The 72,089-nt window shown below is 42.7% G+C and overlaps 1 protein-coding gene and 1 long non-coding RNA gene across 4 annotated transcripts; both read right to left on the reverse strand.

The window, feature by feature from the left end:
- Positions 1-600: 600 nt before the first annotated feature.
- On the reverse strand, positions 601-19,941 carry LOC140652819 (uncharacterized). Of its 2 annotated transcripts, none has more exons than XR_012042948.1 (3): positions 19,828-19,941; positions 17,784-17,925; positions 601-4,071 (listed from the first exon to the last, which is right to left on the reverse strand). It is a non-coding gene; the product is annotated as an uncharacterized lncRNA (long non-coding RNA). The 2 variants fall into 2 exon arrangements; XR_012042947.1 differs by having other exon boundaries at positions 601-2,085; positions 3,572-4,071; positions 17,784-19,931.
- A 1,300-nt stretch (positions 19,942-21,241) lies between these two features.
- Positions 21,242-45,079, reverse strand: CHKA (choline kinase alpha). Of its 2 annotated transcripts, none has more exons than XM_072864716.1 (12): positions 44,594-45,079; positions 40,360-40,471; positions 32,955-33,008; positions 28,844-28,957; positions 28,082-28,215; positions 27,699-27,803; positions 27,260-27,318; positions 25,544-25,631; positions 24,484-24,592; positions 23,890-23,996; positions 23,454-23,535; positions 21,242-22,653 (listed from the first exon to the last, which is right to left on the reverse strand). In XM_072864716.1, the coding sequence occupies exons 1-12, from the start codon at positions 44,926-44,928 to the stop codon at positions 22,594-22,596; spliced, it is 1,359 nt and encodes a 452-aa protein (XP_072720817.1). In that variant the 5' UTR covers positions 44,929-45,079; the 3' UTR covers positions 21,242-22,593. The 2 variants fall into 2 exon arrangements, with proteins under 2 accessions (XP_072720817.1, XP_072720818.1); XM_072864717.1 differs by lacking the exon at positions 44,594-45,079 and adding an exon at positions 43,984-44,106.
- Between the last annotated feature and the right edge of the window lie 27,010 nt (positions 45,080-72,089).

The raw sequence follows: 72,089 nt of genomic DNA on the forward strand, positions 1-72,089 counted from the left end.
GACCACAAGTCTGTCTAGCCTAGTGACTGTCTGTGACAGAGGACATAGTATGGAAAGAAGACAGGCATAAGTGATACTCCCTCCTCTGTACTCACCCTGCCTCTTCCAAATCATGGCTTAGAGATTTCTTGAGCTGGGGTTGGCTTCTGTGTATTTAGAAATCCCCAATGGATTGTTCCTCCCTGCACTCCTTCGGTCTCCCCTTGAACCCACGCTAACATTTAGCATCCACAGCGCCCTGTGGCAGGGACTTCCACAGCAAACTACACTTCCGTGAAGAACCACCTTCCCTTGGTAGCATTGACCTTGCTGCCTCCATCTGCTGCTCACAAGAAAGCTGCCACACTGCCATGAGCTGGTGCACAGCCCCCAGCTCATTTCAGCAAGGGGGCCTTCTGATGTTAGATCCCGTGAGTTTTGACATGGGAGCTGCTTTCGTTGGCTCATCACACTAATGAGATGCCCAACTACTTCTCTCAGGCAATGCCTTCCACTCCTCTTCCCTCTATCACAGGACCTGAATCCCATTTCTCTGCTCTGCAGAGACCTGAAGACCAAACTTCATCACAGTCCTGTTGCCCTCAGTATAGAGCCAATTCGTTTGTCCTCTTGAGGATACCCTGAGCTGGGGGCAGTGCAGAGATGCTACAGTGCTCCTCAGGGATGTAACCAGAGCACCACTATCATCCTTCACTCTCCACTGATGAGATGGCCCTCTGAGGCCATGGACACTTGAGATGCCCTGCATTGCAGATAAGCTGTAGACAGCTCCCTACCCTGAGAAGGCTGAGGTAGAGCCACCTTTTTCTCTTGTAACCCAACATTTGATGCACAACACAACAGCGCTTCAAATTTTGGGCCCTTGTCTTATGTGTTTTTCTCCCCTGCACTATCCAGCTAGTTGGAGGAATGGAGGGAGGGGAAGATCCGGCCATTTTCCTTCTGTAGTGCTGAGCATGGAAACAACGAGAAGGTAGGCAGCCCTTTTGCTTGCCTCACTTTTTGTCCTGCTCTCCCTCTTATTTGTACATCCAAGGTTTCCCCTTGGGACTGGGAGAAGGACAGCAGACTTTGAATTCTTGAGCTGGTCTCTCCTGGGCTGAACTCTTCCCACAGCCTTAAATGCTCAAAATATCTTCTCGTCTGTACCTCTAAAGCCACTGTTTTCCATTTCACTAATTAAATACAGGCAAAGCAATTGCAAAGGCTCCTCTCTGTTGTTTCTTTCTGAGCTTTGCTGCAGGTGTTGGATTTAGCATAAGCTGTAAATAGGGCTTATGGAGTAAATCCTTTCCTCCATCACCCTGTTTCTACTAACTTCAGAGCTTGTTCCACAACTACAGAAACTACTCTGAGGTAGTCCTTGTTAAATCATGCTCTACTATTATAGGATGGTGAGGTCCTACTAGGTCCTACGAGCTATGTACCTACCAAGATGCAATTGCCTTGTCCAAGTGGTCTGATTTCCAGCAGTACTGAAGCCAGCACAAGCTGCGTTACTAGCGCTGAGAAATGTGGGATCCAGCCTGAACAGTTGCAATATTCAGCTCTAATTTAACACAGCCCTTTTCCAGCCTGAGTACCTTATGCAATATTATGCAATATTATGACTATATTTGAAATGCCCAGCTCTGGGACAGAGATAGATACCCCAATGTTTCATTTCTCCTTTCTCTTCCCTATCCCAGATGCATACGTTTATATATAGATGTTTCCTGCAGATGCCACAGAAAAAAAGCACCAGAAGTCCAGGCCACGGGCCCACACACTGCTCATCATTTTCAATGAGACTTTCCTCTTCCACATGCCTGAGCCTCCAGCATGGGACTGCACAGTCCTGGTCTCCATTTATGAAGTGGACTCAGACCCCAGGCATCTCATTGGACAGGCCCCCCTGGGGAAGAGAAGAGTGAGCGATGGAGCTGACCACTGCGACCTGATGATAAAGTCCATTCAGCAGCCCGTAGCTAAATGGCATCCTCTGCTCATTTAGAGGGGAGGTCTTCTGCAGCAGTTGCACATGGTGAATCTGGACAGGTTTTCTTTCACAAAGATAAGCCAAGGCAGCACTCACAGTGGGTATATCTAAAAAAAGATGGGTCAGAGCCTGAAATTCTTGCTCCCTAAGACATGAACAGAGATAACAATCCTTCCTAAGACATGAACAGACATAACAATCCTTTGGCTTTCTCCCACTCCTTGCTGCTGCTTGTGGTAGGGAAAGGATTTTTCATCTTTGCTGACCCCATATCATCTTTACGATAGCAGCAGGGTTTCAGCAGCACCTTGAGCTGGAGGTTTCTACCTTCGGAAGGAAATAGACACTGCCCTGAAGTGCTCACTATGCATAGACAAGAGGAAAAAGGGATGGGAAGGAGGAGTCAATGATCCTATTTATAAGATAGAAAAGCACTAAAAGGTTAATGGATTTGTCTAAGCTCAAATAAGACATATAGCTGGGAGCTTGAATTTGTATTGAGATCCTCTCCAGCACCTCAGAAAGCCATCACCATTTTTTTCCTACTAGCCTCCCAGGCTTGGCTTATTAGGACTTCCATGTTTGTTACAGAAAGAGTGAAAACAGAGGCCCTGGGGCTACTGGAGTAAAACTGTCTTGGTGTGAGCACCACTGTGATTGTACAGGACAGGTTGCTAATGGGAAAGTACCACCCATCTCTACTCCAAGACACCAGCCAGAGGCTTTCATTAGCAGTATAGCCATCCCAAAACTGAACACGGACACCTCTCCCCACATCGCGGGCACGAGGGTGATGTGTCGTCTCTGACCTCTGTGCAGAGGCCACTTAGGAAGAGACATTTCCCTCCAGGGAAGGATGCTGCTCCCTGCACCCAGGAGGGTGGCTGCTGCACTGGAAGGGCAAGCACCCAGCAGCACTGCCGAGGTGACCATGGCTGCAGGGCTCTGCCCTGGCTCCATGTCCAAACACAGGGAACACCAAAGTGAGACACATCAGCCGTCTGCCCACTTCACATCATCCTTCTGCCACAGGAACCTCTGATGGAGGCTGGAGAGGGGCTGGAGCTGGAGCTGCCTCCCTGCCCTCCTTCTCTCCACTCCAGCTGGATCTAACAACTCAAGTGTTTCCTGCACCCTGAAGAAGGGAGTTTAATATACCTGCTGACATTTTTACTGCCATTAATTCTAATGAATCTGGATATTCTTGCTGTCCATATCCATTTCGTCTTTTTCTGAATCTTGATATATTTTGGCCTTCAGGAATTCCTGGGGCATGTTCATTGCATGTCGTAGGGGAAAATAAATTAAAGAAAAAAAGATTTTTCACAGCTTAAAATTTCCTTTCACCTGTCTCCCTGTCCTGGTCTGATAAGAGAGACCCATTTGTCATTTCCTATACTCCCAGCATGTCTTCTGACTGATTTCCCAGGCTTTCAAAGTGGCAAATTCCCTCATGTAAGAGCAATCCTCTGCCTCAAGTGCAGGCAGGTGTGGGTTGGAACTCCAGTTTTCCTTTGTTTCACATTTTTTCTTAGTGGCACTGCTTAAAAATCCTGCCCCCCTGCCCCAGTCACAAGACATGTAAGGTCTCACCTTCTGAGAAATCTGTTAAATGCATGGATGGGTTTTGTGTAGACTACGACGAAAAAAAAATGTAATTTAGGTCACAAAGGTTTACGTTGGTGTGGGAAGCAAGTGAAACGAGGCCAGTAGAAAAGGGGAGGGAGGAGGAGGTGCTGGTGTTGAAATGGGTGCTCCTGCAGCCATCCCCACCTTTGCACAGCTCCTCTTGTGTTTGCTTGCCCTACAAAATGTCTTAGGTTGCAACACAGATCTGAATCCCTGGTCCTGTGAAGGCAAGAAGGATGAAGCTTGGAGAAGGAAGGCTGGAGGAAGGCTGCGATGCACTGCCAGCTGGCGGCGATGTTCAGGTTGGAATGAGGTGTCCCAGAGAGGCCAGTATTCAACTATCCAAGGTGCAAAGCCCAGGCAGGGCCATGGGAGTGGATGACGACTCAGGGGTGCTTGCAGGACGTGGACAGGATGGTGGTTCCCAGGTGGAGGAAGCTCTCGAGGTAAACAGCACCACAGAGCTGCAAGGAGATAACAGAAGGGAGTCACTGTTTTTGTCATCCTCTGTCCTCCCCTCCCTGTAAAGGCCAAGAGTGGTTTGGTTGGCTTTGGGGTCTCCTTCCTTTCATCCATGACCATCTTCACCCCTTCCAGGCTTTGATGTCCAAAGTTGTCCAGACACAGCAGCAGCATCCCTTTCCTGACACAGGACACCTGTCACCCTGATTGCTACCACAGCTGGGGCAGAGGCTTTCTCTGGCCTCTTTGGGGACGCGCTGCTCACTCATGTCTTCTACAGCGGACAATTTTCCTCTCCCAAACACCATACATTGAATTTCACTTGAAGTCAATCAGGCCCTTCGCTGTGCTCCCTTTGCATGAGACCGCATGGGCAACAGGTCTGACTCCAGATGGAGCCAAGCAGTGCTGAGTTGAGGAAGAAAAAGGTGGCTTATAAATAAATACACAGTATTTATGTATAAATAAATATATTATAATATATATTAATAAATAAGTACAAAATATTTAAATAAATAAAAATGTCCAGGAGTACAGACAGGTGGGCAAATAGCTCTGCAAATCCTACCAGAAAAATATCACTAGAGCAAAGTGCTATCAAACCACAGAGCCACACCCTTCATTTCCTTCTCATGTAGATTTCCCCATCTCAAGGCAAATGTGTGGAGAAGAAGCCAGCCTCTGGTTTACAGGTGAACACGCTCCTCAGGAGACAGTTATTCCACCCTCAATATAATGAGTCAGTGTGTTTATACAGTTAAACTATTAAGATAATTTTACTCCTCAAACTCTCAAAGCTTCTCTCATTAGCCTCCGGCAACTTTAGGTTTGGAGCTATTAACATGAATTGGAGATGGATTTCCGTGCTATTTCTTGTCCTGGTTGTTGGCCATGTTCAACTGGTTTGGGTGTGCCTCGGATAGCTCTGAAAGTTAACTGCAGGCTCAAGTCCTTACACAGCTTCTCCTGCCTATCTGTAGTAACTACATGGTGTTCTTGGGATTGTAAAGCAGAATGCCCTACTGAAGTAACAGAAGTTTTGGTCACCTACTGGAGAGTCCCAGGAAACACGCAGTGACTGGGAACAGCCCGAAGGCGGCACCAGTACAGAACAGAAATGCGAAGGCTCTGGCATTTGATCTGGGTGGCTTCAGCAAGAAGTCTTAGTTACCGGGGATTATTCTTTGTTTTTTCCAGAGTTTGTGATTCCTGTTCCAAGCTCCTCTCCTGGCTTTGTAGTGCCAGGCTCTCATGCAGGTACCAGCAGATTTGCATCAAATCAATATGCAGCTGCTTTGCTGGAGCCAGGCAGGTTTAGTACAGCACAGGGTCCGGCCCAAAGGGCCCGGTTCAGCCTGGGACCAGCAGCAGCCACCAGCATCACTGGGGTTTCTCCCCACCAGCATCATGCACTGCAACAAAGACAAGCTTTCCCCTACACATGGCTGGGATGGAGGGGCTGAAGAAGGGGAATTTCTCTCCTTGAGTCCAGAGGAGTTTGCACTTGAGGACAGCCACATCAGGCACATGGTGGCGGGCACAGAGCTGCAGCTTGCTCACGTTGCCCGGTGGAGTGGGAGGGGGCAGATGGGGAATCAGGATGTGGTCCTCCCCGCCGTCCGTAGCTCCTGTAGTGCCTGTGGGACAATAGTGTCATGCGCTTTGCTTTTCTGTTATAAACAGGCCTGGAGGCCCCTTCTTTAATTAATGTTTGGATACCCCTAGCAAAACACCATGTAAATGGACTTGAAGTAACATGTCCAGTTCAAGCACACCTGGACACCAAAGTACTTGGGTCCCATTTGGTCTACACTCAGAGCTGGACATGTTAGACCTCCCCAGACTATGGCAGATCTCAGATTCAGCTCTGGAGACAAATGTCAGGGCCCAACCAGTTCAGCATTTAGTTTCAAGTTCCCTAAGCCACAGTTTCCAGTGCTATGCTGCCATTCAGCTGATGGGAAGGACTCTGAAGGCAGTCAGGCTGTGCCACTGAATGCTTTGAGAGCTCTGGCATCCAAGTCTTGGTCCCAGCCAGGAGAGTCTGCAACCAAGGCTTGGCTGGTGGGAGCAAAAATTCAGATGATCATGAATTTGCCCACATTGAACACCACCTTCCTTCAGCTGCTGGCCAGGCAAAAATCATTTCAGAGGTGCTGGCAGCCAGCCCCAGGCACATGTGTGCAGGGCTGAGCGGCCTCTGATCATCAGCTTGTTAATCTGCCCACACATGCCATGTGTCTCCTCTCCAGGAACCCCCAGCTGCTTTGGTGCCTGGCAAACCTCCCATGTCCACCCTTCCCTCCCTCCTCCTCTCTAAGCACCTGCTTTCTGCAGCAAGAGATGGAGCAGATGCCTGCCTCTCCCCTTCCCTACCAGCCTAATCTTCATGCAGTGCAAGTGCTGCTCCCCAGACATGTCTCCCCAGTTGAAAGCAAGAGACAAAAGGGAGCTGCCCCGAGCATGCACCGTGCATCAAGCCCGGGCATCTCCCTGCCATTCCCATGCTCCCTGCACTGCTGGAATTTTGCCAGCCCTCTCGTGCTGTCCCACCAAGACCCCAGAGTGCTCCTCACACCCCACATGGGCCCTTTGGGTGAGCAAAAGCCACCCAAAAGCTCACCCAAACACAAGCCTTTCCTCCTCTGCCTGCAGTAGCCAGCCTGGCAGCAGCGATCCCTGCCTGTGCTCCCCCAGCTGGCCCTCCGGGGCTCCCCTCGTCCTGGCCTGTGCAGCTGCATCCTTGGGGACAGTGGCAGCTGCTGGTTGGGGGAGTGAGGATCTTGCAAAGTGCCAATTAGTGGCAGGCTGTCACGGGAAGGAGCCAAAAATGCTGAGACTCACCCTGCTTGCCTGCTTCTAGATGCCCAGCTACCCCTCCTGGCAGGGAGAGACATCTTCAGGAGCAGTTCAAACCTCCCGAGGCCCGAGCAGATCTGAATGGTGCCTCTCCCTCGCTGCTGAGTGGAAAAATCAAATCTAGGATGATGCTAATCCTAGTCATTGACCATCATCGTGATGATGCTTTGGTGCAGCTGTGTTTGCTGGTGAGGCAAAACAGCCCATCTGCCTGTCCCCCTCCTTCCTCCCCTCCCTGCATGCTAGTGGCTGCTGCTAGTAAAAGCAGTAGCCACAGATTCTCTGAAAAAACAAGCATGCGATTGTTCCTAATCTGGCACGGCCAAAGCAGTCCTGATAAGGACAATCCCTCATCGGGAGTGTTCATTGTGACCTTGCTGAAGCTGCTGCCCCTGCTGCTGGGAGGCCCAGCAGCACCAATTAAGCCCCACTCCTTCAGAAATCCCAAGGATCTTGCCCAAACCTTGCCTCCAGCATGCAGGACCTGATGCTGGGCAACACCTCCCACCCAAAGTGGAGTCCCAGAGCAAGATTAAACCATCACATCCATTAGGAGGTCAAAAGCAGGGAGTCAGAAAGTGCCCCTGGCTGTGCCTGCCCACACCCAGCTGTGTACCTCCATATATCACTCACGCCCTGCACTGGGATATGATCCCTCTGGGAGCTCCTCTGTGTATTTTAGGATTTTTCTGTGCTCGTAAGGACAGAAGCAGTGTACACTTGGGCCAGCTCCGTGACTGCTTCCTCATCTGATGTAACATGACTGCTGTATGATCCTCATCCAGCTGCATCAGGCGGTGGCTGTCCACGGCCCCTGTCCAGACCAGCAAAGCAGGGGGCTGTCCCAAAAGCTAGCAGTGGGAAATTGTGCTTCCTCCCCCCTGTATTTACCCCACATAAACAAAATGCAAATATGTCTTTAAAAAAATAAACTGCAGGGAGCCGGCAGGGGACCAGGTGGCACCTCTGTGTCACTGTGTCAGCTCTTGCAGGGCGCACAGCAGCATCACCAAGATGACAGCCATCTGAAGGAGGAGCAGTCGGTCCCCCACGAGAGCAGAACAGCAGCATCAGCCTGACCCATGAGCCTCCAAGGTCTGCTTGGCTCTAGAAAAGCATCCGCTTCCCACACACCACTTATCTCCTTTTCCAAGGCTCTCATCACCGAATCTAAGTGGCTTCATGACTGATTTAACTTTTCCAACAAACTAGCTGGGAGGTGAATGTTATCTCATGCAAGAGATAAGGGCATATTGACCGAAATCACACAGAAAGCCTGTTATAAAAGAAGTAAGAGAATTTAAACCTGCAGAGCCCTGGTTTTGCTCGTTAGTTGCAGACAGGCTTTACTCCATGTGGGAGTGCAGCTGAACCCTGTACAAGCCATTTCTCACCTAGGAGCCTGTTAGGAGACGGTCTTGTCTAACCACCCCGTGGCTGTGGCAGAAATGAGAAGATGAAGGTTGCTACCTGGTAGTAGCGTAATGTTTGCAATCCTGGGTTAAAATCGAGTTTTTTTAAAAGAAACAGGAGGTTGGGAGAGTGGAGGGGGGATAAAAGGGAATTGCACCCTTTGGAGAAACAGAAGTCTGAGTTTCTTACGCCTCTGGGATTTGGTGCAGGGGCCAAAGGCAATGTATTTGATCCACCTTGCTTTGTCTGTAGACCCATCTCCCTGCATACCCACCAGCGTGAAAGCTGATGAGAGCTGAGGCTCAGCTTTTCCCTGCTGAGAATCTGCTGGTGCTTCACAAACATACCCCTGCGAGCTGAGCATGGGTTTTGGTCCCAGCAGGCACAAGGATCTCGTGCTCACTCTCAGCAACTTCCTTTTCCGGCTGACGCAGGGGAAGCCCAGTGCCCCATGACCACTGGCATCCCTCCAGCCACCTCTGCTTGGCACTTTCTGGCTGCAGGGAGCACTGTGGAAGTCGGACAACAAATACAACATATCCTCTGGCTGGAGGGGAGGAATTCCTTACCCGAATGCACACACCATCCAACTTCTGGCTCGAGTAATATCTCACTGCAGTCACGATGGGGATAACAATGTGGCAGGAAAAACTATGCTGGAAACAAGGTGTGTGTGTGGGAGATGAGGTGGGGAGGTAAAGAAGCGGTGTAAGCAAAAGGAGGAAATGTTATGGCGAGCCAAATGAGACTCCAGGGAGAGGTCTCCTTCAGGTACCAGTGATCCGGCCAAGCACAGATTCAGTTTGTTCTTTGAAGAGAAATAAAGACACTGTTTCACTCAGCCCATGGCCCAAAGAGCCTTGGGAATGAACCCAGCCCTGGTCCTACAGGGATGGTTTTGCCATCCTAACACAGCTGGGCAAGAACAAGAGAAAAAATTAAACCTGCTGTGTGCTTTTTGATGCCCCAGCAGTTGAAGACCCAATCTGGAATCTTAAAGGCACCTAATTTCCCCCAAAGCCTGACTACACCCAGAAAAACAAGCCTCACTGGAGTGGCAATTTTGGGCATCCGAACCCCACAACTCCCATTTTTAAGCATCCGGCACAGACACAAAAGACATCTGTGGTCCAGGCAGCCTATTTTTGTAATGTCTTTTTAATAGTATGGAGACTTTCTAGTCCATAAAGGGAGGCCTAAAGAGACACCACGGAGCTGGCTGGGGCTCTGGTCCCAACGCACTGGGAAGGTGACCCAGCGTCTAGCTTCAAAGCAGTGTTGGCTTGGGGACAGCCCCTTGTGGGTCTCCAGATAATTACCGCACTATGAGCCAAAAATAGCAGCTCTACCCTCACCATAGCACCCCATGGGCAGAGGGGTATGGAGGGGAAAAGCACCAAATTTAGCCAATTTTGTGAACTGAATGATAACTGAGTTTCTCACCCATGGGACAGGTTTGGGTTACATGGGCAGAGCTCTGTGGGGTAGCTTGCACCTTTTCGGCACACAGTGCATGCTGCTGGGCACCGAGCTCCCACTGCATTTACTCTCCCCTACACCCACTCCAGCAGCTCAGCAACCCTAATACATGTTGAATTTCTCTTATTCTCACTCAAAAGAAGCCTGCAAATGTTTCTCGGAGCCTCATCTCAAAGGGCAGCAATCTAACACTTTTTTTTTAGTTAAGCAAGAATGACAGCTGGAGAAATACATTTAAGTGAGCATTAAAAGGTATTGATAAGAAGACTCCTGGAATGAATTCAGCTGGTGCAGACTGCAGCATGCCCTGCGTGTACACAGGGTTCATGCTATATGAACAGCTGTGGATGGTAAGCAAACCCCTCCAGCCCCAGAGTGTGAAATACTTTGAGAGAGCAGCTAATCCAAAAACGCAATCCCTACGGCTCAAAGACAACTAGCCAATGGGACATATTCCAGAGCATTCACTTAATAGTGCCATGAGCTTTTTAACTAGAATAAATCTTTGCTTGTAAATTAAAAAAACCCACAGCGGTTATGTGTTTGTACCGCTATTTAGCAGTACAGCAACCGTCCAGAGCCTGGGCAGCAGAAAGCCTTCAAGGAGACAGAGCAATGTCATTTCTTTTGGATTTCCCCTTCCAACAAATCCTTCCTAGGAAACTCCTTCTAGGAAAGGGAGATCTCGGTCTCTAACTCCATTCTGACCTTCCCAGCATCCATTTTGACAATGTTGCTCCAAGATTAGTCCTAAATTCACCCTCTGATTCCACATTGGCTGCCAAGGAAACCCATTAGGTGATAGCTTTGGCTCTCTTCTGGTCAGGGCCAGACTTCTTTTCAGAAGTTTCTTCTTTTCAGTTTCTTCTCTTCTTTTCTCTCTGAGATTTAGCTCCCTTTACAATATTTCATAAAATCAGGTCATCTTTCCTATCACCACAACTCCTAGTTTTTAAAAACAAGGAGAAAGGCTTCACCCGTTCCCCCTAACCAGGAATGAAATGGGAAAACGTGCTCCCTAGAAGACACCACCAAAACAGAGAAAAATTGTTTTCCTGAAGCATTTGGATAATGGAGAAATGTTTCAAAAGCCCTTCCACGCCTAAGGAGTTTCTAAAACACAAAACAAAATAAAATCCAGCTGACCAGATGCCAAATTCAGACTATCTAGTAGCCTGCCCAAATCACTACCGATTGTAAAATACCCTTTTGTAAAATACATTTTACTCTGTAGAAACACTTGGTGCTCACCATCACACAGCTGAAAGTCTCTGCTCAAGAACTGGGTGTTTTAGACCTGCGGACCTAGCTCTGAGATTCAGCTCAGCATAGAGCTGGTCTGCCACACGCTTCACACTCCCCCGTTGCTCAAGAGGCTTGGTGATGGGGACACTGGTTAAACTAGTTTGCAGTGGAAATGCAAGCCCCAGCGGCATCCCAGTCAGCCTCACGCTCCCAGCTATATAAAGACCTTTACTTACATTTTAGAAATAACTACACTGCTGATGCCCCAGACTGTTTGTTGCCCAATTCAGATAATAGTTTTGCTTTGTTTACTTCAGATTAGGCTCTTTCATCCCAGTCTCCAAGTTGTTTAAAGGGAAAATGGTACCTTTTTGCCTTTTTTTTAAGGCTTTCTGCATGGGGACTCAGGGGTGCTCAGGGCTGATGTTTTGGAGGTGGTCCCTCTCACCATCCATCTTTTCCAGAGCCCTGTGTTGTACTGACCTGTCCCTAATGTGGCCATTTTCCTAAGTAATGAAAAAGATTGTGGAATTTTCAGCAAATACTCTCAGTATGCAATCTGCAAACTTGCTATTCTCACTCACAGGAAGTGAACCAATTCCTTCCCTAAGAGAAAAAGAGACTTATAGTTTTGGGTCAAAACCACACTAAACGGGTGCCTTCCGGAGAATATCCTTGACATGTGGTTTTAAACGTGTGTTAATGAACAAGCCAATGCCTCCAAGCAAAGTCACAGCTCCCAGAAGAACGTCTTAATCATTAACCTTAAAATACGCAATTTCCCTGCAGTTTAGAAAGCAGGGGTTTAGATGGAGATAACGTTAAAAGCCATCAGGATATGCACACAGTCCCAGCATGCCTGGGAGAGCAGTGAGCAGGGACCACTCACAGCCCATTGGCCAAAGGTGTTTTTCTCCCCCCAGCTCCTGGTCTACAGTAGGACAGGACTGGACTCTGACTGTATCCATCCTATGAGGACTTTGGTTTGGTCTCTTTACTACCCAAAAAAAGGTTTCTCACCTGGATTCCTCTTACCATCCCATTTTAACCAAAAGCATTCAGAGATTGCTGAGCAGGTCTCAAGTTCAGGTGGTTTTCAGATCTGCCCTCACCACGATTTTACACACAGGAGGGAGGGTTCAGGTCAACCCCAAAATGAGCGACTGGGCTCACACAAACTCATGAAGTTTTTAATCAAGGCATCCCCAAGCTAATTTGTTTCTATTTTTTATGTATTCAAATGTTCAGATGGCCTTGTGCAAGTACCGGCTAGCTACATTTTATTAAACAAATGAAATGAAGATGTGGCCTTGGAAGGCAGAGCTTGCTTTGATTTTCTTAAGGCTGAGGACAAGGGAGCCAGTGAGAGTGGGAAGCACAGAAGTCATGCTGGTGGTTCGCCTTGCAAGGACACTGCCCTGGGGGCCGATCATCTCCCATTGTCAGCCCAGCATCTTTATCAGCTGCCCCACAAACTGCCTGTCCTCCGGTCGCTCTCACTGGACACACAGAATATTTGCCTTCAAATACTGAAGCCAAAACCAGTTGCTGAAAAGGACATCCAGGACCCGAGTGGCCTGGAAAGAGGGGTTTTTTAATGTGTATGTGTGTACATACAACAGGACATACAGAGCTGGCTCTGCAAACAAACCAGTGCCATCAACTGAAAGTTCCCAGGGTATCCACCAGCAGGAGGGGAAAACTGGCACTGAACAAAAGCAAAGTCTGCAGCCGTCGCCAGGCACACGAGAGCTGAATGAAGACCAGGTTTGGGTTACTGGGCCAAAAATGTTCTCTGTCTTTTCTCATCTGTTTGCAGAGCTTGTGCAGTCCTTCCCCTACACCTTAATGCAGAATCCAAATAACTTTTTCCTAGAAACAGAAGGCATGGCTGAATGGCATTTCAGTAACTAGTCAGTGCCTGCAGTCTTCACAGAAACCCTGACATAATGAAAATACAGATGTGTTGTCTCACAGAGTTTGTTACCCCGTGTGCGACACCCAATACGCACACAGAGCCGAAATATCAGTTTATTTCAAGTTTTGTGCAGGACCAGGTGCTAGGTGGTAGCTCCACAAAGCTAGCACATCACTCGTTCATACAGGTGCAGTATTTATACGGTCTAGTTATACATATGCATAAGTAATTATGCAAAGCAGTTTTCTATTGGTCTACATTTTCTCATCTTATTCTTAAAGCTACAGTACTATTTTAATATTCTGCACATACTCAAAGGTGAGGGGTCTCTGCTTGGGCTGGGGTCTCCAGCTCAAAGGGTGTGACTTTTAGTCTTATAATGAGGATAGTTTGCGTGAAGGTGCTTCTTATCACACTTTTACTAGTAGCTTCAGATTGTCCCCAAAACATCTTAATTAGCTTACGTATTTTTCCAGGATGTGCTTTACTTGCAAGGACAGTAATTCTTGATTAGACGTTCCACATCCCAGTATGAATCCCCCTTATCAACTTTACGTACGTCTTGGCCTTCCATTATCTTTAGAGCACTCATCATAGCTAAGTGCTTAGGTCAGACTGATCTTCCATACATACGTGTATAACAGTGAATCTGATTGACTACAGATGCATTAATCAAAAGGGCAGTATCAGCATATAGTCTTTTGCTCCATAGTGGTGAGAGGTAATGGTTAAGCCAAGAAATCTGTAATTTAGCTAGGGCTTGAGGAGAAAGCACTATAAAAATAACCTTTCCCCTTCTAAGTGACATCCTCACCTTCTGTAGTGGGGTTAGAAATCCTACACAAAGGGCTCCTGTGGCTCGGCCCTTCATTCTTCAGGAGGACGCAGGGAAAACCACTGAATTCAATCCCAGTGACCCGAAAGCAGCTGGGAACGGTAGGCAGAGCTTAAGCCCAAAGGTTCCCCTGGGGAAGGAGCCGAGTCAGGATAGGCAAAGCTATGTTGCAATTTCTGGGACAAAAAAGTGTAAATAAGCCATTGACTCACTGAACCCCAGCTACAGCAAGGGGATAAACCAAGTAGGAACAATGAGCTCCACTAGATCCTGAGTCCTGCTCCCTCAGGTCAGGTTCTGGTGACCACCAGTTACAGCTATTAAAATAGCTTCTTTAAGCATCATCATCCACTGCTGCTTCAGCTGAAAGCATACCAAGCTCCACAGGATCATCTCTAGGCTCCGTTGACTCACTGGAGATAGGCTTTTAAAGCCCACACTTCCTACATCTCCTGCCCAGTGCCTTTGCAACTTTACACATGTATCTTGAACCCAACATATTAACACATTATACTTCTCAGAGATCAGCAAGCTTGTACTCGCAGAGCATTCAGTTTTGCCAGAGACTATACAGTGATGCAATACTAGCAGCTTTCTAAAATAAAGCTAGTTTGATGTGTGCACATTGGCAGATTTACGCTGTTTTACCACTGAAGGAACTCATGACTTACAAGTACACTGGAGCACTGGAGTACTCCTAGACCAAAATATTCAGTGAGAACAGAAAGTAATTACCTTACAGATTTGATCAAATCCATGTCAAGATTTCTGGCACATTGCACAGTTCAGAGATGACTTAGACTTGACATGAGAAGTCTAAGACTTGGCATGAGAAGAGCGTAAGGAACTCAAGGCAGGGTGAACCTGCTTGTTGTGCTGAAGGCAAGGGTGCTAAAATGTGTGTGCTGCCCAATACAAATCTGTACTGGAAGTGGAGATGAGTCCAACTGAAAAAGCTATATCCAGAGACTTCCACTGATAGTTGAACTCTGAAGGCTCAAGTCTCTCCCACATGTGAAGATAAAAAAAGCAACATTACCAGGAAGTCTGACATCCGAGATATAAACTCTTTGCAACTGTTAAATATTTCAGTGGGAGACTATATTTTTGTTAGTTCTTCTGGATTGTGTATTACCACATAAAGCAGCAAGTGACAGCAAGAAGCCTAGTTTGGGTATCTGAAGACAGTGAGGATGCTGGCATCCCCTTCCTCAGGGCATTCCTGCCTAGAGGATCTTTGCTTGAGACTCCAGCATTGCAGGTTCATTTGAAACCACTGTTTTTGTTGCCAGCTCTTACACAGTGCAAAGCTCAAAGGCTGGGAGGCTGCAAGCCATGAAGCAGTCAGGCAAATGCAGAAGCAATGTGAGCTGGCGATGGGGGAGCCCCTTCCCTGGAAGGTCCACACTGCCATGTTGCCACCTCACTCTGGCGCTGAGCATCAACCTGTGGTGGCCTGGAGGGGCCATGGCAGAGCAAGGCCCTGAAGATGCCCAGTGAGAACCAGTGACTTGTGCAACAGGGGCATTTGTACAACTGCTATTTTACAGCGTCTCCAGTTTTATCTTTCTTTTCTGTCCCTTCCTCATTTTAGGTCGTCTTTACTTTCTTGGGAAATGAGAACACAAATTGTGATACAAATGGTGGTTTCATATATAATGCAGTTGGAGTATGCAGCCATAGAAACTGCTACTTAGGTATGACAAGATTTCTTATTTTGTCTTCATTTGATTAATTGAACAGTAGAAAGGACCATAACCATGAGATCCACCTGCTCCTCAGGAAACATCGTTACCTGTCAATTACTTAGTAATTTTATAGGTGTACAAATACCTATTTATATAAATATTTTATAAAAGCCTGCATATTTGTAAATAAACCTAGCAAAAATATATTTAAAATCAAAACTAGTTGGGAGAGGTCAGAAAGAAAAACAAATGAAGATGTTATGGAAAACTTTCCTTTTACTTTAGGTTGTTCACACTTTCAAACTGGAATGAAAAGACCTCAAAAGGAATTTCAAAAACCTGAAATTTGAGTCTTCATCCAAAACATAATTCAATGTAAATAAATGGTTTGATTTCTTTTATTCCTAAAGAGAAACCCATATTTTTCCAAACAACTATACAGAGGGATTTATAAAATAACCATTTTTCTTTACAGCTGTAGCCTTCTAATTAGACTTTCATTCTAAGGTGAATTTTTAAGCCCTTCAGACCTGAGACATTACACACAATCCTCTATAATCTCTTCCTGAGGAAATTATTGTATTATTTAGTAGTCTTTGTGTTGGGTAATTACAGCAGGCTTCCTTCCTCCTTTCCATTCCTTGTTCTCTTTATTTACATCTGCAATAAGCCCATGCAGCCACAGTCTCTGCTGACTTCCAGTGTATCATGATTCAGTGAGATGCAGCAAGAAGAGAAAAGAACGTGGGTTTGGTGGGATTATTCAGCATGGAAGATTTGGGGGTTTAACACAGAAGCTGCAATGCCCTTTCCTTCAGTGTACATAGTCAAGATAAATACAGCATGGTAGCTTCCTCACAGGCTGTGGGAGGAAGTGCAATGGCAGGGAGAAAAACCCACATGCAGAAGAAACTCTGAGAGCTTCCAGATGGCAAACACCAGAGCAGAGGTAAGCAAATGTTTGAGGTGATTGCAGGCAGTGCTTTTTCTCTACCCAACCAGAGGTTAAGTGTCCTGCTAGGTGGGAAGATCTGTCTCCAAGGCAGGACACAGGCAACTGGTAATGTTTTGACCCTGTTCAAGGCTGTACCTTTTGGCTCTGCTGTTTTCCTGACTTGGTGGGAACTGGGAGCTTCTCACAGATGTCCTCCCAGGATGCCAGACCTTCTGAGCTCTGCTGTGTGCCATTTAAATTCTGCCACTGGGCCACTTTAGACAGCAGTTGCCAGCCCTGACTTTACAGCACCTTGAAAGTTGTGGGCTTTGAAAATTAGGAAGGACAGCTGATTCCTGAGTCATATTTTATTTCCGTAAGAGGGGAACAATGAATAAAAGTAACATTCCCTAGGACTGGCAGCAAGGGCAGCACTTGTAAGGCTTTCTGAGAAGAGATTTAGTCTAGCACACTGGGCTGGGACTCAACTGCTGTGTGCTGTTCCTGGCTCTGCCAGAGACCACCTGTGACCTATAACAAATCCCATCACCTCCACTTACCCTCCTGCCTTTTCTAGCACCATTCCTCAGACAAGCACTACAACACTCTAAGACTCAAACCGACTCCTGGTCAGGATGCTTTCTCCTAAGGCAGGGTTCACTGTATTCATGAAAGGCAGACTGGACTGCAGTCAGACTTTATTGGCTGATCCCTATTTAATAAGACTGGTAAATACAAATCATATATATATGCACACACACAGAGCTTTGTTTGCAAATTATAATACAATTGCACTTAATGCTGAGTGAGTAGGAGCTCTGCATACTTTGAAAATGAAACCCATAAAAACTGAATTTCACACTAGGAAAAAAGAAGTAACCTGTTTGCTAGTGATCAGCTTTGTTGCCTGGGTACCAAGTACAGTAGCTCCTTTTGCTCCCTGTTGGGGCCCTGGAAGTGCATGCTGTATTTTATTTCAGTCCAGAACCATTACAGCTATTTATTAGTCTCCAGTGAAATGCTCCATTTGCTCCCAGGCTGCCATCGAGACAGCCCTGCCTGCATGTTGAAGGAGCTCACCCAAGGCTGCCTCAAGGATCTTTCAAGGGAGGATCTGAATCCTTAGAAGCCTTAGTGTCTTTGTAAGGCACAGCAAACAGTGCTTCTTCCACCTACCTGCTTTTCTGTAAGCCACTGAAACAATGCGGGGCTGTGCTGTGCTGCCTAGCAGCTGCTGGCAGCTCCCTGCACCAGCTGTATCTCACTGGGATAGCTGAATTATAGTGGAGAAAGAACAGCATGATCTGTTGACTTCTGGCTGCTGGACTTGTGATTTTACTAACCCTGAAAAACTGCAGTGACTTGCTGAAGATGTTGCCTGCAGAGAAGACAAACTGGTATCTTGACGCATCAGCAGATTCAGCCACTGTGACTTAACACAGCATCACTCATCAGCTGAACCTCAGGAACCCCACAGCCCTGCAGCTGTAAAGCAAAATACATAAGCTCAGAAGTGCTGGCACTTGGGCTAAGGACAGTCAACTTTCTTCATTCTGGGAATTAAGTTATTTGCTTTCTCCTCTATTTGCAAGTCCGAGGATGCATTCTTTAGTTCCCAGTTCTACAGACTCATAAGCTAGGTTCTTTTCTTCCCATCATCATGATGGGAACTGCAGGGCAAATTAGGTTCCTGGACAACATGGCTGCAAGCCCCAGTACCCTTGAGTGGTTTCCACAGCCATAATCAGCTAGGATAAATAATTACATCTATCTGAAGGAGTGAAACCCAGCTCATTCCATTTAAGCTGTAGTGCAACCTCAGCCAAGTTAATAGGGAGGAAAAAGCAGAAATTCTTATTGATATTAGCAGATTGAGACACACAAAGGGAGTTGATCTGCAAAGTAACATTTTCAGGTAATTGCTTTTCAGAACACTATCACACCTCAAAGCCACTTCAAAGAGGAATGCCAAACAGCCATGGTGAATTTTTCCTGTTAGCATCTTCAGTGCTGGGGAACATGGATTTTCCAAGGTAGCTTCTAACCCCTTAAGTGAAGAAGCCTAGCAGTGGAAAACCAACACAGTTCTCAAAGTAACTGGTCAAAATATTGGTAATCTCAGCTTCTTCCTGCTATGGCAAATAACTGTGCATTTGGTGGAAAGACCAAGAATCACGTTACACTGAGAGCAAGGGCTGCTCTTGCTTTTCACCATTGTTGCTCCTCACAGTGTGTTGCCTGAGGGTAGGGCTAGAAATAAACTTTCTCCCTAATCAATTATCAAGAGAACAGCAACTCCAAAAATATAATAGACTCATTCTATTTAGTGGCATTGCCACTATGAAAGATGTTTGATTTACGAATAGATTGTATCCAGTTCAGACCAGAAATACCCATTTTTCTCTGGTAAAGAGAGAAGGCAGTACATCTGATATGGCCCCAAGACTGCACAGGCTGAATTTTGCAGGGTTAGATCCTTAATGAGCTGTAGTGGGACATCTTTCCCTAAGTCTGAGCATTCAGATTTTTGTCTTATATAAATGGCTGTAAGAGTGCCGATTACCCACTAAACCACCTCAAAGTAGCATCTGAGACTAGCTGTCTGGCTAGACAAGTGATAGTTTCCTTCAAAAGTAAAAGGTTGTTTTGTTGTGGGGTTGGTTTTTTAACCCTTATACCAAAAGTCACATTTTCACCAGTTAGTAGCAGGTCCTGTCACCAGCAACTTGTGAGGCAATGTGGACACTAGGACAAGAATTCACAAAGTAGAAATAAAACCCAGCAGTTTCAAAAAAGAGCTCAAGCACAAGTTGTATTTACAAATCAGCTGAAAGGAGGATTAACCAGTAGTTTTAAACTGCCTTTATGAAAAACAAATCAGATTAACCTCAAAGTAGTTATGGTCAAAGAACTAAGAAAAGTTTAACTACATTTATACTAAGTCTTAACAAATATGGCCTCACAAGACAATATCCCATTATAGAAGTGCCAATACATTTAAAGAGCTGCTCGGTCAGCTTGTAAGTCAGCTTTAACATTCAGTGACTGTGAGTAAGAGAAGACTGTGCTCCAGTTCCTGTTTGTGTACTGCAAGTTCTCAAAGAAAACTTAAAGAACTTGCCCTTAACAGGCAAATTTACAAAAAAACCCCCAAACATACCAGGAAGAGACTAAGCATTGCTCTCTGCTCATTAGTTTTGACTTACCTGTGTCCCCACTAAGTCCACCACACAACACCTGGGGGAATCCCACCCTATTTAAAACGAATTTACATTACAAAAGGCACAAGATGGAGCATGCTTTGCTTTCCTTCAGGGCGTTTCCTTCCCCTTACTCTCAGAAATCACAGTAGTAATGCTGGAGTATAACTGCAGTTCTGGGACTTACCTGAAGCCGTCTTGCCAGGGAACTTTTGAAAGGGTTAAATCCCTGACAATCCCTGACTAAGACCTTACTGTGAGTTTCACTTGCATCCTTGTTCTCTTTTCTTCTCTTCCCCTGCAAAGATAGTTTTAGTTACCTGCTGAGCAGAGTTGATGATAGGACATTTCCTGTAACTTCTTACCTGATAGGACTAAACAGGCCTTGAGCAAGCTCTTTAGGCTTCCTAATTAAATCACTGATAACAGCAACTCAGGACATTTGTACCGAAGATAAGCACCAAAGAACTAGTTTGAATCAACCCCCTTATGACATTCCGAAGCCGAAGGACTGATGAGCTAATTCGATGACTATGTATAGACAAAGGAAGCCCAAAGTTCAACTAACAGACAATGTGAGGAAGACTATGGAAGACCACCAGGAGGGTGAAAAGACCCTAACCCTAATTTTACTGCACATGCTTGGACTATGTAAATTAATTCTGGGAGCTCATCACCATAAAACTGCCCTTTTCAGGAAATCTGATGAATATGTATGATTTTTCTGTATAGGAATTGATGTGTTGTGCTAACCTGGCAGAGCAATCTCCAGTGCTACAATAAAGAATACCTGCTTAATAGTCATCCCGACTATTGAGTCCTAATTTCGGCTTTTCACAGCAACACTTTATAGCTTAGTTTGCTCTCAATTTGTTTAACAAGAGCCATCTCAACTCTAAGGGCTTCACCTCTGATGCAACCTTTTATGACAGTTAGCACTACTGTGACAGTCTCCTTCCCTTTTTGGTTCTGAGAAGCATGAAATGCAATGGATGAGTTAGAGGACAGTCTCTATGGGCTTCCTGAGAGATTGAAGTTACCTTGGAACACAAAACAAGGCTTCTTACAAAGACACCTATTACATATCAGTCCTTTTCAGCTAGCTGCAAAGCATTCTAAACTGTTTCCACCCCTTTCATTACCACTGCCATACCCACCGAGTTTACTGTGTGCAACAGTACCTGTTAAATGAAGCCTTCAGTAGCCTAAAGAAATTACCTGGCTATTCATACTACAAATACTTCATCTCGTGTAAAGCTTAATATATGCTGGTAACTTTTACCTTTGTTTTTAGGGTAGTTAACAGGACAAAGTGCTTAAACCTAAACCTTTTCCCACCTCTAAAACTATAGACTTTATAGACTGATCTTCAGTCTACTTTTCATCACTTGCTTTAACCACCTTTCTTCCTCGTGCTTTCTATTAGCATTCAGTTATACAATAAATGCTAAAGACACACTTAAGAGGTATATCCCACAGCATTGAGCCTAAAGCTTAAATTAGTCTGCCTTTAAAGGTAAGCAAGGAAGTACTTCCAGCATAGATCAAGGCATCTATTTTATCCTGCAGAGATAACGAAGACTTAAGAATATCAACTATGATGTTTTTAAGTGCTTTACATTTATTATAAAGTATTAATAGAGTGTATGGAAAATTATTCTCTGTACTAGAGAATAAAATGACAGCTTTTACAAGTTATGCTATACAGTACATGAAATGCTGCACATTTTATCAGCTGCTTGAAACAATATTTGCTATACAAGTGAAAAAGGGTAGACTTAGAAGTTTATTATTTATAATATTGTGTTAGAAAGCACAAACAAATAACATTCAAAATAAACAAGCTCCCAAAAATCTAAAGAAATCTTTAGATGACAAGTACACAGATTATACTCAAGTTTCAATATACAAGTTATTGTTCCCCACAAGATGCTCCACTTTACTGGATTGCTGGAACATGATAAAATTGAAGGTGCAAGAAAAGCACCTCCCAAGCCATGTAAGCATTGGATGGGCAGAACAGCAATTTCCTGAAGTGTTCTCCGCAGTCTTTGGCTCTACTATTTCTTACAGCCATATACTGTGGCAACACAAGAGAGATGGGCTCCAGTCACAAGTATTGTCAATGCCAATCCAGTTATCTGGGGAGTTGCTAGAGCAATTCAAGGCACTCTTCCCAGTGCTGCCAGCCCACAGAACCCCCTGTGCAGGACACAGCATTTTAATAAACAACCAGGCTGGGCTAAAGCACGTCCTTGAAGGACATGGAATGAACAGTTCAAGACAAACTCCTTCAGAATATCCAGTTCAAAGTTCATTCATACTTCACAGGCACACCAGCTTAAAAGAAACATTCGTGTATATGTAGGTAACACTTTAAAGCATACCACTTCAATATGTTTAGTTTCTTTATGGTTAAAGTGATGTAACAGATCAGCAGCTTTGAAGATAGTGTTCATGGGGCATGTTGAACCTAACGTCACAGTAAGATTTTAAGCCTACTTCACAGTTTAAGAGTTGTCTCCTTTGCTTTTCCTTCTCATTAAGAGGCAGTGTCTACAACGAATCATCTTTTACAACTGTTCCGCTTACAACATAAACCATAATGCCAACAACCCCCTGGAAAACATACTCACAGTAACACTGTTTGCTCTGATGCATGTGGTATTGACACTTAACTGTAAGCTTTTCCCATAATGTAAAATACCTTCTAGGTCAAAAAGATTTAAAGATATTGCACTGTTGTATTTTACTTTTGCCTCCCAATCTCATTCCAAGTATTTACGAAACTGTAAACAAGTAATTTTTATACAGTCTTCAGTACTGTACACCTGTGTTCCAAGGAACTGGAATTCAGTGACATCTTCATTAGAGATACAGTAGCCTAAGCACAGTGTAAGTTCTGTCCAGCTGCCCTCTTCGTACAGTAACCAACAGGCCACTCCTCCCACCTTCACACCTTCAGCTTCCTCTTCTGATCAAAGTATGCATCAAATCTGGATAACGCATATTCCTGGAGAAATAAGGGACATTTAGTACTCAATACAGTAAGCACAGCTGAGTTTTCTTATTGGGATGGGGAAGCATAATGAAGGTATTTAACTGTGTTAGCTTCCTAATCCATCATCTCAATGCATTAATTAGCTCTATTTGGGAAAGATAATCTCTCCAGAGGTGTTCTGGCCTCTTAAAATTTCCTCCAATCTTATTTCAACTCTAACACTATTAGCTGCTGCCAGCATGTCAGAATAAACAGGAGCTAAAAAGGTCAGGATTTCACTAAAAAGGACAGCTTCTGCAACACTTCCTGCAGGATATTCAATGTACCTGCAAGTTGTATCACTGTACAGTACACTTAACATGCATCAAGAGTTAGACTGATCCAGATTCTCAAGTACAAGCAGCTACCTGGCATTGATATTGTTGCACAATGTTGATATTCAGTGCACTTTGACTACTCAGTTTCCAAATTCACACTTACTGCATGCTAGCTTCCCTCTTGCATGGGATCTCTTATTGCAGAAGAATACTTCACTTGCAAGGCATCATCCCACTGCAAGGCCTGACACATAAGGCTATAGTCTCTCTACGTAACAATGTGAAGAATTTCTGAAGTTTTTACCATCTTAGATGTTCTTCATATTTATAAGGAAAGAGCACAAACTAGCAACAAATTGATTTTAAAAAAGTTTTACTCCACTTAGAAGATATTAGTTGCTCTGAGAGGCCATTTCATTTACTTTCTGGTGATGTACCACAGGTTACTTAGAGTATACATTTTTAGTTACATGAAACTACAATTAAATAACTTACCAGGTAACCAAACTCAATGGATGAGATCTTCGCTTGTATAATAGACCACAGACCCCAGAAGAAGTGTGATGCAAGGGCAAACCTGAAATTACAAGGCTATGTTTATTGAAATACCCAGCTAAGGCACACCTTATTTCAATATCCTGTTAGAATAGTATTCCCTAGTTTGGGAATGTCCACACCTTTCCTTCAAGTATGACATTATAAAAATAATTCCATTAGCTTCCCCATGGAGTAGTATTTTGTTTACTCCACTAATATAGCATATACCACATATCTAAAGGTTACAATGGACAGATTTTTCTTTACCACATATAAATGTAATGTGGTATCTATTTTAGAATCTCTCTTGGCTGAAGTTTCTCCACCCAGTGAGGTATACAAGTATAGGTATCACAGTGGAAGCTTCAAGATACAGTTGTGAAAGATAAGTTACCTATTAACTTCTATCAACACTTCTTCTTCTAGTTTGCACCTCTCTTCATTGCTCAGATTTTCAAAGCCATCATGGAACGCAGACAGGTAACTGGAAATAAAATGAAGCTGGAAGGCAAGTAAACAACAGAGTTACAACTCTTCGTCTCAAGATGTATTTGCTTCTTTCAGAACTAGGCAGGCCTTTTAATAAGTTTGGAAAAAAATAAATGACAACATCAACAGTGCTGGAGTTAGCGAAGATTAATGGTGGTTCTACTAATTGCTTGGAAGTCTGGTTTAAGAAAAGCCACAGTATTAGGACAACAGACATTTTGCTACTGACAACTAATTTCACAGCTGCACTCCAATTACTGGACTTTTTGTGGTGGATAGCTACATAGCACATAGTAAATATTATATCCTAAATAGCTATTATGAAGTCTCTATGATTTTTAAAGCAAAGGTAGTCAGGATTACAGAAAGTGTTGTATTTGAGGAAGTCATGGAGGAAAGGTCTTGGGACAGAGTAAGTCCAAAACAGAACTGGAAAACAAAGTTAAGATTTGAAGACTGTGGACACTGGCATTTTATTGATTATGTCTTATGTGCCTACCTGTTGCTTCTTTGAAGGATATTTAAGAACACTAGCTTTGAAGAATGGGTACTTCTCATACGTGTAATCATACATCCATTCACAGAAGTGATTTCCAATGTCAAATCCTCTGAAAAAGGAGATAAAGGCTGAGTACCTCAATATTTGCATACTAGCAATCTGTTTTTGCTTAAGCAAACCTAAAATCAACTTTAAAAGCACAAGGCTACTTAGAACTTACTGCAGTTTTGCTAAAGGAGGTAGAGAATTGATGACTTGAATACAACTGTTTTGCAAGTTATTAAAATTAATTAGTAAAGATGGGCACTTAAGAACAAAAGCTACCAGCTACGTGAAAATACTAGACTTGGCTACTAAGTTTTATACCAATGGAGACAGTTAAAATACTTGAGTATGCACTACATCCCAGCACTAAGTCAGATGCAATCTCTAATGTTAGCATTATTGCAGGCAAAGAGGTCATACTCAAAGTATTTAACACACCCCACTTTTACATTATTGGAATTCAGGGTTCTATAATGTTTCAGCTGTGCTAATGTTTAATAATCCCAATGACTCCATCCATTTAGATCATCCTTAAACACACGTACTAGATGACTGAGTTAAGAACAGAAAGCACTGCGTTAAGAACAGAAAGCAATGTGACGAAAAACCTAGGATTACTCTCACCTGCACAGATGAGAAAGCCATTTGAAAGGACTGAAGAAAAAAATGCAAAAGCAAACCTGCCCTACATACATATGTACACACACAATCTACCATTCTCCTCATCTCCCACTAGAAAAAAATGTTGACATGCAAGCAAGAAGTCATTTGTGCATAAACAAGCCCTCTAGTCTGGACAACCAAGGAGCCCAACAACTTTAACTCTGCTGTATGTCTATACTCAACACTATTGGGACCAGAGCTGTTTTGACTAGTTGTATTTGCTGTCCACCACTAATAGAGCAGAACACAATTCAATAGAATAGACAGATAATCAGCAGCACAGCACTTGCTCTCACTGTAGCATGTAGAAAGTAATACACCTTCCTGCTGAACAGAAAATAAAGTGATTTACCGGTAATTATAGCTGCTGTATTCAAAGTCAATGAGCATCAGCTTTTGGTTTTCTGAATTCTCTCTGCCTTCCAGAAGCAAGACATTACCTGAAAATTTTAAGATAATACAGCATATTCAATAAAGTCCCAGGAAAATTACAGAAAAGCAATACTCTATCTTAAGAAACACTGTTCAGATAATCCCAGTTATCCCTTACATCTGCACAGAAGAATGACAGGAAAAGCCAAGTTGCACTAGCTGTATACCAGCTCATTGAAAGTTGAGATATATTACTACAAACCTTGTAAAGCTGAAAGCAAGAAAGTTTTATTCTGTACAGGCACAAGTAGATTTGTTCTCCCAAGGGTCCTGTTTCTCCAGTATTTAGCTTGCAGCTAACTCAAGTGACACTGTCAGCCATAGCATCCCTTGCTGAATTCTTTCTTTCCACAGCTGGAGATCTAAATTACACGGCATCTCTCATACCTGCATAGCCCTATCATTGACCACACAACACTTGGGACAGGAATTGCTTTTCAGCAGCCTGAAAGCCACAGACTGATCACTTTGCTATTCTAATATGTGGCACAACCAGTACCTATAGAAAAGCTCAGCCTTTTCCTTTATAACAGGGAGATTGCTTTATCTGTCTTTCAATTCACTTTGTCACTATAATTCATCTGAAAGACATCAAGTCTGCCTCTGTCAAGTGCCAACTAATAAATACATTTAGAGTAATTTCAATTTCTGCAATAGGTTGTCCCCTCTCCACAGGTACATCCATTCTCTATGCCATACCCATGCACCAACAGAACAAGCACAGTATTTCAACTGTACCCCGCCCTGGAAATTTAGGTTCCAAAGCTTGCCCTAGCCCTGTCATGCTCCTATTCCTCCAGTACTGCACCTTGCCACACCAGCAGTGAGACCTTGAACACCAGCACTATTGAGCTAGCTCTTCAGACCTCAGATCAGTGGCTTTTCCCCCTCATGCTGCTTATCCTTATGTGCCTATCCTCCAGGGCAATCCTCTTCCAAGCCAATTCCTCAGTCTTAGCTAATAAGGCTAGGACTCCTGAGAACAAAACAGCCCTGCATATGGTCCTAGTATAGCATCCTTCCAGCTCAGCCCAGCTTACCCACTGTACAGGTGACAGGGAGCACAAACACAGCGTACCCAACACCTTCAGCCCTGCCCTCTTTTCATCTCTTCAGAGAGCTGTCTCAGAAAAATGTTATTCCCTCCATGACTCCCAGAGGGAGAGCACTAAAGAAAGGTGGATAAGGTTTTCCTTATGTTTCTTACCAGTACAAGCTGAGAACTGCTGAGTCAAACTACCCTAGTCTCCATTTTCACCATTCACTATCTTTCTTTTAAAAGGACTAAAGTATATCCTACCCTGATCATGTATATTGCAGACAGCTAAGAAAAGTACAGTCTTAACAGAAAAGACCCAAGGCTCCAACAACTGACCTGTACTAACAGAGCACGTGTACATGCTTGGCTTAATCCAGTTATGATACTAGACGTCCTCTTAATTAGCCAGAAGGGTTGCTGAAGCCGACGCACTTTGCTTTGCAACTGTTGCACACTGGGAGTGCACAGGCTGCTGTTTCAGGTCAGCTGCCAGTACATCAATAACATGACTACCTCTCAGAAAACAAACAAGTGACCAGAAAATGCTTGGCTTAATACTGCACCACTGAACAAAGTTACGAAATATTAGCAGCTTACCTTCTTGACAGTCATTGTGGCAAAATACAACTGGTGATGAAGTAGCTTCAAGCATAGCTCTAGAAAACAGCAAATAGGATCTTTTAAGTAACAGATCACTAAGTTCAGTTCCATTTCCAAGTAAACCAAGTAAAGAATGGATTTTGTTGTAAGAATTTGAAGTGCTATTCATTTCTAGCAAGACCCTATTTTCTCATTTAGGAGCCCAGGATCAGGACAATGAAGTTGGACTTCACTGATCAGCAAGTCAGATCAGCAACTGATCATATCAATTTGTAGTCATATGAGACTCAAGTTGGTTACAGAACCAAAACCAATCCCCAACTTGCAAAGTAAAATGAATATAGGGTATTACAATGTATAATGTGTTTGGGCAAGTATACAAATTCATACTGAAACTGTGCAAATTGGAAGACAGTGGTAGACAAAACAAGCCTACCTTAGATTTTTCATTTCCTGAGGGAGATTGTAACTGAGGAGTTTGTTCAGTTTTCTAGTTCTGGATTCTCTGGTAAATTTAATCCTCAGCACTTGATTTAGATATCTGTTAAAAACAGAGACAATAGTACAGCATTTGTGACAGTAAGTATATTAGTCTTCCCATACTAAGATACCATTTAAACTAAAACCAAGAAATTTTAGAAAAAAGTTAAAGAAAAATGTTACTATTCTTCAAGGTAATTTAAGTTCCTCAAGTACCTATGAAACAGTTTCTGGGTACAGTGAGAGCTTGTGCTCTCAGGCATTCAGGAATAATGATGTGCTTATCAAAATTACAACAGGTCACCTTTTTTCCATACTTTAAAGTATTGCATAACTTACTTTTCCATTGTTCCAAAAAGCCACTTAGGTTCTTTATTAAATGGCATTTTCATGCCATGAAATCTAGCCATCTTCTCAGCTATTTCAGCAGATATGTCAGGTAAGCTTAGCTCTTCAGTACTTAATTTCCTGCTCTGTAATAAAATATAGTATTCTTAAAATGCAGTTGATTACAAAAGTGTGATTAATTACTAGCATTAGTGTCTATATAGTATAGTATAAAATACTAGCATAGTACATAAGCCATACACTTTTTTCATCCCAAATGAACTTACAAAATTGCTGTCTTTGGAAAAGTCAAGTTAGCCAGCCTAGCTTACTTATTACTTAGTCAATTCTCTTCTAGATCAAGACCTGGGGAATATCACATCTCACACTAAGAATACTTTCAAAGCAGACTGGGTATAAATATTTAAGAACATCAAAAGCATCTGCTCTTGTTGCTGTTAAAGGAAAGTGTTACTCCATAGCTTCCAATGCTATGTTTGGTATCTAACAGGCTTTTTATCTTCATTTATTAGTCTTTATCTTCATTTATTAGCTACAGCTGAAGAGTTTTTAGGTATCTCTCCCTGGCAAGAGCTATAATTGGGCTCTCCAACAGCCACTGTAACTGTATCAAATTACAGCTAACAATTACTACAGGCTGCCAAGTATTCCATTCCCACATCCCTGCTTTTCTGGGCAGTCCAGAGACCTTCCTGTCATGATCAATTAAAACAGCTACCAGAAGCCCACTAACTAATCATGAACAGGACTTACAGGAATGAATTCCTCCAGTCGCCCCTGTGGAAAGATTCCATACAGCTTTGGGCCAAGAGCTCTCTCTGCAAGAATGGCAAACATAACACTTTCCAGAACCATGGCTTCTGCCCCCTACAAAAAAAATTAAAGCATTAGTTGGTGCTTGCACAGAAATGAACTTAAGAGTGCATACATAATAGCTAAACTGCTACAAAGTGAGACATTTTAGGGTTAGCTTTAAAAAGAAGACTCAACATTTTACTAACCAAAGTTTTCTTGACTAATAACAAGTCATAGTTAGCATAGGAACAATACAAATATTTTGATTTCAAGTTTAAAGCTGGGAAGAAAAATCTGTATTATTTAACAGGTACTGTTGGTGGGACAGGTCAAAGGAAAACTATGCAAAAACCAAAACACCCTTTCCTCCCTAACCTGTGGGAACTCTGCAAATTCATTTCCTGAAGGAGTTTATCCTACTGAAGCACAGCACAGGAACTATAAATATTATCCTTGGCTATTTTAACACACTTTGGAACACTGCCTCACAAAAGGACATTTTAACTATGCAAGTGAATGAAGTGAACAACTGAACTAACCAGTTTTTCATTTAGAAGAATGACTTAGGATTTGTTTCTGTTAAACACATTTTAGGTCTACCCCCCTTTATTTTTTTTTTTAAAGAGAGAATAATTTAAAACTCCTGCTAAGGAACACATGTGTGAATAAACATTCTTCCTTTTCTACCTCCAAACATACCTCAAGTTTCAGTAACTTTTCTTCAAGGTTTTCCTTACATCAATAAATTCAGTCCATAACAATCACAAGCAGACAGCTTTTTAATATGAATGTTTAAAAATTAATAGAAATATGAAATATGCCTCAAAAATACAGTTAAAATCATTGAAGTATAGCTTTCTTGATGGGTAAGATTAGTTGTAAGTCAACACAGAAGTCACAGTATAAATCACTACTTGAGCAATTATGTTAACCAGAATCCAACTGTACTCAAATCCTAGAGGTCTACTAAGCCTCTGCGTACTTTTGAGCAACTCATCTCAAAGTCTGACCCATGACACTTAAAAGCATAAGAATTAAGAGCACAAAATTAAGAAAGCCCTCATATTTTGGACTACACAGCCTTCAAGAAATTCTATCATTTCATATCGAATTGTAGGAAAGATTCTTGTAACTATGTTCTGAAGCATTAACTTCAATAAAAAGAGTCATCAAGAATATCAATTGAGAGTTTAAGACAATTTGCATATGAATGTATTGCATCTATGTCTCCACTGTTTTTCCATCTCAACTCCTTGAAGCAGAACTAATGCACCAAAAATATGTACTTTTAATTATTTCACATGCCCTCACCATCACAGAACTGAACTTTTCAGTTCAGTTCTGAAGCCTAATGCCAAGCACCAAAAAGCAGATTAGATACAGGTTACTGAATGTCTACTCCATTATTAGCCGATATTGAATTTGTGCCTGGTACAGCACCAGGGTGTTTTAAGTCTGATTACAGCAATCCTGTTGGCTGTTCCCATTAAGACGTCAGTTCCTTGTTTTCACATCTTACTGAAAAACCAACTCATGATACCTGGATAACAGCAAGTGCCAAAGAAATGTTCTTCATTAAGATGTCTCAATGCATCAGAAGTAACAACTAGAAATAGTGACATTTCCAATTACTCAACAGTGCACTTCTGGGTTACTTATGCCACATGTCTGCCTAGCCCTAGTCCTTTAAGACATACTTAAAATTTAGAACCTTCAGATAATGCACAACTACATGATTGCAAGTTTGTAAACTTGTGTCAGCAGTTTTAACAAGGATGGCTGCATCACTCCACGAAAGATCTGCTTCAAGATTAAAAAGTACAGGCAAATATTATCTAAAAGCAGCAGTATAAGAATATTCAAGTTTGAATGCTCTGGTGCCCGACTCTTAAAAGACAAAAAAGTTTAGAGGACCAAAAGAACTTCCTCTACTGGAAGAGAATGGTCACTTGAGAAAAAGTCCAATGAAAACTCTAGAATAATACCATCTATGTATCTCAGGCACAAAGGCTTCTCCTTCATAATACCCGATGGACCTTTTACCAAGTCTCCACTCTATACACTACTGTCAAGTATAAGTGTAGAAATAAACTACTAAAGGACATTAGAAAATTCTATAGCATACCTCATATGGACACTGAACAAATCTAGGTATCTAACTCTTCAGTTAAATGTTCACCTGATGATTTTTTTTAAAGGATCAAGCATTGTAATTAAGTAAATTATGTATCTCAATGCCTTCAAATACTTTGCAATATACTTATACTGCCAAGACAACCTGTTTTAAGCTCTGAAGCTCTCAATTTTAGTCCATTTCGAACAGATGTAAACATGAGCACTTGTATTTAAAACAAGCTTCTGGAGAAGATTTGACCACTCACACTTTCAAACAAATACTTAGAGCTGAATGTTGCATTTCAAACCTAAGAATTATAAACACTCTTTACAAGACTTTTCCAGTACACAAATCCCATTCAGGCAAGGAGAGATTAAAAGCCATTCTATACTTCGGTTGGAACTGAAGCTTCTGCTTTATTCTTGCTTCAACAAAAAGGTCACTACAAAATACATGAAATAGTAGTATTTTGAGGAAAATTACACCTAACTATAGCAAAATCAAGGTAAAACATAGATAATCCCTGTTAAAAGACCTTATCAGCTGACAGAAGACTATCCCATCTCTAGTCACAGTTGTCAAACACTAGCCAGCTCAGAACAGCTACAATGCTTTTGCTAGGGATCCAGATCATTTTGGGATTACCCAGAGGTTTTTCTTCTCTCCAAAGGATGACATTAACTTCTCTGATCTTCTGCAATTTTTACCTAGACGCAAGAACATTAACAAATCCATCCTGACAGGAATTCTTGAGTACACTGATCCAACACTGAAGTTCCAGCACCATGAGATTAAGAGCAGAAAACAATAACCTACCAGCATAGAATCACTATTTTCAGGCAACAAACGAAGACAGTCCTGAAGTTCAAAGCCTTGCTTCCTGTACTGCAAAACTTCTATGAGCTGCTGGCACCAGGGTGGGGCTTGTTTGGATTTTTGTTTTCTTTTATAACTTTAGGAACTTTTACTGGATTGGGGCAGGGGAGAAATCAAGCCACCTCCATTTTTCATCTCTGAAGAAAACTGAGGAATCAAACCAGTACATTTTTCAGTTCAGTCTTGGTTCAACTGATTGAAGCTGTTCCAGTAAACTTAACTGAAAGTTCAACAAAACCTCAAAAGCAGTCATTCAACAAAAAAAAATTTAAAACCAGTCTAAACTCACTAGAAAAAAAAACCCAAATGCTTGAACTGTTTCAGATGGCATTCCCAGAAGGCAGAAAGGGGAGAAAAGCAGCACTTACCAAATGAGTAAAATGTACTTCTCCCTAATCACTGCCAAAACCATTACAGAGCTGAAAAGCTATATAACACATAACAAGCAAAGCATCTGGCTAACATGCTACAATGTTATCCCTTACTGAAAAAAAAATACTGCCAGGGTAGAAGTCTAAATTATCAAATTCTGTTCAGATGACTTCATGAAAAATTACACTCATATAAACATTATGCTGCATGAGCAGAAATGGTTCCAAATGCAAGAACCTTAAAGTCTGCAGAACACAGATGATCCAAGCACAATGCTAATCAGAAACACTTCATGTTCAAGGGGAAGCTCTCTCCAGCTCCATGTACTTTTATCAGAAGAGTTTGTCAATGTATTATAAAATAGGGATTAGGTAAAGCAGAGTACTGATCTTCCTCTACTAAAGAAGAGCCTAGTATTAGAAATAGCAGTACTGATATATGTTAGAAATTGTGAGAAACCACTTAGGGTAGAACTGGGGGGGCATTTCTTGTTAATGTGGAATGCTTAAATCTTTCCAAACTATGTACAGACACTCACATTATAATGTTACTTCTATGAGCAAATAGATTTCTTTTCTTCATTGCTGTTTACATTTCTAGAAACACAGCCCAGACACCAGGTGGAGTAACTACTGGTTTAGAACAAGCAGGATACCACATTTCTCTATCAGCAATAAAATTCTGTGAAATAAGCAAATTACTCACTTGCAAGTCATTTTCCTTCTGAGACTGTACAGACTCTCCTTTATTACAGGACCTCTATGAATAAGAAAAAGCAAACACAATGAGAAGATGAAATTTAACATGATTAACCTGCAACCACCAGAACAAAGGGAGTAGAAATGCCAGCTACAATTAACTAGATGTCTCAACACTGTCTTGATCTGTGACAGCTACAGCACACTAGTATCCATCTGACCTCTACCCACCATGCTATTTCAACAATTCCAAAATCTTTCAAAAGGATGTGCCACTGAGACCAAGCCACTCCTGTGAATAGCCTGAGAGGTGACTTTCAGGTATGTTTTTATTGCTTCCCAGTATTTCAAAACAAGATTTCTATGTATCATAAGCTTAGAGGAACATTTTTAATTAAGAGAAAATTAAGTCCCTCTGCATGACATCTGGGATGATATTCTTCTTGCAGCTAAAGCACTTAAGAGATGCATTACAGAGATTGCATAAAAGCCTTAGGACTATTAGAAGAGGCATGTTATGAAGCTTGCAAAGCACTTGCTTTTTTCTATTACCTTATTTTCCAAATGTCTTGTGACTAGAATTTTATTTACAGTATGCTGTCTAGGCTATATGTACAATGTACCACTGGCTGTGCAAATCCAAGATTTTTCTTCAAATGAACTGTCCATGTAAGCTAAAGATGTCTCAGTACGAACTGCAGTGTACTAGCAAAACTTTAACAAATTCCATGCATAATGTATTGTGCTAGGATTGTTAACAGTCATTATAAAGCAGTTTCAGAGTATCAAACCATACCTTCAGCAACAGAACCCTCAATGGCACATGCTTTTAATAGAGCTGCATATTTAAAATTCAAAATGTAATAAAACCCTTGTCCTTTAAAGGGTTTGAAGGTAAGGAGAAGAGAAAACAAGTATTTGCTTAGAATTAGCGACAGTTTGTGGCTGCTATTTATGTTGCAATTCCACTGTTGACTGTTTAAACCAGACTAGCTTTAAAGGCCCATAAAGGTAGCCTGCATCTTCACCTCCTGAACAAAAACATTTGATTCATAGAACCATGTGCCTACCTTTCTGTTCCAAAGCTCTAACATGTCCAAAACAAGGGTGGAAATATGAACTTAATGGAACACAGTTAAGCAACACCAGCTGCCTTAAGTACAATACAACAAGCTAATGGTTTACACAAGCTATATGCAGTTACAGTATTTCAGAAGCTATAGAAGAAGTATAGTTAACATGAATCGATGGTCTTTCAGCAAGTACTTCCCATTCCACTAGGATAATAAGCTTAAAACAAGATATTATGAAAACTACTATTAGTTTATATTCCTTTCAAGGAAATTAATAAAGTCAAAACATATTCACTAAAGCTAAATGCTTAACTACTCAATAGTATTAAAGTCATTTACAGAGGGGTTCTCTGAACAAGCATGTCCTACATCAATACCACTCTTGCATCTTACAGATTTTTCTGAACAGTCAGAAAGTTACTCACCATCCAGGAGTCTTTCCTGATTAATGGTGCTCTCAGAATGGTTCAGTTCATCAGAAGGTAAGCAGATTAGGCTTTTCCCTAGAACCTGAACTGGCATCCACTTTCCAAAAGTCACTGTATAAAGAGCTAGCCAGTTCTAAGAGTCCACCTCAAATTAGTGTTGGAGATAGCCTAATGGCATCTACTGTGCCATTAGAAAGAGACAGTTAGGGATGGGTACTACAGAGTCATCAGAAAAGTAGACTTCTGCAGCATCCCTTCCTCTTTTCTGTTCCCTCAGCATGGAGCATTAGTGTCCAGGAGGAGAATGAATACAAAGTAATTTGTAAATAACTTGCAAATATGAATGGGAGCTTGGAGAGGATCAGTCTTCACAAGTGGCCATGTACTCAGCCTAGAATTTGGAAAGTTTCCAGTACATGTGGTCAAGAAGAATGAAGTAAGCAGGATGCAATTTTATGTAACAGAAGTTTAAGAGTATAACTCTAAGAGTTTAACAGATGTTGAAGTGGTAGGATTTGATTGTTTTCTGACTGCACAATCACCTATGAGAACAGTGGTTCAAAGTGAAACATCTCATACCATGAGGTATTTGATCTACATATTTAGCTCATGTGTTCTTGGCTAAACCAATCAAAACTTCAGTTTTTCCATAAACTCTAATAGCTCACTCCAACTTATGCCCAATTCTAGGAGCTACTCATTTCAATGGCAATGAGGAGATTTTAATTACCCAAATAAAAGAATGATTGAATAACTGCTGGAGGTTTTTAATAACTCTCTGTATATGGAAGTATTAACTAGAAATCATAGAATCATTTACATTGGAAAAGACCTTTAAGATCAAGTCCAACTGTATTGTATCTTATATTTCTTGTGTGAGAATTAAGAATTGAGTGGTGTTTGGGACAGCTGGTTCTTCAGGTTGGTGATGATTCTAAGAAATATATACTTGTACAGCAACACTTGCTAAAAGTATGCACATCATGAATTGTGACTTCAGTGAGCTTTTTTCCAAATAAGTGGAAATTCTGGAGAAGGAACACTTTAAAATAAGAATATTTCCTCCTATAACTCATAGATACATGTTCTACATCTTTAAGATTTCTTTAAATATTTGTTCAGTGCTTCTTTTATTGTGGGAAGGTTTATTCTCAAAGCAGATTAAAAAAGCTCACTACAGTTTTAGTAAGGGAGGATAGCTATATGCACAGAGACAACAGAAGTTGTTATAGAGTCTACTTTGTGATTGTGTAAATTGATTTTAAGGCAGGAAGCTTCAGGTACGAGATGAAAGTCCTAGAATGGGAGACATTGCACATTATCTGATCTGTGATCAGAAGATGACCAGACAGTGTTTATACATCTGGCAGTTTGACACAGAAAACTGAGTTCTCCATCATTTTCTCCCTAATGCCGCAAATTTATTTCTCTTGTAGCTGGAATATGAGCTCTGTATCAAAAATCCCAAATGATGTTTGGCAGAATTCTGTATAGGAGGAACTTGCAACTTTTTTCTGAAATAACCCTTAGCTCTGCCCACAAGTTTAAATCTTACATTATAACTATTTTTCTGAGTTTACTCAGCTTTAGTAGTTTTCAAGACTTCAAAATACTGCAGTACTTTGATTTAGACAAATCCCTAGGAATTCAAATCCCAAGGAATTACAACATTACAAGGAACTGCCTGAGAGGTTAGAGGCAACCCATGCAGGGGAAACTTTTCTTAATTCTAGAAGCTGTTGGAAGACAGATTTGAAATTCAGGATATGGGAACACAAACAGTTTTAGATTCAGCAATAACTATTTCTGCTTCTAAGAATCTGCTGTTTATCACTGATCCCTGTCAGACCTGAAGGAACTGATAATAATTCGCTGAAGTCCTAGAATCTAGCATGTGAAGAATAATTCCCAGTTCAAGCCCTACAAAAGCCACAGAGACATCTCTAATCCTCTTCATTTCAAGTTACCATTCTCTTATGAGGGAGCAGAGGAAAGGAAGGGGCAGTACTTTAGTATTTTGTTATTGCTGTAAACATTCAGATGCACAGACAGTAGCTGGTGCTACTTAAGCCTTATTTTTAAACAATGAAATCCAGTACTAAAGAAAATGAAAGCCGTAGAGAATGCTCCAACTTCAGAGATCTCATACTATACCGTGAATCGTGTCTGTCACCTGGAAACCAGAGTGCTCTAGGCACGATCGCATGGGCAAGCCTGCAGCAGAGAACACATGCATATACAACTAAAGTGGTACATTACCCCCAGAATACCCTTAACTCCACCCAACACAAATATATCCCCGTAAGAGGTGCTTGGTTTCTTTCAAGCCGTCTGCCAGTGCCAGGGATTTGTAGTTTACTCCATGCTACAAACAGACATGGACACCAACAACCACAGAAGACGTTGATAATTACAGTTACACAGCAGTCTGCATTTTACTTAGTTACAAAAAAATAAAAGGCAGCAAGGCAGGTATGGAAGAAGATTTACCACAGAACTGTGGCAACCATTTATACTTATTTTGCATCTGCTCACATGGAAATTGAAAGACCAGAGAGGAACATTAGGTATACTGGTTTGTTTTTCCTCATTTACATACAAGATTGTTTCAGCTGTTGCAAAGTAACAGAGCCCCAGTAAATCAGAGTTCAAGGTTCTTTTGACATGTGTAAAAGAATACAAATCAATCCCCAAGGTACCTTTTGATAGGTGAACTTCAAATAAATTCACCTTAATTTGAGCTTCTTTTTTTGTTGATGCTATCTTACATTGAAATCCTATCAGGATTTCTAAGATGTGGGAAGTTTTGGTTGTTCTGAATTTAAGTAGAAACACTATTGTGATCTGCATATGAAATCCAATCTTAAAGTCTGGACATTAAATGGCATATTGTTGGAGAACCTTTTGTTTCAGTTGTTTTAACACTGATATAGCCAACAGTTAAAGGCATTTTGTCATGAGGAAGTTTTATTTTCGATGTTCCCCTTCAAATTTAGCAACTAAGTTGGAGCAAGAATAAGTGAAGCAGAGTAAGACATTTCCCTTTTTTCAATGTAGAACATATCTGCATTGTGCCTCAAACATTTGAGTTTTAATGTGGTTAGTACTTTAACCTGTCACAAGCACAAATACTTGTCTTAAAGTTCTGCTCAAGGATATACTCAAGAGAAGTCCTTGATTTTTAAACATCCATGCCAGTGCGACCATTTATAATAATGGCCAAGCCAGCTCAGTTCATCTCCCCCCAACTCCCCCCAAAACAGTCATGCACACAAAAAATTGGCTTAAACATATCAGCTATGACAGAGGAAGGCACAAAGCCTTCCCTGTGTGGCAGCTTTAGCCAACTGGCATGGTTTTGTATTGGATGAGTTTCATGTACTGACATTTGTGTCTTCCAAAATTCATAATAAGCAAACTGGGGCTATTTTCAAACTGCAAAAAAGGTTGCTTTAAAAGGTGGCTCAAAGAATTACGGTGCCAGTATAATTCATTCTTAAGTTAGTATCAGGTATCTATTTTTCACTTCTATTCAAAATTTAAACTTGTCTTCTGTACATACAACAATTTGGTGCAGATTACTATAGATCTATAGTATTTACAGCAAAGGAATAAGAGCTGATATCATCACTGTTTTGTGCTCCAATTTCAACAGAAAGTAAAATGGGCAAGAGTTAAAACATGCTACAAAGGCTCAAACAAGTGGTAACTACTAATACCCAGTGGCACTTACAATTAAGTCACTGAGAATTAAAGTCATGATTTTAGCATAAGGTCTCAAAACTCAACTTACTTAAGCAGTGTCCCTTAATTTCTCTAGGGCTTTAAACTTAAGCAACATTACTAAAAAATATCATATTACTCCCTCTTAACAGGCTTGTCATAAGATTCTGCTTATGCCACCCAGAAATTCATAAGAATCCTAAGTGACGTTTTCAAAATACCCCAGTAAAACAGTTTGCTTATATTTTAACTTGCATTTAAGGTAGAAGGGCTGGAAGAGACAAATGTTTGTCGACAAAATTGTGAACCTCAATGCAATCTTAAAGTTTTACCTTGGGACTTTCTCTGCTTACTTAACCTTTAGTGAACTGCACCAACAAGAGCAGTCATTTCACTGCCACTACGGAAATAAAGGAAGTTAGACATCTCAAAAGATCCTTCAACACCAAGAGTAGAAAGGTTAGAAAGTTATGAACACACTTTCAATTTTCAAACCGAATTAGTTCTGATTTTAGAGCCCAAAATTTTATTTTGATTTCTTCAGTGGATAGGGGCATAGAAAATGCAAGTTAAAAAACCCTGAGGGAAGAGGAGGGCAACCAAATTCTACAGTCTACTTTTCCTTTGAAATGTAAGGGAAAGGTCACATTTCTTCACAGCTCCTGGGCAACAGAAGTTCTACCACTACAGCAGTTTTACAGCCCATGTTCCTGTGCAAGCCTTCTACATATTAATTCAGCATTACATTAAAGTCATTAATAATTCTGAAAAAAATTCTTGCATCAACCCTAGGAGTCATTTCGAAAACAAAGCTTCTCACCACCATTTTCTTTACTTTGCTTTTGGTTTTTCTTGAACTAAAGGAAAGACTACTTAAGCTTGAATTAATGAACTCCTACACACTTTTCTTGTTTAACAGTTTAACTTTCCCAACACACATACAGTGGTGTAGCCAAGCATTTCATGCTATTTCAAACCACTGAAGTCTTTTAGATATTTCTGATAAAGTTTGCTACCACAGGGAAGTTAATACCTCACACAGTACAATAAAAAATAAAGCCAGTTAAGTGACAGTATCCAATGAGATTTTTAATAGTAAGTTTAGTCAAGGCAGCAGAAGCAGGAAGAATGGGCTGAAATTTCAGGAACATCAATCTCCTGCAGATATTGGATCAGTTATTCAAAGCAAGTGACTGAGTACTGGAAAATACAAAATTAATAGATAATAAAACCAGACCCTCTAAGTCAAATAGAAACAATTGTCAACATCCAAATGTAATTTTATGAAGCTGCAATATTTCATAAGGTTAAACACTTATGATTATTTATTTACAATATAATCAAGTGTGTAGCAGAGATGGGTAAGAGAAGTTCTGCTGTACAGTCCTACGGTAACAGCCTGTAAGCTTTCGAAGAGATCACCTTTACAAAATACTCTTGATTTTAAACCTTACAATTTGAAACAGATTTGCCAACCACTTCTCTTAAGGCTTGACAAATGTCAATGCTATTAACATTTTACTAACCAAATAAAAGAAAAGTAACATTAGAAGAGTTCGACAAACATCTGGTTAAGCTTCTATGCCAGCTACGATGCATACCACACATTTAGGAAAGCAAGTTTTGGAATGAGATGGCTGTACAGTATTGATGTTTGTGCTTCATTTTCATTCTAACACTATAGATCAAATTTTCCAGCAACACAATTACCCATGAGATATAATAAGATGCTTGAGCACTGTACAAGTTTGACAAAACCTTCAACTTTAATCTCTGAAATTCCTAAGTGCTACCAAGATCAAAATTAAGCAGTTTAGTCTCCTGCAATCTTGCTAGTTATGCCAAAGTCCTACATACTGTACAGAAGCAAACTTTAGTAACTTTTCTGAAACACCACAGTCCAAGCTTAACACCATAAACAAAACATTACTGATCAAAGGGACAGCAAATGAGCGTTCAGCTGTTACACACCAGTCAGGATCTGTATAGAAAGGAGCATAAGTTCTAGACAATAACAAACTATAAAGAAAACTGCTTTAAGCTACCAATCTACCCCACTACCACTAAAACACATTCCCAAAAGGATAAAGCAGCACACACTTGCAGCGTGTCACTAATTATGACCTCCAAACATAATACAATTAAGCTACAGAAGCCCTCCCACTCCCAAAGCACCCTACATACTCACCATCTGCAGGATTGCACCATATAAGCGCAGGAGAACTTTCCGTGGTTCATCTGCAACTGTCTCAATGGCATCAGGTAGTGAGCACTGAAACAGCATGTTGCTGAGGCCACCTCTATGAAGAGAAAGGTAAGTTTATCAGCTAACTTGGACGAGCATACATTTCATTGTCTACAAATTACAGGCACACTAATCATCCTTTTAGTATGATTAACTGATGTACTCCAACATGAGAATTTTCCAACAGTACCAATAACTCATAACATATAAGGCTTCAATAAAAAAATTGGCAGCTTCACGCTTCTTAATATATAGGCTTCTTAATGTATAGTTCACCATCGAGATCTATTGATCCAAATTAAAGCTCAAGTTATGAACAAACTGATCTTAGTTGCCTGTTGCATTTTACATAAGATGTAGACTTCTGTTAATTATTTTCAGGACTTCTAGAAAGTGATGCTGAAGTCTTGTCAGATATACTTGGTTGCACAAACAAGCAAGATGACAGCAGAATAAGCTTAAAACCACGCAGCAAGTATAAAACACTAAGTTTGAATTAAGAGCTGGTATCACTGGGATGGCAGCTACAAAGATTTGACCTGAATACCTGTGCTACAGCATCACTGTTGAAAGTCTCACTTATGCTATCATTCTTAGGGACTCATTTTCAATTTTGAAATTTACAATTAAAGCAGTTCTTTAAAATAAAGAAATTGCTCATGTATTTGTCAAAACTAAAGTCACCCTCAGAATCTTATCAGGTAAGACACAAACTAGGGAGTCCTGTACTTCAATCATTCAAGGGTTATACAAGCATGCTGTCTTTTCATATAATTTCCTGGAAGAACACTGTTGTAAAACGGTAAAAGTGACAGAATTTGTTTTCTACAGGTTTATCAGTCTAGATAAATATTAGGTTAGAGAAGCTAAGTTTCTGGATTTCTAGTAGCCCACTAAGAACACCAGTCTACTCAACCCACATTTTCTTTACTACATTGTCCTTCTCCATCCTCTTCATTATCAATATGTTCATTAAGAAGTTTTCAAATTTCCCTTCTGCAATATTTTCCCTATTACTTCTTCCTCTACTACAAGAGGAAAAAATACTGAAACTTCTGTTTACTTGCAAAACAGAAATGCAAATCAGCTCTACTGAAAAAACTTGTCTGTCTCACCATTAAAAACAGAACTTTCAAAACCAGATACAATCCAAATATAGTAGCTAGCAGTAAAGCGATGAGTTAACACAGATTTAAGAAGTAAGCAGTTTTACCTGTAGCATGCTATCTAACTTACTGCTGTAACTCTAGAATTTAAATAGTAGTATCTGTCATGTTGTGATTTCCTTCACAAAGTAATGCAGTTTGTCATAACACCCAAAACATAAGTATTTAATATTACCTTGCAGTGAGCTTTGATTCCAGGAATCCATGGCAGATCCAAAATGCAGTGGCTAAAATTCAGTTCTTAGTCCTAATCTGACACTCCTCTCAATGCTTTTTCAAGTATTTTTCTGGGTTCTCTTACAACACAGTGGGGAAGTAGTAAAGACTTTCTGAAGAAAAAGGCTACCAAGAAGTAGGCAACCTGTATGCATTTACTGGGAGACCATACAGAGAAGGGCTGGCCTACATATCCAAAGTAAACGATTGAGAAGGAAAAAACAAATCTCAAGAAAATAGTGTAAAACAGCAGCTGCACAATACACAAGATAGAAGACAGAAGAGAACCAGGTGGCTTGGCAGGCATCCAAAAAAGGATGTTTAGAGACAAGAGATATGAAGTAACTTTGAACCATGCAGGCAAACAGGTAGAAAAAAAGAGACAGATGGAAAGGATATCAAATGAAGAGCAAAGCCAGACTATTCAGATGCAATCAGAACATTGGTTAGTTACACCAACTATATTTCTGGCTTCATTTAAACTGTGCTAGACAGTTTTTTGAAAAAACATTTGCCACCTTTTCTAAGCCTCTAATGCAGGCTTTGGTGAAAATATCAATACTTAAATAGAAGAACTAAACACATTGAAACTCACTTTAAAAAAAATACCAGACTAGAGCTCAAAATCCTGTACAGTTATGTTACTTAAACACATGCTCAGCCTGCATACAGCACATGAAAGCCCAGAAACTCTTCTTTTTTATACCTCTCCAGCCACACAGAAGTGTCTTACTGAGGCTGAACTCCATTAAACAGAAGTTTCACTACAGTTTTAGGCACTTAAGGTAACTTAACTTTTGAAAGTTATCTCTAATCAAGGAAATCCATACAGGAGTCTAATAAAAGGTATCGTTCTCCTGAAAGGCCAGTAGACTCAGCAGCTTGTTTAAGAGTCAAAAGGGCCCATCTCACTCTTATTACAGATAAAGCTACCAGTTAGTCTACTGCTACAAATTACTTAAAGGTAAGCCCTTCCAAAAGGGTGACCTATTTTCAAAGCTTCCCATAGCTTTCCCTAGAATCACAGCCACAGCAGTTAGATGTGCTTATATACTTGCATTCTGATCAGATGCAAATATATTTCTTTGCTCTCAAACAATAAGGACTGGAACCCTTCATCCTATGATACTAAGTGCCTAACAGCTGTTCCTGAACATGATTTGCACTAATGCAGTCAAAATGGCAACACAACAGACACGCTGGAGAACGCACACTGAGTGCTTGACTTTTGTGAAACTAGAATCAGCGAACCAATATGATGCTGCATTCTCCATAGATAAAAGTGGTGAAAAGACTTTTGCCAAAATAAATGCAACTGCCAATTAGGATGGTTTTACACATTCTTAAGTTTCAGCCCATCCTCTCTTCCTCCCAATCCGGAAACCATCAAGCCATTTTGAAGTGGTGTCTCAGAGGGGAAGTTTCCAAGAAATGCCAAGAATAACTGTGCTAAAACCTAAGGCTTTAGAAAATAAGTACCAAAGTCAGCAGTACACACTAATAAGGATGAAAACAGAATTAAGCAAGTCAGATTACAAACATATTATCAGACTCATCTACTGTCTAGGAACAGTATCAGTCTTCTAAAAATTCTCTCCCTTCGTAAACTTATTATGATCATGTCAAGTGAGGAGAAATGATCTAAAAATACAAATACTATCTGTACTGGCTTTCAATGAGTTGCTCATTTTTAATAAGGCTTTTAAAATACATTTAGAAATAACCATGATGGGTTTTGATTATACTTTTATATATCAGAGCTTTGTCAACAGTTTATGCTCTCTTAGCTAACTGGAGGTAGATCTGTATGTATTTTGTGTATCAACAAAAGTAGCAACACTAGGAAAGCAAACTCAGGACTCAAGGGGAGAAGCTGACAACCATATCCTTTGAAACTGTATGTGACTCTACATTTGATCAGGTAGAATGATCAAGCACTAAGACACCAGACAAACAGTCTGTAAAAATTAAACTCTGAACTAACACCGGTTTAACTAGCATACAGGACTGATACAAGAAAAGAGATTATTAAATTCCGCAAAGAAGGCAAGGATCTCAAATACATTACATATTGCTTCTAGAACATCCCCAATTTACATATTTCTGCTGCCAACGTGCTGAGTCACAAGCACTTGTTACTATATATGCTAAAAGATGATTCACATCATCGATACACTGCATTTACCTGCTAACTTCTGAATTTCAGAACAGTCAGGGACACGCCAAAAAGGCACTTTTTTCTCGTTATGAAGAGGAGGAGGAAGCTCCGTACTCGGTGCAGCGGCTTCTACCAGCTCCATCACTTTTACCGTCAAGGCCCGGGGCCCCTCACCCGGCTCAGGGCCGAGGCGCTGCCGTCGCGCTGCAGTACCAGCCACCTCGCGCCACCACCTTCTCCTGGGCGGGGAGGGGGGGGGGTGTGACGCAACGAACCCTGGACCTTCCACCTCCCCTCGGGCGAGACTCCCCGCGCCGCGGCAGTGAGTCCCGCCGGCCTTGCCCTGCCGCCAGCCCCCCACGCCGGTGCGCGGAGCGGGAGATGCCCGTGCCGCCCCAGAGCGAATGCGGAGGCGGATAAGCAGTCGCTCCCGCCGCGGCAACAAGCCTGCTCCCCTCCGCCCAGAAAAGCAAATTTAGGAAGGCTTTTAGTTTTTTTTAAAAAAAGGAACTGAAAGAGGGAGACCCTTATCTCCCGCACCCCCCACGCCAGGAAGCGGCTCGGACTCCCAGCGACCAACCGGTCCCACCCACTCCCCACAGGGACCAACCACCACCCCCGCCTCCTCAACGCTGACCTGATGGGGTTGATGCGCAGCTGCTCCTCCCGCAGCCCCCGCCAGGCCCCAGGCAGGAACTCCTTACACCATAGATACGCCTTGCGCCGCGTTCGGGGATCGATCGACGGCTCCTCCTCAGGCGGCGGCGGCAGCAGCAGCGCGGAAGGCGGGGTCGTGGCGTCCCTGCCTCTGCCCGCCGCGACGGGGTCCTTCCCCTCGGGGTCGGCGTGAGCCAGCGGCGAGGGGGGCTGCCCGGCGGTGGGGAGGACGACACCGCCCCCGCCGGAGCTGCAGCCGAGGAGGAGCCCGAGCGGGGAAGGGTCGGTCTCGCCGTTACAGAACTTGGTCTTCATAACGTGAGGCAGGCGGGCGAGAGGGCGACGGCAGCGGGGATGGGGCGCGGCGGCCGTTAGGACTAAGCGGGCGGGCGCGACAGCTCGCGCGCTTTCAGTCTCTCACCTCGCTTGCTTCCACCCGCCGTCAGCGCCAGCGGCGAGTAAGCCGCGCGCTCGTTCCCGGCCCCCTCTTTTATAGTCAGCTCGGCACGCGGGCCCGCTCGCCTCAGGCTTTTTCCTTCTGTCCTGATTGGCTCCCGGCTTTCGGCTACGGCCTGCAGTGGGGGCGGGGAGGAGGAGACGTTGCGAGCGAGCGCGAGGAGCACGCGCGCCTTCTCCCTGCGGGGCAGCGCCCAGTGATTGGTGGGCGAGGGAGCACGAGGCGCTCACTCGCGCCGTCGCAGCCGCCCCTGTGCGCGAGGGGCGGGCACGGAGCACGCCGATTGGCCGTTCCCCGGTTGTCCCGGTGACGGGCGCGCGCAGCTCGGGGTGGGGGCCGCAGTGCAAGATGACCCCTCCCCCCTGCTGCCCACAGCGGTGGCGGTGCGGCCGCCGGACGTGGCTGCCTGCCGCCGTCCCGTCTCGTCCCGTCCCGTCCCGTCCCGTTCCGTTAGATCCCCTGGGGCCCCGCTTCCCCTTCCCGCCGGGCTCAGCCCTGCCCCCGCCGCCTCCGGGCGCCTCCCTGTGCCTCCCGTTGGGGGCTCGGCCCCCCACCTGCCGCTCCCTCTCGGCCCGGCGGCCGCCGCTCAAGCCTGAGGATGACAACCGGGGACGGTTCGGGCCACAGCGGGTGCTCGACCGGGGTGGGGGGCTGAGCCGGAGGTGAGGACTGAGGGCAGAGGGAGAGAGGGAGGACGCTGGCCGGGACAGGGCGTGGGTGACTTCGTGGCGTGCTGTGCGATGGAGCTGCCTTCCTTGCGTCTTCAGTTATATGGTGTTTAATTGAGCTCGTACTCCTTCAGGGCTGGCCATGCCAAGGCTTCGTAACGTGCCGGTGTCATTCGCTCCAGTGACTTGCCACGGAAACGTGTGGGAAATCTCTGTGCTGTACAAAGTGGATTACAGCATTCAATATGTTTATTTAAACTCTGCTTCTTACGGAAAGTTACTGAGTTACTTAGTTATCGTGTGTGAGGGCTGATTCATGCCTATATGGTAAACTGGTTTCTCGTGGCTCAGGAGAAAATCATACCTGAACAGAAAGGTAAGATACAAGAAGAAAAATAATTTCCACATGCAGTGCTTCAAAATTTATTTTCTTTGTTAGTTTTGGTGGTGGAAAGACATTCTTCTGTTATGCAAAAGGTCAGCACCTGCCTTCCGGTCCTTCGCAGCACATGAGGAGTGTTGGAGCGGTGATGTCACAGCCAGCTGGAAGGAGCCGCAGGTTTCCTGACCCTCCTGCATCCGGAGGGGATGAGGATGTTGCCTAATATGTTGTATCGCCTCATCATAAATGAGCAGTAAAGGAATAAATCACCTTTAAGCTTTGAACTACCTTTGCACTTCGCTGATTTTGTTCCTCCTTTGGCTGTTCTCCCTTTGTGGTCTTTTACTGTATATAAGAGAAGCTTGTGGGCTTTTTTAATAATAGTTGCCATTATTGTGGCGATCGGTGTTAACACTGGGGATTGCTGGGTTGCAAGGGACTTCCTGATACGCTCCTTCCCTCATCCCTCCCCAAACTATTTCATCGCATGGGCTGCTCCCTCATTTTGTCTGCACACTTCACTTTGGCACTCCAGTGCTGGAAAACCCCCAGATAGCTCAGAGATTTTCTGCGAAGTGGCAGGAAAGCTCCAGAACTGGCTTCAGATCTGCTTTGTGCTGGCAAAGCAGCTTCAGCACAACTGAAACTCTTCAGCTCTTCATTTACGAAATAAAATCCCTTAATCCGAGCACTGAGGAGGAATTAGGCATAGCAGGAGTGAAAGGGTTAACAAGATTGAAGTACTGAGAGTTTGGGTTATACCTGAGGGAAGGAGGCTGTGTGTCAGGAGTAGAAGTGGATAGCACTGGAGAGAGATAAGGCGAGCGCGTGATTTTTTGTTGTGAAGAAAGGAACTGCAAAGTTGCAAAAAGATAGCCAATTGTATTAGCTGAAGGAACGCATGAAGGACGTGTGAACAAGACATATAAACCAATAAGAGTTCTCTCAGTAGCGCATGTACAAACAATTAGAAAGTATATAAGCCATGTAATAGTTCAATAAAGGGTCTTCGATTTATCCCTTGATCGGAGTCCGTGCATCAATCCGCTACAGAGCACAGATTAGGATGCTGGAGAGGGGACACATAGTGGCTGCTGGAGATGGCAATGCAGGGCTGCAGAGAAGCCCTTTGTTTTGCAGGTCCCTGCTGAAGTACCTGACAATATCACTGACGTTGAATAGCTAAATACCAAAAAACAGTTCTACAGATGGAAAACTCATTCTGCAACAAACACTGATGGTGTCTCTACGTGTGGGAAGAAGTGAAAATACCAGAAAAATCTGCCTTTCAAAGCGTCCCTTCTGTTGCTAAGTCCTCGAGCATCACGCTACTTTGTCATAGCATGAGTAACAGGACTTTTTTTTTTTCCTAATTAGAGTTATTTGACTGATTTTTTTCTAGATTGCTATTAGTGTGGAAAGAGAAGGCAGAAAAGTCAGAGAAATAAAAGATTTGTTTTTCCTGGGTAGAGAGAATTCTATCCACTTTTACTAGACAAGAAAACTCCAACTTGTTGATACTGGCCATTTCACTGACATTTGTTCATACCAAGTCATAAGCTTTGTTTCAAAACCTCAAATAATCTCTTTCAAAGCCTCAGAGAATTTAGAAGGAGATAGGAAAATTATGTCTGTATTTGTTTTATATCCTTTTGATTACAACACATCCTTTCTTAGTGTCAGTCTAGCTTGGGTTTCAGTCCTGTAATGACTTCCATTTGATAAGTATCCTGGATCCATATGAAGCCCATACACATATTTCCTTTAGGCATTTGTTCTGCTCATTACATCATTTATTAACACTTTATTAGTAGTTAGTAACTCATTGTGATTTATTGTTGAGTTTACAAAAAGGGTGTAACTCACTTGAAAACAGTTCAGAGTGTTTTACAACAAACATGGTCTATCTTCTGGGGAGCCACAAGTGTGTACAGTGCAATAAAGGTGAGAATAAAGCAGTAGAGGAACTCATGATAGAAATAAAGGTGAGTAATCATAAGGGCTTGCAGGTTTAGTTGATATGAAGGCATACCGATACGTTACTTGCCAAAATTATATTTCTTTCATTATTCCCAGAAAGTAAATGTTGGTTAGGGAATTCATTATTGGTTAAGATTACTTTCATCTTTAAATTGTGGGTAATAGTTTTTTCAGCCATGTTATCCCGCCATTGTGCAGGATAACAAATGTGGTTGATTTGAATGGGCAAGAAGCCATGTGGCAGCAGTGGAATGAACTTGGTCTTATTGAAAGCCTAGGCAGCAATGCCTAAGATGAAGGGTCTGAAGGCATGATGCAAAACCCTGGGTTTTGTGGAAAGACAGGTACTGGTTTCACTAAACATGAAAATAAATAATTTTCTGCTCTTACTCAAGAACTTCCCTGGTTTGGCTCAAAGCATGCTGGAGGAGCAATGTATGAGAAATTGATGCTACTTTTCTTCATGCAATATATTTTAAATGGATAAACAGAGAGAGGTTCTCATTCTAAAGATACTAAGGTGGTACTTTGCATAAGTTTTAAGTCCACATTCAAATAAAACAATCAAAAAAAAGGAAAGAAACCTATTTCTTCTACTTGTATATGTGACTTTTATATGCTCCTAAGGAGGAATCTATTACACTTAGATAATGCATATAGTCAAATTCAACAAAACTAAGGCTTCTGCTAACATCAGAATATATTGAAACCTAAAAGGCATGAGAAAAAGACTTGAAGAAGGGAATTAAGTACTGAATTATTGGCTCAAATCCTCCAAGACTGAACAGTTAAAATACTGGACTCAGACTTGAGAAACCTGATTATGTTCTCAGCAGCAACTGACCCCTGTTTCCATTTCTTGTGCAGTAGAAGCACCTTGTTGTTAGGTAACAATGTAATATCCTACCCAATGGATTAGTCATCTTAAGTAATGGAAAAAGGCAAAGGTGTCTTCATGTTCCTGATGTCAGATTTTACACTATAGCACCCAAGCTGCATTAGCACACTTTTTTGTAGATAGCAGACATGGGTTCTGTATCTATGTTCAATTTCTGATTCCATCTAACAGGTTAATCTACTGTAGCATCTCATAAATGAGGCCCATTAAAAGAATGATTCTTCAGCTGCCTGTATCCCCTGGATAACCTAGCTCAAAAGCTTGTGAAGGAAGTAACAGTGAAACAAGTAGGGTTAGGGCACAGACAAAACATGTAGTGACCAATTATGCTGTAAGCAAGGTACAATCTGGACTATGATCCCCTTTTCTGGGGTGAGCAGAGGCTTGAGAGTTTGTATGACCTCTGCTGTCAGTATGGAGGGAGACAAAACTATTCGTCACAGAAATCTCCTTCCCCTCAGACAGTAAAAAACAACTTTTTTTCTCTGTAATTTACTTTTCCCTCAACCTCATACCATGACCATGTAATCTATTACTTCAATGGCTGAACAGAATACAATGGTGAGCAAGTCCACTACTTCATTTGAAGTAATGGAGACACTTCTTCACTGAGTCTTGATAGAAATTTCTACTTTTTCAGTGGTTCTGAATGCAGTCTTAATCACATATTCAATCAGGAGAGGGCATATGTCTCTTTTCTATCACAGTATAACATGAACCATTTGTTAATTTATTAATTTGTGTGATTTACTAAAGCTTATTAGAATATTTTTCCCAGATCTCTGTAATACTTGTATATCTGCAGCAAAGGGAATTGGAGTTGGATGGGTGCATGATTTTATTCGCCCCAGTTGCATTGGTGCAGTAGAAATTGCTTATTGCTTACAAAAGAGCTAAATCTAGAATTCTGACTCATAAAGCACTTAATTTTCTTTCACAAGTCTTTTTCGCTATTATACCAAGCAGCAGCAGATTTTACTGGCAAGATCAAATGCCAGCTAAGGCCGGATCTGCCACGTGGCACAGACAGAATAACACTTTTGTGGAAGGATGCAGATACTTATTTCAGCTGAAAAGCTTGCAGACTTCTTAATAGTAGTTGTTGATAAACATTCTTTATGGACCAGTAGCAGGTTGCTGTTGAGTTTGTGAATCCCATTTCTGAAACTGGGCTGAGGCCGGAGACTTTGACATGGGAACTGTGCAGTTGTTGCACGTGTGGGTGAAAGTTCAGAGCCGTCCTTGAGTCCCTCAGCCTCTTGGCTCACCTCCTCAGTGTACTGCTCACAGGGGAGCATTTTGCGATAGCAAAATACTCTCAGCCTAGTTCTGCATTCAAGTTGCACTTGGAACAGGGAGCCTGCTTTCATTTTTCAACTCCTTGGTTCTATGTCTGGTAAGACCCTTGATGAATTTTAAGCAAATATTAAGGCTTCTGTTTCTTATTCCCTGCATCAACGACCAAAAAAATGCTACTCTGAAAGTCAGGGATTATGAAGGTTTGACATTGTGTTAGCCACCTAGGCAAGATGTAGCTGCAAGAGAGACGCCACACAGCTGTCCCCCCTTCCTCTTCCTCAGTGATAGGAAGGGTAGCGGGATCATGGCAGACAATGTTGTTCTAGATCCTTGTTTCCAGCAACAGTACTGCATGGAAAAATAGACAACAACCAGCCTAGGGAGAATAGGGGAGTGGAATATTTCACCCAAAGCCCCCTTTGCTCATCCCTTATCAAGAGAATTTGCAATGTCTTCTGTGCTTTGACCCTAAGAGAGAGAGAATTTCAGGACTAAATTTGCGATGATCACAGGTTGTTTTATTTTCCTTCTGTGTTTGTTTAGTTTCCAGCACAAAATACCAGCAAAAAACTAAGGTGCAACTTTGGCCCCTGAATTATACCTGCCAGAGCACACAGGGTTAACAAGGTCTAAAGGTGAGGGATTTACCCTAGGCACTGACTTGGTATTTATACGTCTCCTGTGAATGCAAGGGAAATGTTACACCAGAAAGCAGCCCTACTGAGAGGATAATATGTTCATTCATTTGCTATGTTGGTCTAAGATTACCACAAAGACCTAGAGCTTGTACAGTGCCAGGTACTCCAAGCAGTATGCTAAGATAACATTACCTGGCTCAAGTAGGAGAGAATGACTTTTCTTGGAGTCAGACTGACCAAGCCTTTATTATATTACAAGATACTTAATATACTCAGTACCAGTTTCATCTCATTGAAGAAACCCAGCTGGGGATCTTCCGCAGGACCTCAGAGAGATTTAAAAATCCAGTAGGAATTAGCTAAATATTATCTTATTTCTGTTAAAAACTCCAGCTTTGAAACTCCTGGTTTTGTGGGGTACTGTGGTACAGTAACAGCTTCAGACGTAGCTGCAAGCCACAGAACAATACACCATGAGGTGATTATAACTTTTAATACAGTCCTAGTTTAGTAATCTCTCCCATGAGTTCAGGCACTTCAACATCTGTTTTACTTTTGGACGAGCGTCAAACTCTTCTACAAACCTATCCCAGCTCCCCCCGATCCCCAGTAGAGTTCAAGAGTGCATCCACGCAGCCTTTGCCAAACCTCCCCTTGAAGCAACCTCCCCTCCCAGCCTGGGGACTGGGCAGAAATCCCCTCGCAAGGGAGTCCTCCCAAGCTATGCTCAAAGAAGGAAACAGTTGCTATAGTAACCAGTTCTCTACCTGCACTGAATCAGCTCTCTCTTCCCTCTTAATCTTCTCTGGTTTTATTAGTTTTGGGGGAGAAGCAGCTCGTCAGGTCAGGGCTGTGCTCAGTTCTGCGGGCTGGAGGAGTGTGTGGAAGGCACCAGGGGGGTCCTCACCCATCAGGTGGTCCTTGCTTGCTTCGCCTGCTGGAGGATGTCCTGCAGGAGGTGTTGCCACTGCTGTTGTTTTGTGACAGAGCCACCCAAGCCCCAGAGGAGCAGGCTCTTTGCTTCCCGTTCTTGCCCCCGGCTTGAAGTGGAGCCCTACTGCTATCTTGTCCGAGAGCAGATCTGCCACTGGTCCATAGGCTCACTTGCACATCCTTTGCAGCCTCTCTGGGATAGAATTTCAGCCTGCTACTGGAAAAAGAAACTGGATACAGTCTCTTTTCTGTGATAGCATATTTTTGCAACTCTTCCTAAGGTTAAAAGTGACCACAATAATGACTGAAAACACTCAGAAAGTTCTAAACTGTGCTAAATTGCATCTTTTCCAATATGTCTACTGTGGCTAGGCCTTGGACTAATAGTTTTCTGCATTATGAATTCCACTGTGGAAATATATAGCTGGGAGCCAAAGAAACCTGCTCTAAGGAAGAACATGCTAGAGCCACCTCTAGCTGTTTCAGGTGCGCAACACAGGCAAATCGCCTGAGCAAGCTGGGTCATGTTCCCCTGACAGCAAGTGGACTAGCATGAGGTGGGTATGATGTGGTGGCTAGGCAGGGGGAAAAAAAGCCACAGAATTAATTACCATGGATGTAATAATGGTCACTAATAAAAGGCTGCAGAAAATCATGTAGGACAAAGCTGGTAATGCACTATAACAAGGCATCAGGCACTGTTAAATGCTCAGAGCCTGTATGCTGTGAAGAACCCAAGAGCATTCACTGGACACTTGCATGGACAGAGCAGAAGCAAAGTCAATTAGAAGACTTCCTTATAATGTTCATGTAGCTACCATTAAGATGATAGTAAATGCTCTATATTTAAATACAACACAATAAAAAGATCCAAGACCACACCCACATCAAAATGTTGCTTGAACAACAGCCAGTAGTAAAATAAAAATGTGCGTACATTTCTAAAACATTTCAAAATCTATTATTGACCCAAATAATGAGGGTCTTAAGACTAATCTTAAAATGACTTGGACTTCTAAAATACCTTTTTTTTTCCTCCTCTTTTGCTCATTATGCAACAATTTGCTATGCTAAGCATGCATAGCAATGCACTAATACCAAGCTGAAATAACTGATTTGTGATGGAACTTGCAATTCCAGTACTGCTGGTTATTCAAGCATGCTGCAGTTTTTTCCTATCTTAGGATGTAAAAGGATGGATTCCAGATATGGATTCCAGACACTGTAGTTTCGACTTGGGCATATACTTATTACTTATGCTTAAGTAATTGGCATAGTTTTTATGGCATCCTGGCAGAGTTTATCCTTTAAGTCAAAGAATGGTTTCTAGCTGGTTATTTCTTTGTGGGCCATTAAACCTCTATCACGGGCACAATCAGAGTAAGGAGGTGGCAGAGCGAAGTTTCTGAATCTTTGGGGAGCCAAGCCTGCAGCAATGGCAACGATGGGACTCTGCTGGCAGAGCCTGAGGCAAGATATGTGTTCTAGGCAATAGCTCCAGCTATCCACCTCACTCAGACACATTTGTTCCTTCCCAGTGATAACCACTAGCAGCCTGAGGTTAAAGAAAGGTCATTAAGTTAGAAAATGTTTCCAAATATGCAGCAGTATGATTATTCATGGGGAACTGCCTGCCAAATAAGTGGTCACTGGACTTAAAGCATACACGTGCTGAAGAGCAGGCAGGATAAATACAGGAGGATCAGCAGAGCAAAGAAGTTAAAGCATTTCAGGGAGCTCGCTGTGTTCTTCCTGACATATGCACACACATTGATTTTCAAGTGTTCTAGCCTGAAACCTAGAAAACAATAGGTCTTGTGTGTCTTACACAGACACTGAGGATTTCTTAGCCTGTCTGAAGAATTTTAACTCATCATTTCCATTTATAGGAGGAAACACATCACTCTAAATTTCCTGTGTTGATTTATGCTATTTAAAAAAAAAAAAATCTCTTCCGAAAGATCAAATAGCATTTGCAAAGTCAGTCCTTTGCCCTAGTATCTTTGACTAACAATATCTGGTTACTGTACAGGTCTTTAGACTTTCAGTAATCCTTTTATTGCCATATTGGCATAAAGTAAGTGGAGTGGATTTTTCTCTGAAACACTCCACATCATCCAGACAAATGGCCTTCATTCAGAGGCAATCACTGATAATGCCTGGGAGGTGAGGGTAACTTTATACACAGCCAAAATGATTTTGTGATATACCTAAACTTCAAAGCTGCAGACTGTTTTTTGACCCCAGAATTAAGCTCACTGTTAATTGTTACCGGAAGTGTTGCATGCTATAGAGATTTTTACTGTGGCATTTTGTAATTAACTAATTTAATCCTACTTTTTTTCCATTTTGACACAGAGGAATAACACAATTACTCGTGACAACTAGAAAATGGTCACCAAGCAATTAATCTAGATTAGAAACCCTCTAAAAACAGAATGAAACCCATTGCCTCTTCAACCAGAGTATGTTGTACTCCATCACAGGTATTTAATAGATTTATGAATTAAATACAATACAATACAATTAATTTCTCCTTTCCATTCTGATGATAACTTGTGCCAACTGAATTTACAATTCTGGCTTGTTATGTATTAACCAGTCATCTGGGAATCCAATTGAGTAACACAGCAGTTGTTGCAATACCGAGACTCCCATATAAATCATGCCTGAGTCCTAAGTAAATATTCGTTCAAATATTGATTCACATGAGAGATATGACTGCAGTTTAAGAGGTTACAGGTGCCAGGTGAACTACTTTAGAGAGGACCACTCCCTCTGTGTTCATTTGAGATTCACATCAAAGTGCTCACTTCACTTAGAATTCATGGGAACAGAGCATTTCCCTTCACTTTTGATATTGACACTCTCTATATCAGAACCTATTTTTGATGCTCTAAAATCAAAGGTATCACATCGTGTATAAGTACTAAGTTATTCAGTTATTTGCACTCCAGATAGATGTAACATCTGGGAAGAGGGGAGTGAGACACAAGACGTTATTTTTTATGGGGCACTGAAAGCAGGAAGAGAGGGGGACATGCAGGTTTTTTCCTGATGTATAGATGCTATAACAACTGCTACCCAAAAAATCCAGAAGAAGGAATTTGAGATGAAAGAAACACCTGACAACAAAATGAAAAGCTATCTTCCACAGTTTGGAAGATAGGAGTCTCTCATCAGTTGGAGGAAGCTCAAGGGAAAAGGAGTGCCCCATCCCATTTGTTTTTACACTAACAAAAGGTATTGTGAGCCACATCTACACTAGCAATCTGCTCTTCTATTGCAATATAGATATCTCTTTCACTTAGCCTGGAATCCCAATTGTTCTTCTGAGTAGGATGAACACAGATCCTTCTGGATACATTTCCAAATTACAGATCTAAACGAGAATGAGTTTCCCCAAAGTCTCCTGGGCACTTCTGTCTTAGCAAGTCCTAAGCCAGCAGCGAGAGAAAAGAGCGCATATGCTCCATTCCAACCAGTCTGAATAAGTGAATAACACAAGCCAGCTGCTCTAAATCTCCAGGTCTTGTGGATATTCACTTTTAAGAGTGGCTCTGTAATTGCTGTATTCACTAAGCAAATTGTTAAGAAAAACGTTTACATCACAGAAATGAAGTTCCTGTTTTGAGCAATTTAAGATAAGTACGTTTACATCAAAAGAGCTCAACCTTTTAAATGTAGGAAGCCTGGTATACCTTTATCTCTTAGATTAGCTCATTGCTTTTCTTTTTTAAAGGCACAGAAAATAAATCTATGCATTACCTTAGCTTTCAGAATAACACTGTTTTCTTAATAATATTTGTAAGAGGAGTGGTTGGAATCAAATCTTACAGCATCACACCACATGAGACACGACATAAATCATAAACATTTAGATGTAAATAACCAATACCTAACTAGTCACTGAATTCAGAGTAATTAGAATCACAGAATATCCTGAGCTGGAAGAGACCCATGAGGATCATTGAGTCCAACTTCTGACTGCACACAGGGCAACCTAAAAGTTAAACCATATATCTGAGAGCGTTTTCCAAATGCTTCTTGAACACCGACAGGCTTGATGCCATGACTACTTCCCTGGGGAGTTTGTTCCAGTACTTGACCACCCCCTCAGTGAAGAACTTTTTCCTAATATCCAATTAGCCCAACAAAATACTCTCCAAGTGACACCTTTACTATGATACGGTTTCCACAATGCCATAGCACATGCAGAAAATCACTGTTCTTTGAAATGCTCTCTGCGCAGACATGGACACATCCCATGCATGTGCAACTGGATACTTTTGTCCTGTAGTATTTGCTGTGGTTGAGCCTCCCTATGCTCCATGGAATGAAGGACGGAGCGAATTCAGTTATCTCTCCATTCCTTCTAATTGCCAATAGCTGTGAGAAAAAATCCCCACTTGTATCATTCCTCAGCACATTGTGCAATTTAAAACCCTTTCCTTACATATGTAGTTAGCTAGCATATTGCTCTGAATTGTGCAAGAAATTCTTTTGTCCACTGGTTGACAAACTAGTTAGTGTTAAGGACCTTTCTGCTATTGCAATCTAGCTGCTGTGGCTGAAACAAACTTCTGTTGGTTCCCAACTGGTCTCTAGCTATATTTTTTTGCCCTACAGAAGCCACCTTATCTGCCAAGGAATTCAGTTGGCCAGTCCTCTTCAAAATGAGCCTCTTTTTCGGGACAGGATTTGGCCAGATGGAGATCTGCCTCAGCTTCTCTGCAGGCTCTGACATGGGCCTGGCAAATCTACCCACCCTGAAAGAGCATAGGACCTCCAGCAGCATATGGGACCTCTCTGATGTGACTTCCAGTGGGACATTAGGGATCTCAGCTATGCACCTCACCAAAGCATGGCATGCCTCACAGCCAGTCATCAGATAATGCATACAGTGATTCATTGCTGCATCTGGGCAGGAGCATGAGAGTGGCCACAGTACTCGTTCCTCTGCATATTACTGTGGGATCTGCACCCCAGCTGCCTAGGAAAGCTTGTGCTGCCATTTGGAGAAATGCCAGCAGCAAATTCAGTGGCAGTGAACACCAGCTTGGGGAACCAGAGCTGTGTGGTACCCAGCAGAACGACAGCTACATCAGACATGCTGAACCAACTAGTTTAGGAACTAACTTCAAGAAGTGCTGCTCTGGACCCAATGTGCACCTTTCCTGCTCAGAAAAAAGATCTCCTCAGCTGCTTTGCAGTTCTCAGTGCAACACTGGAGCAGATAAAGTATTACAAGCACGGTGTGATCAATTATTGTGTAATTCCCTCTCAGCCCTTCTCTCGTAGCGGGTTCAGGGAAAGGGGGAAATTTATACCAGTGTCGCAGCCGTTACTATATTTAGAGGATTTTCTCCCAGCTTTAGAATACACAATAACATATAAGAGTTAAGACGTGTGCTTTCTGGGCATACTTGAGATGGAAAAGTATCAAAATATATCTCTATCTCAGCAATTGGCTCTGCTATGAGAAATAATTCTAGCTCATCAACCATGTAAACCAAAAATTATTGTGATTACAGGCCTGCACATTAACAGAAAAAAAATCCAACTTAATTATGACTCCAAGCACAATATCTATAAGATTACTGTCACTCTGAGGTCTTTCAGGAGACCATCTTACAGAGCATTCGAACAAGAATAAGGTCTTCCAAGCACAAGTAGTTAATTTGTTTTCTTACTCCTGTATCATAGATTTTGCCAGACATTGTTTTGCAAGGCTCTTTGAAACCAGCATTTCTGGCAAGCAAGGAGCTAGTGGACAAGAAATGTTTTCCTTGGGGAATGGATGAAAAGGCCTACTTAAGCCTTTGTAAGAGGTTTGCTTCTTTCACTTGTGCCTGCCAAGGCTATTGCTAAAAAAGGTTTTGATTCAAGAATGGATAACTTGCTTAGCACACTGACAGACACAGACACAGAGTGTGTGCAGGATCTTGGTAAGATGCTCCCCATACAGATGTTTTGAAGCGTGCAGCTATCCTCTTGTTTTGTGACTTACCATTCCCCTCCTCCTGGAGGTCCAGTCGAGGACCTGACAGACAAAAACACAGCCACGTAGCACGTCAACAGAAGAGCAGAGCCAGGCCATCTCTTCCCTGTCATTAGTCTGTTTGGCTTGGGACTTTGTGTATTTGTCCTTACAGGACACCAGTGTCCCCGTACCTGCCTGGCAGTTGGTGTTCCCTGACACAGCCCCAGCAGTCCTGTTATCCTGAGGAGGTGGGAAGCAGAGGCTCAGCAGTGATGGCCCCAGCCTGGGTCAAGCCATTCTGGCACTTGTGCATGGCCAATCTGTCAGTGCAGCCCGAGGGATGCTGCCAATGCTGCTTCTTACTGCCCTTCAAAATCCTTCCTCGTGGCTGCATGGCTAACTGCCCCAGAAAGATGCCACTCAGTTAAAGTTCAAACCAAGTTTGTAGCCAAAAAATGAACTCCTGCTCCCTTCCAGCCCTAAATCAGAATAACTTCAAAACAAATAGAGTGACCTCAAAAAACAAAAATAGAAGTGCTATTCAGTCACCACCTGCCTTCCCAGAAAATCCTATTTCCATCATTTGCACCTACTGGCAAGCCCTACAGGAGCCTTCTATCAGTGTCCTAAGGCTACACAGTCCAGCAAGCTAGCCCTGAAATGGATGACTTGCTGTCTGCAGTGTTTTGTCCCCCATATTGAAGTCTACAGCGGTCTGTTACACTTATTTTTCCCTATTCAAAAACCATCCATCTCCATGTAAACTTGGTAGAGTCACAACCTTAACAGGACTTCCTTGTTCTTAATAGATTGCTAACCCTTGTTTGTCTACAGTCTTCCTGTGCTCCATATCTTCCTTTCACAGTGCAGAACAACTCGGGTCCCAGGATCTCCTCCAAGATTTTATTACACCAAGGGTGGGATTTCACCACAGACATCTGCATCTCAGCTCAGTCCAAACTCTCGTGTACAGTCAAGAGCACCATAAGCAAGGTTCACTTACCCCTGAAAATTCTTCAAACAAGTGCCAATTTCTTTCCTTTGGCTACTAAAAGAACACAGATCAGGAAGCTTGCATGTACACATCTACTTTGCAGATGTCTAGAATGAAGATGAAAACAATCCAAAGTGACTCTAAATTCTCTCTGAACAGGATTTACCTCCTGATTATTTTCCCACTGTTCACACAAATAAGGGAAAGATAAGCCATGCACCGTCAGCATGCCAGGAGCATGCTCTTTTTTCCAGTAGAAGGGCCAGACTTCCTTTTGCTTTGTAACCTTTGCAGCAGGGTCTCTTTCCTTAAAAGCACACCATAAACAAATAAGATTAGATTCACCTAAATTAAGTATAGTCCTCAACACCTTGAGTAAGACAGTCTCTGTTATTTCCTTAAAGAGCATCTGCACTCCAGAAAGATGCAAAGTGCCAGCACAAGAATCAGTCCATGTATTTTCCCAGTTCTGGCCCTTACAGGCCCTTTTTGGTCAGACACATATTCTTCCTCTTGCTTGGTTTCAAACTTGGCAAATTGTTTGTGATAGGGCCCTCTTGAAAAGACAGAAGACCGTCATGCACACACAGAGGAAGAAGAGGTAGCAACTGCTAGAGACAGATACAGGCAGCTGTAAAAAAACTAGCATGTCTTAATAGCAAAAGCAAGATAGGAGAGAAGGGAGGTGTTGCTGATTTGCACTGGGAGGGTGGGAGAGCATCAGCGTGCTAGGAAGAGGACAGGAGGCCTGTTCTGAGATGGTGGCCAAGATTAGGCAGACCAGGCTGTTTAGGGTGGAATGAAGGTCTCTGTGTCCCCTTGTCTCCTCAGGAAAGATCTAGAGAAGTATCAGAGCATCAGCACAAAGATTCAGCACACATGCCGTAAAGGCAGAAGGGATGATACTTTCTGGTTTAGCCTAGCTGTTTCTTTTGGCTGATAACCAGTAAAAATAAAGGTTTACTGTTGTTATTACCACATTTGAGAGATCAGTGTGAAGTACAACTCTGCCACCAGGCAGAGAGTAACACAGTGGAGAATCTAATAGCTCCCTCCTATCCTTTTCTTTTAGTCTGTGCTAAAACGATAACGCTTGCCTTATCTGCAAACTAACAATAGCTCTGCAGCAGCATAGGAAAGTTAAACAAGCCTTAAGTCAAGGGGATGTAGCCATTACCCCTATGCACTGACTAAAGCTGTAGACCACATACTCTTCCAGGGAAAAAACTGCAAAAGGAACAGGTTTTGAGGTGTTACTGACCTAATACTACAGTCCTGTGGTCCATCATGTTCCACCTACAAATATCTTCCCCAGGTCCTGATCACAGGCTAGCAAAATCACAGATTTGGAGGTTTTTTGCCTTTAAACCAGAATGTAGCCCCCATCAATAGCAGATAATGCTCTAACAGTGGATTTCATCCATGCAACAACAAAAATAGGAAAGAAAACCCTGACATCAACCCAGTCATCAATAGACAGGCACCACATGGTGACTGAACTAACATGCCCCCAGGAACTACACTGCTACAGAAGGGTTTGCTGGGTATGGCAGAGAAGGGAAGAGGTAAACTGGGAAATTTTTGCTCTTTTCTCTGTGTTCACAGTCAGGCAGTTTGCAGATGATTGGTAAATTCCCTTAAAGCACTTTTAAAGGAAAGACAGAAATGTGGTTTGGAGCATGTAGTTTCCTTGCTAGAGCTGCATTAACTCTGAATAACTCTGCTGCACTGCATCATGCTAAGCAGAATAGGATCCCTCTGCTTCTAAAAAGTTTTTGTGCTACTAGTTACTGAAATCCCAGACAATATATTTTTTCACGGAGTGCACAGTACTTGTATGATTCTCCTCCCATGCTACATCAATTTAATTACAATATTACAGACTTCTGGGAAGGGCTTTGTTTGTTCCAAGATGTATTTTTTTAATGTTCTTAGCTTTCCTTTCAGTTAGGTGTGTTCTTCCACACCCACCCTTGGGCCTTGAGAAGGCCAGTCCCTTAACAAACCACTCCATGCTCTGTTTGTTTTAGTAATTCTTACCCAAGGTCTTTATCTTAGAATCCTGTTTGTGCAGCTTTGGGCAAGATTCAGTACTTGGTGGGGAGGGTGAGTGAGGTGGGAAGGATTTCTTAGTGCCTTTAGTATTTTATATGTTATCTTAACTGTGACTATTAAGTAGATGATTTACAAGCTTGTTGACACTGAGGTGGTGTGAATCTCTTCCCCTTACAGTAGGTGTAAACACAACTTGACACAGCAGCTATGGGGGGGGGGTAAGGGCTATGGAGAACTACAGTTTCTGGACGTGCACAAAGCACCCAGGAAACCTTAGCAGAACACACTGGTGGATAGCCCACTGCAAGTTCTTGCACCTGCTGCTGGCAGGTCTGTTCACAACAGCAACACGCTAAAATCACATCAATTTTCTCTTGCAGTTGCAAATTCACAGCTTGCAGTGCTACTCCACGTAGCAAATTTGCTAATTAGAGCAGTGGATCTGAGAGTCCGTGATTGAATAAGAGCCACTTGCCAAGGCCAGGCCGCTGCAGCCTGAGCAGTATTAGCTGCTGCTGCATGAGCTTAGCAGCACAGTGCAGGGATGCCTGGAATGTTTCAACCAGCAGGTACTTCAGAGATCCCACTCCAGGAAATGTCTGCTCTTCTCATACAAATAGTCCCCCTACCCATTGCGTCTCTGAGACAGTAACAGTGGCCTGCCTCTTTTCCCCTCCAAGCCTCACACAAATCAAAATCTCTCCAGCTCCAGTCTTAACCCCAGCTCCCCTTTCTGAGGCAAAATCATCATGGGAAATGGAAATTCCACAAATCAGCAACATATCGGTGCCTTTCCAAACATGCTGTGGGTCTGGATACGGCCTTGGAAGGCAGGCTGCTTTTAGAGGACGGTCTCCTCCACAGCAGTGAGGCCAAATGTCTGCAGTCCATCAATTCAACAGCTTCCAACAGCCAGAAAAAGAAGTTGCTGATCTGCCTGTTTGAGACAGGTGGAGCTACCATAGTTTTAAAGATGACCATCTCTGCTTTTGTAATAATCTTCCCTATGCTGTCCTCATCTTCCTCCACCTCTCCAACACTGAAACACCTTGGAGACATTATGAGTAAAATTTTCTGACAAGTGCTTTTCCAATTTTCCATCTCTTTTAAACTTCCCATCTCTGCAAAGCAATGCTTGGTAAAAGAAGGTTGTCCCTACCACACTAACCCCCAGCGCTGCACTCATCACCAGTACCACCAAGAATAGCAAGGACTTGCACTGCAGTGTCTAGGGCTATTCTGGGAAAGAAGGAGATACAGTATGAAGCCCTTTTTAATATCATATCCTAAAGACATATATTTTCCTCAGAAAACACTTCCTTGAGAGTTTCCCAACCTGTTCTAAGTGTGAAATACCTCTGTCCATCAGATTAATTCTTATCACTTCTGGACAGATGAAATGACTGGCAAGAAACATCTTTTGCTCATTTATAATTGGTTAAGAAACTTCACTTCTGGAAGGGAAGATTGTAAATCACTGTAGCTGGCACTAAAATTGACATGAAGCATAGATGCATCAATTTGGGGGGAAATAAAAGCAGGGCTAGTTGCCAACTCAGCAGTGTAAACCTCTGGAAACACACCAGTCAATAATGGCTCCTTTCTTGTCTCCAAGTTCACTTGTGTCATGTAAGACAAGTTGCCATCAACCAACCCAAACACTTGCAAGTTCTGAAAGAGTTTTTATACCCACCATCTGCCCCATTCATGAGGTTTGCGTTAGGAACACACTACCAGGGACAAACGAACCAGCTATTCCAAAATACTTTATAGTCACCGCATGCAAATAGAGATCTCCTAAGTAAGCTGTAGGTAGATATCTTGTATACAGGCAGGATAAGCAGAACTTTCTGAAAGAAGAATTAAAGCAAATTCCAATGTTTCTTGCATGGTGGCAGGCACACCTAATTGACTTGCTGAATAGAAATTAATTCAACACATAAATATGAGAGGAAGGAAGAAATAACACTTAAGTCTTCCCTCTGTGGGGAATCTACTAAAAGCTAGTTATCTCAGTGTTCAAAGGAGAGATTCCTCCAGTGTTCAACCCGTTCATCTTCACTGCCAATCTATGGCACTGGCAGAGGGCAGCTCAGTCCATCCCAGGTGTGTAGAGCACAGAAAGGCTATAGTCCTTAGCCTAGGAGCCTGTGTACCAAAGCTGCAGCCCCAGCAACAGCGAGAGGTAGGGTGCTACTTCCAGCTGGAACATCTAGGACTGTAGCATGCCAGGCAAGCTGCCCTGGCCAGCTTTCTCAAATGTTGTGTACCCAGAGACACACTATACAGAGCATGCCCTGCGCAGAGAAGACTACAGTTGTGCAGTAGCTATTCCTCTGGGACCCAATGTCACACACAAATGCTGAGCAAATGAGGAAATCCATCTGACAAGGACACATCCAGAGAAACTCTGAACTACAGCAGCATCTCTAAATATGAAGCGTTTGCTGCTGTTAAACAAATGCACAAGGAGAGGGGAGCACCCAGAAGTGACATGCAGCTTTAGCACTTTGAGGAATATTGAGGAAACATCCACTTCACGAGTCAAGAAGAGCTGGGGGAGGAGGAAATCAGTGAGTGAAAAACAAAAGCAGGCTGAAAGGCAGATGATCTGCCTGATGGGAGCTATTTAGCCGTGATTACACACTGCTACTGTATGCCCTTTGCCTCTCCTGTACTGCCCTATAGTAATTCAATTGCTTCCCTGTTTTCTTCCTCCCAGTGTCCCATTCTTTACTCAACTGTGTTGTTGTTTTTCTTCCATGGTCTCAGCTGAGATTAGTGACGCAACTCCTCTCAACCAAAACACACACAGCTTGTTTATTGCTATCAGCACACACCTTAGTGCTTACTGATCTCTCTGTGCCTTAGAGCAGGTCTTCCCCTTCCATGTTTTGTATCCTCTTTGGAGATCATTTAATTCCAGCCTTTCCTTCTCTAGCCCTCTTTCCTGTGCTGTTTCCCTAAGTATCCCAGGGCTCTTATATCCTGTACTAGAGAGCCAACTCACTCTCCTGGTGCAACTCAGCATAAGAAAGAGAGAATCCTAAGCATCCCTTGCTGACTCCTATCTCAGTCATGCACTTACTACTTTACCTGCAGCCAAGGCTGTGGAGTATTAAGGGTCCTCTCAGGTCCTGGGTGTCTATAGTACTTGTTTATTATGTAAATAGTTTATTATTTTGCAGATAAGGCCAATATTATTCTTTCATGCTCACAACTTGTGCAAAACCCTTGACAATTCACAGCCAACTTCTCTCGGAGCCCGTGGTGATCAGTAATGCCTGGGTTCCAGCTCTTCAGCCCTCTTGGACCAGGTGCTCCCTCCAGTAGTTGTTCTCTTTTGGTAGACTAGGATGTAGTGGGCATTGAACAGCAGAAGGCCTGAGCTAGCAATCATTCAAATAACAGGAGCCTTCCTATTGGCTTCCAAGGTCTGATGTAACCCCAAAAAGCTCAGCAAAGAGGATATAAGAAGTGAGGGGTAGTCCTCCATGATTTGGGGGAAAGGAGCTTTCTAATAAGGTAAAAGCAATCAGCATTAAAAGCACCTTGTCTAGAGTGCCAGGTTTTTAAGTCTTCTTTTAAGTAGCCCCTCTTATGCAAAGTAAGTGAACATGAAAGCAGGAGGATCTGCCAAAGCTCTTAAGCCAGAGGGACTGCCTGTTCTGAATGCTAAGAGGCCTTCACTGAGGTCACTCTGATCCACCCAAACATCACGATCTTGCTTTTGAGAAGCATCTGGCCAAAGGCAGCCCAAAAGTTGCAGATCTTGGATTGAGCTTGTGCCAGCTGTCATATAGACCAGAGCAAGCTGAGAGCTGCTGCCATTACCCATGTGGGGGACATCCTGTAGGAAAGCACTGCCTGTCAGTAGTGGCTAGAATGAACCCCAGCTTTCTTCTGGCTGTATCAACCTACCCCAAATTCTTTCAGTGTAGGGACTGACTGGAAATACCAAGGAAGTTGGTGTTGGATATGGAGGGTGGGCAGCATCCTGTCTAGGTGCTTCATGTTCCTCTTGTGCTCCTGCAGGCAAGAGAATCTGTCCTCCACTTTTCCCTGAAGCAAAGCTGAGTAATGGGGCCCTTCCTAGATTGCCAAAGGGAAAGTAGGGCCAGTCCTCCATGTGCACTAGAGTGAACTTGAGGAAAAAGGTAAGAAACAGCCACCTGAGCTCTTGCATGCCACTTCTAGGGCCCAAGACAGAATGAAATCAGGAAAATCAGGGCAGTTTCAAGGTTTTAGTAACTCAACAGTGCAGTGATACCTACCCTACAGTCTTCTGTGAACCTGCTAAGTGGTAGTGCTGGCAGGACAGATTTCACTCAGTCCTTCAGTGGGTCTGATCCGCCACTGACTGGAACTTCAAAGCAGATGAGAAATGTCACCTGCTCAGACTAGTTGCCTTGCTTGCATGGATGGTGACACAAGCTTCACAGGAGGGGTGAATTTTGCATGCCTGGACTTGTACAGAGAGAGGAATTTCCTTTAAGTCATTATTGCTCTACCAGCTGTAAAGACTCAGATTTCTATTTTTCCGCAACACTTCTCCAAAGAAAGGCATTATACTGACAAGTGTAATTAAAATCCACACTCTGGGGAACTGCAAAATTGACCATGCCTTCTGAAGAAGTAGCTTCTAGAAGAAAAGTCAGCAACTCTAGAGAAAGGGCAACTCTAGAGAAATTTTTCACAAAATTGGGGGAGGAAACAGAAAAATCCCTTACTCTTGGATTTCTGCTTTCTACCACATGGTGTGTGTGTTTATCTCGTTCACTGCATGAGAAAATGGTTGCACAGCTGCCTAGAAATCGCAGTGCAAGGTCCCTCCTCCTCAGTACAGTTTAGTCACATTAATCTTTCCAAGGTGTCCCCTTTCCACCGCCTATTGCACTTCCATCTCCTGGGCCATCACTGCCTGTTATTCTTTCCTGTCAAGGTCACTCTTACCTCTGTTCTTGTCCCATTCTTTCTTCCTCCCCCCTTCTCCTGTTGCCATCTTTCATGCAAGTGCCACTCAGCAAATGTCTCACTTGCTAACTCACCCAGTCTTGATCCATTTCCAGAGCATCTGAAAGAGCGGAAATTTGTAGAAGTTGGAGAAACCAGAGCCTTCAAACGTGGCTACAGGACCAATGTTTTTGCTGTCCCTCATAAGTGGAAGTCATTGCAAAGAGACTTGTTGCCCTTCCTCTCTGGGTGAAAATGTTGTGTTCTCACATAGTGTCTCAGTTCATAACAAAAAGGCTTGTGCACTCTGAGTATAATAACAGATGAGAAACAGAGCAGAAAGGGTGTTCAGCTTGAACCGCAGCAAATAGTATTTCCAACCAAGAATAAGGGTAGTCCATAGTGTCAGCTGCTGTGTTTGTCTCTCTGATTAACAGGTTAAGAAACCTCCATTTTCCACAGCCCTGTGTTCTGCAACTACAGTGGTAGCATGCACTTCTGCAAATACCAAAAATGGACAAGCGACACTCACTCACTGGCAGTGGTCTGGCCATTGATATTTCTTGATTAGGTATTCAGCTCCATCCCTGCACACTGAGTTTAGCAGCTTAAAGCACTATTGCCACCCTTGCTGCATAGTTTGCTCTCAAAGCACAAGCCACAGGGTGTCCTCTTACTGCCCCAGAAGCAGGACAACAGCACAGGATTTACAGAGCCTGAGGGAATGATTTGCTGGAGCATACAATGTTGGCCTAGTGCCACTACTGTGGAGGTCAGGGATGAATCTGCCATTGGCTTATGTGGCAGCTGGTACTATCGAAAAATGCCACCCTTGGGCTCTGTGAGCTTGGGCTGCTTTCTCTATCCCCCAGTACAATTGAAAACTTCTTTACTCCACAGCCCTGTGGAGAGGCAGTAGAGAAGAGCTATCCAGACAAATATCCTTTCCTTCCTAACGGCACTTCGAGATCTGTCCTTTAACCAGACTCCTCCACAAAGGGACAAAATCACAACCCTTTAAATAGCAACTTTTTCTCTACATAGATTTGCATCCAAGTAGAAGTCAGAGAGCCCACTAGTTGTCAAAACCCATCTAAGGTCTCATCCAAAACTTCAGTTGAACTTAGCTTCTTGCAACAGCTTATCCTGTTTGGTAGTTTTTCTCCTTGATTAAATAGGTGCCCAGACTCAAGCAAAAAACGATGAAATCAAAACCCTGGGAGACGTACTATGCATGACTATCCCAGTTTAAGCATTGCTGTTGTGCTTTCAGATACAGTCATATCCAGGCAGTGCGGTTCCAGCAGGTAGAAAGACCATCTGATAAGCATTTTAAAACTTAAGACACACAATTGACGTAATGAAACAGCAAAGAGCTAGAAAGGCACTAAAGTGAAGCCTAAAGGGACTTGCCAATGTCAATAGACAAAATCTGCTGCACACCCAGCCTTAACAGGAAGCAGGAATTCCTTGCCTAGAGATGTCTTCTGAACAGAAGGTCCTGGAGATTATAAGCTCTGTAAGAGCATTGGCCCTTGGATGGTACCAGCCAACAGGTCTATGGTGAGATGGCAAAACAGATTCCTCTGAAGTAACACATGCCGTTATCTCAGAGCACGTTACAACGCCGAGGTGGACACGGCATTTATATTGAAGTTCAAGTCATCCTTGTTTCAGTGGACATGTAATTCTGCAGCCCTTTAGTAATTCTTCAACTGTGGAGGTCCAGAGTCTAAGGTCAGGCCCTCATAAATGGGAATTTACTCATGCTCAGCTGACTCTGATATTGCCCTTTGAATGGACACATCAACAATATGAGTTAAACTGCCTCACCCACTTCCACTAATCCCCTCCCTTTTTGATACCATTTTGTCAATGCAAACTAGAAGCAGAGATGACAACTCAGACCTGCTAGAGTGAACTTTGGCTGCAATGTGAACTGTTTACCCTGACCACTGAACATTCACTAACAGCAGACAGAGCAACATTAGGGAAGTAAACTGTCATACTCCAACTACTGCCTTGTGAATTGCAACACCGTTCAGGTGTAATACGCTCCTCTACCCAAAGAAAGGACACACACAGCTTTTTAACTGAAATCCCACTTCACTCATGTACAGAAAAGGGGACTTAAGCATGGGCCTAGATGGAATATTGGGGGCTGCTCGTAACACAAACTGTTTGCAAGCACTTGATCATACCTGCTTGTACTAACTTAAAAGAAGTTTAAGTTAACTTAACACTTAAAAGTTCACCCCCTTTCAGGCTATGTCTCTAGCACAGTAGTCTCCTAGGACTGCTGTTAGCACTGATACCTTGCACTGTTCTCAATCTATCCTTCAGAACTCTGCCCGATGTGCCCTGGAAAATTACCCAGACTGGTTCATCTGACAGTAGCATTAAAAATCACAGCATATGTCTGTAGACTTCTTTGTATCAAACATTCAGAGATAGCACACAGCAGAGATGTAATTGTCACAGCTATGCTCTTAAAAGACTGCTTCTGTCTCAGGGTGTGTCTTTACCAGAGATGACCATCTCCAAGCAGACAGCTGCAGATCTCACTCCAGTTAAAATAGTTGATTCCCCTAACAGCTGTATAACTTCAAGTCTTTGCTGCAAAATCCACCACTCAAGTTTTGCCCTTAATTTGAGGGTCATCCACGCACAAAACCTCTTAAATCCTTCCGCTGGCACATCAAGATAAAGAGTAACACTATTACTAATGCCAGTCACTGCTACGACAGCCTCCCTGCCACACTAGTTTCCCAGGACTGCTGTTGAACTGAGACCTTGCGCTGTCCTCCTTGTCTTGTCCTTGAGGATTCTGCCCATTATTCCTTGGAAATTTTCCCAGAGCAGTTCAGCTTACAGCAGCACTAAGAATCACAGCACATGTCAGTAGATGTTCTTGTATCAGATGTACTGAGATACAATGCAGCAGAGGCTTAATTATCACAAGGTTAGCTCTGTTATATCCCCTCTTGGTTATCTAAAAAAAAAAAAAAAAAAAAAAAAAAGAAAGGAAGGAATAAAGACAGAAATCGTCAGCAAGAAACTGCAAACCCTTCCTTAAGCAGTAACCAGGCTACCGTTTTTTGGAACTTTTCCTGATATAACAAAAGACACCATGAAGAAAGGAACTTTGGCAGCAGTGGTTTTGAACTCCACAACCCCTAATTTTCCTCTGGTTTTCTATGCATGTGTCACTGGAAATATAATCGACTGCTAGGGAAATAGTCAACCTCCAAATAGGTATCTAAGCAGCAGCAAGCCTCTGGAAGTTACTATTGCTAGAATCAAAACGAGATTTTCACCAAAGCAGCCCCAAATTCCTGAGTTATGTGCTGTTTTGCCAGATCACTATCCCCATAGAGACTGCCGGAGCTGCCGCTGAGCCATCGCTCTGCGGCTCGGGTCAGAGATGAACAGGACGCAGTGCTGGGAAGGGAGCGACTTGAACTCGGGGACCAGTGATGGAGCTGCGGGCTGTAGGACAGGGTATTGGAAGCAGCCTTGGGGTGCACTGTGGTGGGAAAGGCAGTTTAAAAAGGGAAGAGGTTCAAGCATCTTCACTGAATACCAGCCTCCACGGGGTAGCACAGACAAAGGTACTGCAATGTTATGAGAGGAGTCAGAAGGTGAAGGAAGAGGAGTTGAGGAGCGTGAAGGAAGAAGGCGTTCCCAGCAACGCAGCAAATGCAGTTTAGCTAGAGCTGGAGCAAGCTGAGTAATTCCCCTCGACATCACTTGTGTGAACTGCTCCCTCTCCTGGGGAAAACTTTCCAAAAAAAAAAAATCACAATCCAAACCATTTCTTCAAGCAAACAATGCACCCACTGAGCTCACAGGCAGACACTCCCCATGCTTGCAGGTTCAAGTTGGAGAGGGCAGGGTGCAAGACCCCCTTGCTGCCCTTCCCAGTGTGTGGCTCTGTCCTAGCTAGAGGAGCCCAGGGTGCAAGCAAGCTGTAACCTCCAGACTCCAGTGGAAAGATAAGCACTGCTCCAGCCTGCACAGACAACAGCAACACTGTCTGCTCCCTGCTATGGTACTGCTGCCAAGCACCACCCAGACCATCCTCCACTCTCAAAACAGTGGAGTTAACCCAGTGGTGCAGTAGGCCAGGACCCAGGAAACAGTGATTGCAAGCACTTTTCAGAGTGAATGCTGGAGTGGAAATGCCTTTCTGGGAATTGGACAGAGATCATCAGTTCCAGTCATGACTGCTAGTATGGACTGACATTTTTAGCCATAGAAATAAATTTTAGAGTCTGTGAGTGAGGAGAAGGAAGAACAACCTTGAAACATACTCTCATGGTGATAAATATTCACCACCTACCTACCCTTACTCCTTTAGGATTCCAAAGTCCAGTTAAAATCTTTGCAATGAAGCTAGCTCAGAAGATCTTGCAATAGGATTAGAACCAGCTGGTGAAAAATGGCATGTTATAGCAGCCAGTAAATATCCACATGAGCAGCCCTGGAGAGGTGAAAGGCTGCATGAAAGGTGAAAAGCATATACCATACTGGCTGATACTGGTATACGACTAATGCCCCTTTAGCCTCTTCCTTCTAAATTCTTGGTCAGTTGATGATCTCTGCTGTAGAAAAGTTATGATTTAAATACATACAATTAAAAATGAGAGAAGAATTATTTCCATTTTACAGAGGGAAAAGGGGGACAGGCTTGCCTGTAAGCAGGAGGCAGTGGCAGGGCTGTGAAAAAAAAAACAAACAAACCCTAACACTTTCCAAATCCCTGGAGTTTGACTGAAGTCATCCACCTTATCTAGTTGCAAGTGCTATGCCAGCTTTGTGGAAGCTTTCATCCTGGTGAGGCAAGAATGAAAAAAAGCCTTGCTTGATTCTTAATAGTCTATGAGAGTAATCGTATGATACCACGTCAGGCAATCACCAAAGGTCACAAGATATACAGCCATTCCTCTTGGCTTTACAGCCACTTTCCAGAGCCAAGACTCCTCCTTCTTACACCATCTTGCAGTCAAGTGCAGCAGCACTCATGCCTGCCAAGCACTGGGAAGCCCTACCATAACAGTCAGGCCCTGTAAGAAGCACATCATTTTTTTGTCTACAGGCACCAACAAAAGAACCATAATGGATTTGCAAAATCTAATTAGCCTAAATAGATTTTTACTGACTGCAACTGCAGCTGCTTTGCAACACAAAAGGGGTGCAAGTCTCACTTTCACAGATATGCTAGGTTTGTATGGGGGGGGGCTGGGGAAGAGCTTTTCCAAGAGATAAAAATTAATGGAGGAAAGTTACTGTTGTCCTACATCTTCTACAAGCTGAAAGAGGTCTTCTAATTATTTTACTGTTCTAACTATGGGAGTTATGGCTACCTAATTCAAGACTCATAATACATACATAAAAGTTTGCATAACTAGGAAAAGTCCTTGTCCTGAGGAGCTTTATTAGACTTACAGGCTTTATTAGACTTACAGCTTTATTAGGTGACAGGTAGTATCATCCCTGTTTTACAGACAGAACACAGATCAGGAGCCAGACTTCAAATGCTTCAGTGACTTGTAAGGTAAGTCTAGTAAAGCAAGTGTGAAGGACACACAGGAACAGGAGAAGTAATAAATATAAGGTGGCAAAGTTCAAGACCATAAAACAAATAATATCCATTGCAGCTTTCCCTGACCAAAGCAACCAAGCAGTCCGATTCCCAGGCACTCAAACAAACTGCTCCTTTCCTCCAAAGCAGTCTCTGGGGATGGTAGCCAGTACCTTGGACTCCATAGTGCACAGCCCTGTGCTTTGTCACCAACCCACCTCTACCAGAGATCATGTATGCAAACTGGGTGGCTGAGGTGGGGGTGCAGGTTCCCTTCTGCCTCCCTTGGCCTGCTACTTCTGTCAGAGGTATTTCTCAGTAAGCTCTGGAAAAGCTCAGCTCTCGGGGCCCTTACCCTACTGATATCTATGACTATTTCTTCACTGATTAAAAGTATCTACATATGCTTTAGATTTGGCAGAGCCTCTTACCTCCTCACCTTCCTTTCTGTGAGTCAGTCTGACTCTGGAGCACCCAACCTAAGCCAGACTTTCGGAGCAGATCAGCATTTGTGTATTGTTCTGCTCGTTTTTTCTACAGAAGTAAAATTTGGATTCTGGGGCCCAGTTCAAGGGCACACAAACAGCTTTTAATAGCCAACTGAGATTTCCTGCATCTCTGATCACTGTTGTCCCACTGCACTAGCCAGTCA

Source organism: Ciconia boyciana, chromosome 6, assembly GCF_034638445.1.
Source record: "Ciconia boyciana chromosome 6, ASM3463844v1, whole genome shotgun sequence".
In the NCBI taxonomy this organism is placed as follows: domain Eukaryota; kingdom Metazoa; phylum Chordata; class Aves; order Ciconiiformes; family Ciconiidae; genus Ciconia; species Ciconia boyciana.

What these genes read in the sequence shown, in the direction of transcription:
- CHKA (XM_072864716.1), bottom strand. Translation starts at nt 44,928, where the DNA reads ATGAAGACCAAGTTCTGTAACGGCGAGACCGACCCTTCCCCGCTCGGG. An exon ending in CTGCGCATCAACCCCATCAG is followed by an intron (nt 40,472 to 44,593) that starts GTCAGCGTTGAG and finishes TTCTCTTCATAG; the next exon opens with AGGTGGCCTCAGCAACATGC. An exon ending in TACAGCAGCTATAATTACCG is followed by an intron (nt 24,593 to 25,543) that starts GTAAATCACTTT and finishes CTCCTTTTTCAG; the next exon opens with AGGATTTGACATTGGAAATC.